This window comes from Rutidosis leptorrhynchoides, chromosome 4, assembly GCF_046630445.1.
Source record: "Rutidosis leptorrhynchoides isolate AG116_Rl617_1_P2 chromosome 4, CSIRO_AGI_Rlap_v1, whole genome shotgun sequence".
NCBI lineage: Eukaryota > Viridiplantae > Streptophyta > Magnoliopsida > Asterales > Asteraceae > Rutidosis > Rutidosis leptorrhynchoides.
In genome coordinates, this window is record NC_092336.1 from 155,057,760 (window position 1) to 155,129,848 (window position 72,089).

Here is a 72,089-nt window from a genome sequence, read left to right on the forward strand (position 1 = left end):
TCAAAGTGAGAACAAGAACATCGGGCTACAACTATTAAACAAAACGTTTCCACAAGTGACGGAGTCGGTAATTGGGGTAAGAAATGAGGTTTTTAGGTTATTACGAGACTGTTGGTCATTACGTAACCCTCGTCCCTTTGACGACGTTACAACACGCTGTCTTATCAACGGCCATAACGGTTATGTTCCACAAGACCAAGGGTGGGAAGTAGTCCTAGTAGAACCAGAATGCATGACTTGTTTCTGGATGTATGAATTACGTGTCTTTATTGCCTTTACTGAACGACTTGTGTACTAGCTATAATTATCTTCACAACTATCTTGTATCAAAGTTATTGTGTGCTATATTTCATGCTATATGTAAAATAAGCGGTATTGTAAGTTTGTAAAATATTGTGTAAAAGTTTGAAAGCGAAATATTATTATAATCAGTTTTTCATGTAGAATTATAGTAGTTGAATTGTATATTAGCTACTAAGTATGAACTTAACGGGTAGGTACTACCCGAATTTAAACTTATAAAACGCTAATATGAAGAAAAAGCTTTTATAAATGAGTTCATATTATGCTACGAAATACTATTAACTACTCTTAATATTCTGTATGATTAACTTGTTCCATTTAACTATTTTGAAGGAAATGGCACCGACTACTCGACACACAGTGAATATGAATGAAGAGGAATTCCGTACTTTTCTAGCTTCAAACATAGCCGCAGTACAGGCTGCGCTACATACCAACAATAACCTTGGATCTAGCAGTACAGGAAATCGTGTAGGATGCACCTACAAAGAATTCACTGCCTGCAAACCTTTGGAATTTGATGGAACCGAAGGACCGATCGGATTGAAACGGTGGACCGAGAAGGTCGAATCGGTGTTTGCCATAAGTAAGTGTACTGAAGAGGACAAAGTGAAGTATGCTACGCATACCTTCACAGGTTCTGCATTAACATGGTGGAATACCTATCTAGAGCAAGTGGGACAAGATGATGCTTACGCACTACCGTGGTCAGCATTCAAGCACTTGATTAACGAGAAGTACCATCCCAGAACCGAGGTCAATAAGCTCAAGACAGAACTTAGAGGGTTACGAACCCAAGGATTTGATATTACCACGTACGAAAGACGATTCACAGAATTGTGCCTATTGTGTCCGGGAGCATTCGAAGATGAGGAAGAGAAGATCGACGCGTTTGTGAAAGGATTACCGGAAAGAATCCAAGAAGATATAAGTTCACACGAGCCCTCCTCCATACAACAGGCATGTAGAATGGCTCACAAACTCGTGAACCAAATTGAAGAAAGAATTAAAGAACAGACTGCTGAAGACGCCAATGTGAAGCAAGTCAAAAGAAAGTGGGAGGAAAACGGTGATAAGAATCACCAATACAACAACAACAGCAATTACAACAATAATCGCAACAATTATCCCAACAATCGCAACATCAATCGCAACTACAACAAACGGCCCAACAACAACAACAACAACAACAACAACAACAACAACAGCAGCAACTACAACAATCATCCCAACAACAATAATAACCGCAACAACAACAACAATCAGAAGCAGCTATGCCAAAGGTGTGAAAAGAATCACTCGGGGTTCTGCACCAAATTTTGCAACAAGTGTAAAAGAAATGGTCATAGCGCGGTGAAGTGTGAGGTCTACGGACCAGGGGTTAATAGAACGAAAGGAACAAATGGTGTCGGAATGAGTAATGGCGGAGCAAGTAGTGTCGGAGCAAGTTATGCCAATGTAGTTTGTTATAAATGTGGAAAACCGGGCCACATTATTAGAAATTACCCGAACCAGGAGAACACGAATGCACAAGGCCGTGGAAGAGTTTTCAATATTAATGCGGCAGAGGCACAGGAAGACCCGGAGCTTGTTACGGGTACGTTTCTTATTGACAATAAATCTGCTTACGTTTTATTTGATTCGGGTGCGGATAGAAGCTATATGAGTAGAGATTTTTGTGCTAAATTAAGTTGTCCATTGACGCCTTTGGATAGTAAATTTTTACTCGAATTAGCAAATGGTAAATTAATTTCAGCAGATAATATATGTCGGAATCGAGAAATTAAACTGGTTAGCGAAACATTTAAGATTGATTTGATACCAGTAGAGTTAGGGAGTTTTGATGTGATAATCGGTATGGACTGGTTGAAAGAAGTGAAAGCGGAGATCGTTTGTTACAAAAATGCAATTCGCATTATACGAGAAAAAGGAAAACCCTTAATGGTGTACGGAGAAAAGGGCAACACGAAGCTACATCTTATTAGTAATTTGAAGGCACAAAAACTAATAAGAAAAGGTTGCTATGCTGTTCTAGCACACGTCGAGAAAGTACAAACTGAAGAAAAGAGCATCAATGATGTTCCCGTAGCAAAAGAATTTCCTGATGTATTTCTGAAAGAATTACCGGGATTACCCCCACATCGATCCGTTGAATTTCAAATAGATCTTGTACCAGGAGCTGCACCAATAGCTCGTGCTCCTTACAGACTCGCACCCAGAGAGATGAAAGAACTACAAAGCCAATTACAAGAACTTTTAGAGCGTGGTTTCATTCGACCAAGCACATCACCGTGGGGAGCTCCTGTTTTGTTTGTCAAGAAGAAAAATGGTACATTCAGGTTGTGTATCGACTACCGAGAGTTGAACAAACTTACCATCAAAAACCGTTATCCACTGCCGAGAATTGGCGACTTATTTGATCAACTACAAGGCTCATCGGTTTATTCGAAGATCGATTTACGTTCTGGATATCATCAAATGCGAGTAAAGGAGGATGATATTCCAAAAACTGCTTTTAGGACGTGTTATGGTCATTACGAGTTTATTGTTATGCCGTTTGGATTGACTAACGCACCAGATGTGTTCATGGACCTTATGAACCGAGTGTGTGGGCCATATCTTGACAAGTTTGTCATTGTTTTCATCGATGACATACTTATTTACTCAAAGAATGACCAAGAACACGGTGAACATTTGAGAAAGGTGTTAGAAGTATTGAGGAAGGAAGAATTGTACGCTAAGTTTTCAAAGTGTGCATTTTGGTTGGAAGAAGTTCAATTCCTCGGTCACATAGTGAACAAAGAAGGTATTAAGGTGGATCCGGCAAAGATCGAAACCGTTGAAAAGTGGGAAACCCCAAAAACTCCGAAGCATATACGTTAATTTTTAGGATTGGCTGGTTACTACAGAAGATTCATCCAAGATTTCTCCAAAATAGCAAAACCCTTGACTACATTAACGCATAAAGGGAAGAAATTTGAATGGAAGGATGAACAAGAGAAGGCGTTTTAATTATTGAATAAAAAGCTAACTACGGCACCTATATTGTCATTGCCTGAAGGGAATGATGATTTTGTGATTTATTGTGATGCATCAAAGCAAGGTCTCGGTTGTGTATTAATGCAACGAACGAAGGTGATTGCTTATGCGTCTAGACAATTGAAGATTCACGAAAAAAATTATACGACGCATGATTTGGAATTAGGCGCAGTTGTTTTTGCATTAAAGACTTGGAGGCACTACTTATATGGGGTCAGAAACAACTGAATATGAGGCAGCATAGGTGGATTGAATTGTTGAATGATTACGACTTTGAGATTCGTTAACACCCGGGGAAGGCAAATGTGGTAGCCGACGCCTTGAGCAGAAAGGACAGAGAACCCATTCGAGTAAAATCTATGAATATAATGATTCACACTAACCTTACTACTCAAATAAAGGAGGCACAACAAGGATTTTAAAAACAGGGAAATTTAAAGGATGAAATACCCAAAGGATCGGAGAAGCATCTTAATATTCGGGAAGACGGAACCCGGTATAGGGCTGAAAGAATTTGGGTACCAAAATTTGGAGATATGAGAGAAATGGTACTTAGAGAAGCTCATAAAACCTGATACTCAATACATCCTGGAACGGGGAAGATGTACAAGGATCTGAAGAAACATTTTTGGTGGCCAGGTATGAAAGCTGATGTTGCTAAATATGTAGGAGAATGTTTGACGTGTTCTAAGGTCAAAGCTGAGCATCAGAAACCATCAGGTCTACTTCAATAACCCGAAATCCCAGAATGGAAATGGGAAAACATTACCATGGATTTCATCACTAAATTGCCAAGGACTGCAAGTGGTTTTGATACTATTTGGGTAATAGTTGACCGTCTCACCAAATCAGCACACTTTCTGCCAATAAGAGAAGATGACAAGATGGATAAGTTAGCACGACTGTATTTGAAGGAAGTCGTCTCCAGACATGGAATACCAATCTCTATTATCTCTGATAGTGATGGCAGATTTATTTCAAGATTCTGGCAGACATTACAGCAAGCATTAGGAACTTGTCTAGACATGAGTACTGCCTATCATCCACAAACTGATGGGCAGAGTGAAAGGACTATACAAACGCTTAAAGACATGCTACGAGCATGTGTTATTGATTTCAGAAACAGTTGGGATCGATATCTACCGTTAGCAGAATTTTCCTACAACAACAGCTATTATTCAAGTATTGAGATGACACCATTTGAAGCACTTTATGGTAGAAAGTGCAGGTCTCCAATTTGTTGGAGTGAAGTGGGGGATAGACAGATTACGGGTCTGGAGATAATACAAGAAACTATAGAGAAGATCATCCAAATGCAACAACGGTTGAAAACCGCCCAAAGTCGACAAAAGAGCTACGCCGACATTAAAAAAAAGATATAGAATTTGAAATTGGAGAGATGGTCATGCTTAAGGTTGCACCTTGGAAAGGCGTTGTTTGATTTGGTAAACGAGGTAAATTAAATCCAAGGTATATTCGACCATTCAAGATTATTGATCGTGTCGGACCAGTAGCTTACCGACTTGAGTTACCTCAACAACTCGCGGCTGTACATAACACTTTCCACGTCTCGAATTTGAAGAAATGTTTTGCTAAAGAAGATCTCACTATTCCGTTAGACGAAATCCAAATCAACGAAAAACTTCAATTCATCGAAGAACCCGTCGAAATAATGGATCGTGAGGTTAAAAGACTTAAACAAAACAAGATACCAATTGTTAAGGTTCGATGGAATGCTCGTAGAGGACCCGAGTTCACCTGGGAGCGTCATCTATTTCCAGAAGATTCGTCAACACCTTCAACAGCTTAAAATTTCGGGACGAAATTTATTTAACGGGTAGGTACTGTAGTGACCCGAACTTTTCCATGTTTATATATATTAATTGAGATTGTTATTTACATGATTAAATGTTTCCAACATGTTAAGCAATCAAACTTGTTAAGACTTGATTAATTGAAATATGTTTCATATAGACAATTGACCACCCAAGTTGACCGGTGATTCACGAACGTTAAAACTTGTAAAAACTATATGATGACATATATATGGATATATATATATAGTTAACATGATACTATGATAAGTAAACATATCATTAAGTATATTAACAATGAACTACATATGTAAAAACAAGACTACTAACTTAATGATTTTTAAACGAGACATATATGTAACGATTATCGTTGTAAAGACATTTAATGTATATATATCATATTAAGAGATATTCATACATGATAATATCATGATAATATAATAATTTAAAATCTCATTTGATATTATAAACATTGGGTTAACAACATTTAACAAGATCGTTAACCTAAAGGTTTCAAAACAACACTTACATGTAACGACTAACGATGAATTAAAGACTCAGTTAAAATGTATATACATGTAGTGTTTTAATATGTATTTATACACTTTTGAAAGACTTCAATACACTTATCAAAATACTTCTACTTAACAAAAATGCTTACAATTACATCCTCGTTCAGTTTCATCAACAATTCTACTCGTATGCACCCGTATTCGTACTCGTACAATACACAGCTTTTAGATGTATGTACTATTGGTATATACACTCCAATGATCAGCTCTTAGCAGCCCATGTGAGTCACCTAACACATGTGGGAACCATCATTTGGCAACTAGCATGAAATATCTCATAAAATTACAAAAATATGAGTAATCATTCATGACTTATTTACATGAAAACAAAATTACATATCCTTTATATCTAATCCATACACCAACGACCAAAAACACCTACAAACACTTTCATTCTTCAGTTTTCTTCATCTAATTGATCTCTATCAAGTTCTATCTTCAAGTTCTAAGTGTTCTTCATAAATTCCAAAAGTTCTAGTTTCATAAAATCAAGAATACTTCCAAGATTGCAAGTTTACTTCCAAGTTTTCTAAATCCATTCCAAGTAATCATCCAAGATCAAGAAACCTTTGTTACTTACAGTAGGTTATCTTTCTAATACAAGGTAATAATCATATTCAAACTTTAATTCAATTTCTATAACTATAACAATCTTATTTCGAGTGGAAATCTTACTTGAAATTGTTTTCGTGTCATGATTCTGCTTCAAGAACTTTCAAGCCATCCAAGGATCCTTTGAAGCTAGATCTATTTTTCTCATTTCCAGTAGGTTTATCCAAGGAACTTGAGGTATTAATGATGTTCATAACATCATTCTATTCATACATATAAAGCTATCTTATTCGAAGGTTTAAACTTGTAATCACTAGAACATAGTTTAGTTAATTCTAAACTTGTTCGCAAATAAAAGTTAATCCTTCTAACTAGACTTTTAAAATCAACTAAACACATGTTCTATATCTATATGATATGCTAACTTAATGATTTAAAACCCGAAAACACGATAAACACCATAAAACTGGATATACGCTGTCGTAGTAAAACCGGGGGCTGTTTTGGTTGGGATAATTAAAAGCTAAGAAGAAATTTGATTTAAAAGCTATACTTCTGGAAAAATTATTTTTCTTATGAACATGAAACTATATCCAAAAATCATGGTTAAACTCAAAGTGAAAGTATGTTTTTCAAAATGGTCATCAAGATGTCGTTCTTTCGACGGAAATGACTACCTCTTTCAAAAATGACTTTTAACTTGTATTTCCGACTATAAACTTATACTTTTTCTATTTAGATTCATAAAGTTAAGTTCAATACGAAATCGTGGCCACTAGAATCACTCAAAACGGATTAGAAACGAAGAAATGGCGAGTAAAACAAGATTGATAAAAACTACTCATTTTACCAACGTGAAAGTTAGTAATAAATCTATTCCAACCATAACCTAATCAACTTATATTGTATATTATGTAATCTTGAGATACCATAGGCACGTATACAATGTTTCGACCTATCATGTCGACCCATCTATATATATATTGCGGAACAACCATAGACACTCTATATGTGAATGTTGGAGTTAGCTATACAGGGTTGAGGTTGATTCCAAAATATATATATAGTTTGAGTTGTGATCAATACTGATATACGTATACACTGGGTCGTGGATTGATTCAAGATAATATTTATCGATTTATTTCTGTACATCTAACTGTGGACAACTAGTTGTAGGTTACTAACGAGGACAGCTGACTTAATAAACTTAAAACATCAAAATGCATTAAAAGTATTGTAAATATATTTTGAACATACTTTGTTATATATGTATATATTGTTATAGGTTCGTGAATCAACCAGTGGCCAAGTCTTACTTCCCGACGAAGTAAAAATCTGTGAAAGTGAGTTATAGTCCCACTTTTAAAATCTAATATTTTTGGGATGAGAATACATGCAGGTTTTATAAATGATTTACAAAATAGACACAAGTACGTGAAACTACATTCTATGGTTGAATTATCGAAATCGAATATGCCCCTTTTTATTAAGTCTGGTAATCTAAGAATTAGGGAACAGACACCCTAATTGACGCGAATCCTAAAGATAGATCTATTGGGCCTAACAAACCCCATCCAAAGTACCGGATGCTTTAGTACTTCGAAATTTATATCATATCCGAAGGGTGTCCCGGAATGATGGGGATATTCTTATATATGCATCTTGTTAATGTCGGTTACCAGGTGTTCACCATATGAATGATTTTTATCTCTATGTATGGGATGTGTATTGAAATATGAAATCTTGTGGTCTATTGTTACGATTTGATATATATAGGTTAAACCTATAACTCACCAACATTTTTGTTGACGTTTAAAGCATGTTTATTCTCAGGTGAATATTAAGAGCTTCCGCTGTTGTATACTAAAATAAGGACAAGATTTGGAGTCCATGTTTGTATGATATTGTGTAAAAACTGCATTCAAGAAACTGATTTCGATGTAACATATTTGTATTGTAAACCATTATGTAATGGTCGTGTGTAAACAGGATATTTTAGATTATCATTATTTGATAATCTACGTAAAGCTTTTTAAACCTTTATTTATGAAATAAAGGTTATGGTTTGTTTTAAAAATGAATGCAGTCTTTGAAAAACGTCTCATATAGAGGTCAAAACCTCGCAACAAAATCAATTAATATGGAACGTTTTTAATCAATAAGAACGGGACATTTCAATCAAGCACCCACTTCAACCGTCTACCACCTATATCACTCACCATATTCACCGTCAACCGTCTACTACCATCTCTATGCCACCATCTTCAACCTTTAAACACCACCGACCACCGCCACCCTAATCACCACCCAACCCTCGATCATCATCTTAAACCGTCAACTACAATCACCATCCTCCATTCTCACTCCATCACCTCAAACCCACTTCACCTTTTTAGTGACCCGAACTTTTCCATGATTATATATTATATGAGATTAATATTTACATGAATAAATGTTTCCAACATGTTAAGCAATCAAACTTGTTAAGATTTGATTATTTGAAACGATTTTTATGTTAACGTTTGACCACCCAATTAGTCCGATGATTCACGAACGTTATAACTTGTATATGACATGATATTATATATATGAACATATATATATATATATATATATATATATATATATATATATATATATATATATATATATATATATATATATATATATATATATAACATGATGAAATGATAATTAAAGTATCTCATTATGTATATTAACAATGAACCTTATACATAAAACAAGACTACTAACTTAAGAAATTCAAAACGATATCTATACGTAACGATTATCATTGTAATAACGTCTTAATATTTATATATCATATTAAGATATAGTAGTACATCATGTTATCATTAAAATATAATAATTTAACATCTCATTAAATATAATAACAATGGGATTAATTACATTTAACAAAATCGTTAACTTAAAGGTTTCGAAACAACACTTACATGTAACAACTAACGATGACTTAACGACTCAGTTAAAATGCATATACATATAGTGTATTAGTATGTATTAGTATACTTTTGAAAGACTTCATGACACATATCAAAGTACTTCTACTTAACAAAAATGATTACAATTACATTCTCATTCATTTTCATTAACAATTCTACTCGTATGCACCCGTATTCATACTCGCACAATACACAACTTCTAAATGTATTTATTATTCATATATACACTTCAATGATCAGCTCTTAGTAGCCCTTGTGATTCACCAACACATGTGGGAACCATTCTTTGTAATCCAGTATGAATTATTTAGCAAGATTAGAAAAATATTATTAATCATTCATGACTTATTTACAAGAAAACAAACTTACATATCCTTTATATCTAATCCATATATCACGACCTAAAACACATACAAACACCTTCATTCTTCAATTTTCTTCATCTAATTGAACTCTCTCAAGTTCTATCTTCAAGTTCTAAATGTTCTTCATAAATTCTATAAGTTCTAGTTTCATAAAATCAAGAATACTTTCAAGTTTGCAAGTATACTTCCAAGCTTTCTTATCCATTCCAAGTAGGTTATCATTCTAATTCAAGGTAATACTCATATTTGTTACTTATAGTAGGTTATCATTCTAATTCAAGGTAATACTCATATTTAAACTTTGATTCAATTTCTATAACTATAACTATCTTAATTCGGGTTGAATATCTTACTTGAACTTATTTTCGTGTCATGATTCTACTTCAAGAACTTTCAAGCCATCCAAGATCCTTTGAAGCTAGATCATTTCTTGTCACTTATAGTAGGTTTACTTACTATAATTGAGGTAGTAATGATGTTCATAACATCATTCGATTCATATATATATATATATATATATATATATATATATATATATATATATATATATATATATATATATATATATATATATATATATATATATATATATATATATATATATATCTTATTCGAAGATTTAAACTTGTAATCACTAGAACGTAGTTTAGTTAATTCTAAACTTGTTCGCAAACAAAGTTAATCCTTCTAACTTAACTTTTAAAATCAACTAAAAACATGTTCTATATCTATATGATATGCTAACTTATTGATTTAAAACCTGGAAACACGAAGAACATCGTAAAACCAGACATACGCCGTCGTAGTGAAATCGGGGGCTGTTTTGGGTTAGATAATTAAAAACTATGATAAACTTTAATTTAAAAGTTGTCCTTCTGGGAAAATAATTTTTCTTATGAACATGAAACTATATCCAAAAATCATGGTTAAACTCAAAGTGGAAATATGTTTTTCAAAATGGTCATCAAGACGTCGTTTTTTCGACTTAAATGACTACCTCTACAAAAGCGACTTGTAACCTGTATTTTTGACTATAAACCTATACTTTTTCTGTTTAGTTTCATAAAATACAGTTCAATATAAAACCATAGCAAGTTGATTCACTCAAAACGGATTTAAAACAAAGAAGTTATGGGTAAAACAAAATTGGTTAAAAATGGTTAATTTGACTACGGGATGAATTGACAAAAATCTATACTAACAATATCCTAACTAACTTATATTGTATTATACATGTATTCTAACATATATTATGTAATCTTGATAGACCATAGACACGTATACTATGTTTTGACATATCATATCGACGTCATCTATATATAGTATTTGGAATAACCATAGACACTCTATATGCGGTAACGTTCGAGTTAGCTATACAGGGTTGAGGTTGATTTCAAAATAATATATATACTTTGAGTTGTGATCGAGTCTGAGTCTTGTATACACTGGGTCGTGGATTGATTCAAGATAATATATATTGATTTATTTCTGTACTACTAACTGTGGACAACTAATTGTGGACTACGAATGTTGGACTATTAACTTAACAAACTTAAATCGTTAAAACATAATAAAACATATCGTGAATATATTTCGATCATACTTTGATATATATGTATATATTTGTTATAGGTTCGTGAATCGACCAGTGGCCAAGTCTTATTTTCGACGAAGGAAGAATCTGTGAAAGTGAGTTATAGTCCCACTTTTAAAATCTAATATTTTTGGGATGAGAATACATGCAGTTTTATAAATGTCTTACAAAATAGACACAAGTACTTGAAACTATATTCTATGATTGAATCATTATACCGGATATCACCCTTTCAGCTTGGTAGCCTAAGAATTAGGAAACAGATCCCCTAATTGACGCGAATCCTGAAGATAGATCTATGGGCCTAACAAACCCCATCCAAGTTATGGATGGTTTAGTACTTCGATTTTATATACAGATGAGTGTACCTGTATATTTGGGGATATTCAAGATGCATTTGTTAATGTTGGTTACCAGGTGTTCATCATCTGAATAATTTTTATACAGATTGCATGTTGTTTATGAGAAATGGAAATATGAAATCTTGTGGTCTATTATTACGATTTGATAAATATATATGTTAAACCTATAACTCACCAACATTTTTTGTTGACGTTTTAAGCATGTTTAATCTCAGGTGATTATTAAGAGCTTTCGCTGTTGCATGCTAAATAAAGACAAGATTGGAGTCTGCATGCTTGTATAATATTGTTTAAAAACAGCATTCGAAGACTTAAGTTGATGTGTAATATTATTGTAAGCCATTATGTAATGGTCGTGTGATAACGCTATATTTTAGATTATCATTATTTGATAATCGTCGAAATGTTTTTAAAAACCTTTATCGATAAAATAAAGGTTATGGTTGTTTTAAAAATCGAATGCAGTCTTTGAAAAACATCTCATATAGAGATCAAAACCTCGCAACAAAATCAATTAATATGAAACGTTTATAATCATTATGAACGGGATATTTCAGTTGGTATCAGAGCGTTGGTCTTAGAGAACCAGAAATTGCATTAGTATGTCTTATCGAGTTTGTTAGGATGCATTAGTGAGTCTGGACCTCGACCGTGTTTTCTTTAAAAACGATTGCTTAACACTTTTTGTTGGAAACTACAAATTGTTAACATGTAAATATTATGTAATATATTAATCTCTTAACGTGTTTGATATTGTGTGATAGATGTCTACCTCTAGTACAAATCCCATCGACTTACCGAATAATAATGAAGAGTCGAATATATATTGGGAAGATTCACAAATTCTCGAAGAGGAACCGGAAGAAGAGGAACCGGAAGAAGAAGAGGTTCCGGAAGAGGAAATATTAGGAATCACAGAAAACAGATAAATAAAAGAAAATTCTCAACCAATTGACCAAAGTTAAAAATGGTCAATGATGTTTCCGTCGAGGAAGCAAAATATTGGGAATATTACCAATTTTCTGATGAATCGGATTCCGATGAGGATTTCGATGATGTTATAGAAATTACCCCGACCCAATTTGAAAAAGCAAAAGAAAACAATAAGGGAAAAGGCATCAAAATAGAAAAATCTAATTCCAACCCCGATGAACTTTATGTTAACATGAAATATCCCGATGGGAAACACCATTAAAACCCGTATTTCTTAAGTTTTAACTATAACCCGGGGACATCTAAGCCCCTAGATTTTTCTAAACCATTTGTGAAAACAACGGCTCGTATTATAGGAACACCATATATCCCTAGAAAATTAGTGAAATGAACCAAGTCCGAAGAGGAAGAAACAAGTGAGTCAGAATGAAGAGTAGTAATCATGTTGTGTAATATATGTATTGTAGTGTGCTTGTACTTCGATGTTATATGTAAAAATCGCTTGTATTATTTGTTAATTATCTTTTATAAATCTAATCCTTGTCTATTTCACAGTATAAAACACTCAATGGACGTTAAGGATAGACAACCAAAAATTTTAGAAGACCTACCAGGGGATATGATTGATGAAATCTTTTCTAGAGTTGGTCAGAATTCATCGGCACAATTATTTACGGCGAAATTAGTTTGTCGAACATTTGAAAGACGTTCCAAGCATGCCTTAGTTTATAAAAGGCTTTCCTTTGAAAGATGGGGCATATCACATTAGGGAAACCTTAAGTTACACCGTGTTTTCTTTAAGGCATTAAATGTGGGAAACCCAGATGCAATTTTACGCTACGGGTTGAGAACCTATTTTGACTCCACATATCCCAACATAGGACTTCATTTTTTAGAAAGAGCTTCAAACATACAACATAAAGAAGCATGTTATGTTTACGGGTTAGTGATGTTCGCTTCTCGCCAAATTGAGAAAAAGAACATCGGATTGCAACTGTTAAATAAAACATTCTCACAAGTGACGGATTCAATAGTTGGGGTGAGAAATAAGGTTTTTAGATTGTTACAGGGCTGTTGGGCATTACGTAACCCTCGTTCTTTTGACGACGTTAAAACATGCTGTCTTGCCAACGACCACAACGGTTATTTTCCACAAGACCAAGGATGGGAAATAATACTTGTAAAACCCGAATGCATGACTTATTTCTGGACTTATGAATTACGTGTCTTTATTGCTTTTGCTGAACGACTTGCGTATTAACTAGAATTGTCTTCACAACTGCCTTGTATAAAAGTTATTGTGTAATATATTTCATGCTATATGTAAAATAGCCGTATTGTAAGTTGTAATATTTTTTTTATAATAGTTTGAACGTGAAATATTATTGTAATCAGTTTTTCATATAGAATTGTAGTAGTTGAATTGTATATTAGCTACTAAGTATGAACTTAATGGGTAGGTACTACCCGAATGGAAAATTATAAAACGCTAATATGAAGAAAAAGCTTTTATAAATAAGTTCATATTATGCTACGAAATACTATTGACTACTCTTAATATTCTATATGATTAACTTAATTCTTTTGGCTATTTTTGAAGGAAATGGCACCGACTACTCGTCAGAATTTGAACATGAGCGAGGAAGACTTCCGTGTTTTCCTTGCAGCAAACATAGCCACAGTGCAGGCCGCAATGCAAAATAACAATAATAAATCTGGATCTAGCAGTGGAACTAATTCCACAAGAAATCGTGTGGGATGTTCCCACAAAGAATTCACTGCTTGTAAACCTCTAGAATTTGATGGAACCGAGGGTCCAATCGGATAAAAACGGTGGACTGAAAAAGGTTGAATCGGTGTTTGCCATAAGTAAATGTACTGAAGAAGACAAAGTAAAGTACGCTAAGCATACCTTCACAGGTACTACGTTAACATGGTGGAACACCTATCTCGAGTAGGTGGGACAAGATGCTGCTTATGCATTACCGTGGTCAGCATTCAAGCACTTGATGAACGAGCAGTACCGTTCCAGAAACGAGATCAATAAGCTCAAGGTAGAGCTTAGAGGATTACGAACGCAAGGTTTTGACATTACCACGTATGAACAACGATTCACAGAGTTGTGCCTATTGTGTCCAGGAGCGTTCGAAGATGAAGAAGAGAAAATCGACGCATTTGTAAAAGGGTTACCGGAAAGGATTCAAGAATATGTGAGTTCACACGAGCCCGCCTCTATACAAAAGACAAGTCCAATGGCTCACAAACTCATAAATCAGATTGAGGGAAGGATTAAAGAACAGGCGGGCGAAGAAGGCAACACGAAACAAGTCAAGAGAAAGTGGGAGGAAAACAGTGACAAGGTTCACCAATATAACAACAACAATTACAATCACAATCGCAAAAACTATCCCAACAACTGCAACATCAATCGCAACAACAACCGTCCCAACAACAACAACAACCGTCCCAACAACAATAACCGTCCCAACAACAACAATAATGACAACATGAGGCAGAAAACTAGGTGCTTACGGTGTGAGAAATACCATCAGGATAATTACTGTAGGGAGTTATGCACAAAATGCAAAAGAACAGGTCACAGTGCTGCAAAGTGTGGAATCTATGGACCAAAGATTAACAGGATTAAAGGAACAAATAATGTCAGAACATTTAATGCCGCCATTACTTGTTTTGGGTGCGGAAAGACGGGCCATTACAAAACTGCATGCCCGAACAAAGTAAATAATAATGGCCAAAACCGTGGAAGAGTCTTCAACATTAATGCGGTTGAAGCGCAGGAAGACCCGGAGCTTGTTACGGGTACGTTTCTTATTGACGATAAACCTGCTTACGTTTTATTTGATTCGGGTGCGGATAGAAGCTATATGAGTAGAGATTTTTGTGCAAAATTAAGTTACCCATTAATGCCATTGGAGAATAAGTTTTTACTCGAATTAGCAAATGGTAAATTAATTACAACAGATAAAATATGTCAGAATCGAGAAATTAAACTGGTTAGCGAAACGTTTAAGATTGATTTGATACCAGTAGAGTTAGGGAGTTTTGATGTGATAATCGGCATGGACTGATTGAAAGAGGTGAAAGCAGAGATCGTCTGTTACAAAAATGCAATTCGCATTGCACGAGAAAAAGGGATCCCCTTAATGGAGTACGGAGAAAAGAGCAACGCGAAGCTAAATCTTGTTAGTAATTTGAAGGCGCAAAAACTAATAAGAAAAGGTTGCTATGCTGTTCTAGCACACGTCGAGAAGGTACAAACTGAAGAAAAGAACGTCATTGATGTTCCCGTCGCAAAAGAATTTTCCGATGTATTTCCGAAAGAATTACCGGGACTACCTCCACACCGATATGTGAAATTTCAAATAGATCTTGTACCAGGAGCTGCACCAATAGCTCGTGCTCCATACAGACTCGCACCCAGTGAAATGAAGGAACTCCAAAGTCAATTACAAGAACTTTTAGAGCGTGGTTTCATACGACCAAGCACATCACCGTGGGGAGCTCCTGTTTTGTTTGTCAAAAAGAAGGATGGTACATTCAGGTTTTGTATCGACTATCGAGAGTTGAACAAACTTACCATCAAGAACCGTTATCCACTGCCAAGAATCGACGACTTGTTTGATCAACTCAAATGCTCGTCAATTTTTTCAAAAATCGATTTACGTTCTGGATATCATCAAATGCGAGTAAAGGAAGATGATATTCCAAAAACTGCTTTTAGGACGCGTTACGATCATTACGAGTTTATGGTTATGCCTTTTGGTTTGACTAATGCACCAGCTGTGTTCATGGACCTTATGAACCGAGTGTGTTGGGCATATCTTGACAAGTTTGTCATTGTTTTCATCGATGACATACTTATTTACTCAAAGAATGATCAAGAGCACGAAGAATATTTGAGAAAAGTGCTAGAAGTATTGAGGAAAGAAAAACTGTGTGCATTTTGGTTGGAAGAAGTTCAATTCCTCGGTCACATAGTGAACAAAGAAGGTATCCAGGTGGACCTGGCAAAGATCGAAACCGTTGAAAAGTTGGAAACCCCAAAAACTCCGAAGCATATACGTCAATTTTTAGGATTGGCTGGTTACTACAGAAAATTCATCCAAGATTTCTCCAAAATAGCAAAACCCTTGACTGCATTAACGCATAAAGGGAAGAAATTTGAATGGAAGGATGAACAAGAGAAGGCGTTTCAGTTATTGAAGAAAAAGCTAACTACGGCACCTATATTGTCATTGCCTGAAGGGAGTGATGATTTTGTGATTTATTGTGATGCTTCAAAGCAAGGTATCGGTTGTGTATTAATGCTACATCTTATTAGTAATTTGAAGGTGCAAAAACTAATAAGAAAAGGTTGTTATGATGTTCTAGCACACGTCGAGAAAGTACAAACTGAAGAAAAGAGCATCAATGATGTTCCCGTCGCAAAAGAATTTCCCGATGTATTTCCGAAAGAATTACCGGGACTACCTTCACATCGATCTGTTGAATTTCAAATAGATCTTGTACCAGGAGCTACACCAATAGCTCGTGCTCCTTACAGACTTGCACTCAGCGAGATGAAAGAACTGCAAAGCCAACTGCAAGAACTATTAGAACGTGGTTTCATTCGACCAAGCACATCACCGTGGGGAGATCCTGTTTTGTTTGTCAAGAAGAAGGATGGTACATTTAGGTTGTGTATTGACTACAGAGAGTTGAATAAACTTACCATCAAAAACCGTTATCCACTGCCGAGAATTGACGACTTATTTGATCAACTACAAGGCTCGTCGGTTTATTCAAAAATCGATTTACGTTCTGGATATCATCAAATGTGAGTAAAGAAGGTTGATATTCCAAAAACTGCTTTTAGGACGCGTTATGGTCATTACCAGTTTATGGTTATGCCGTTTGGATTGACTAACGCACCAGCTGTGTTCATAGACCTTATGAACCGAGTGTGTGGGCCATATCTTGACAAGTTTGTCATTGTTTTCATCGATGATATACTTATTTACTAAAAGAATGATCAAGAGCACGAAGAACATTTGAGAAAAGTGCTAGAAGTATTGAGGAAAGAAAAACTGTACGCTAAGTTTTCAAAGTGTGCATTTTGGTTGGAAGAAGTTCAATTCCTTGGTCACATAGTGAACAAAGAAGGTATCCAGGTGGACCCGGCAAAGATCGAAACCGTTAAAAAGTTGGAAACCCCAAAAACTCCGAAGCATAGACGTCAATTTTTAGGATTGGCTGGTTACTACAGAAGATTCATCCAAGATTTCTCCAAAATAGCAAAACCCTTGACTGCATTAACGCATAAAGGGAAGAAATTTGAATGGAAGGATGAACAAAAGAAGGCATTTCAGTTATTGAAGAAAAAGCTAACTACGGCACCTATATTGTCATTGCCTGAAGGGAATGATGATTTTGTAATTTATTGTGATGCATCAAAGCAAGGTCTCGGTTGTGTATTAATGCAACGAATGAAGGTGATTGCTTATGCGTCTAGACAATTGAAGATTCACGAGCAAAATTATACAACTCACGATTTGGAATTGGGTGTTGTTGTTTTTGCATTAAAGACTTGGAGGCATTATTTATATGGGGTCAAAAGTATTATATATACCGACCAAAAATGTCTCCAACATATATTTAATCAGAAGCAACTGAATATGAGACAACGCAGGTGGATTGAACTGTTGAATAATTATGATTTTGAGATTCGATACCACCCAGGGAAGGCGAATGTGGTAGCCGACGCTTTGAGTAGAAAGGATAGAGAACCTATACGGGTAAAAGCTATGAATATAATTATTCGTACTAACCTTACTACTCAAATAAAGGAGGCGCAACAGGGGTTGTAAAAGAAGGAAAGTTGAAGAATGAGATACCCAAAGGATCATAGAAATATCTTAATATTCGGGAAGACGGAACCCGATATAGGGCTGATAGAATTTGGGTACCAAGGTTTGGAGATGTGAGAGAAATGGTACTTAAAGAAGCACATAAAACCAGATATTCAATACATCCCGGAGCGGGGAAGATGTATAAAGATCTCAAGAAACACTTTTGGTGGCCGGGTATGAAAGCCGATATTGCTAAATATGTAGGAGAATGTTTGACGTGTTCTAAGGTCAAAGCTGAACATCAGAAACCATCAGGTCTACTACAACAACCTGAAATCCCAGAATGGAAATGGGAAAACATTACCATGGATTTCATTACTAAATTGCCAAGGACTGCAAGTGGTTATGATACTATTTGGGTAATAGTTGATCGTCTCACCAAGTCAGCACACTTCCTGCCAATGAGAGAAGATGACAAAATGGAGAAGTTGTCGCGATTGTATTTGAAGGAGGTTGTCTCCAGACATGGAATACCCGTCTCTATTATCTCTTATAGGGATGACAGATTTGTTTCAAGGTTTTGGCAGACATTGCAACAAGCATTGGGGACTCGTCTAGACATGAGTACTGCCTATCACCCATAAACTGATGGGCCGAGTGAAAGGATGATATAGACGCTTGAAGACATGCTACGAGCATGTGTTATTGATTTCGAAAACAGTTGGGATCGACACCTACCGTTAGCAGAATTTTTCTACAACAACAGTTATCATTCTAGTATTGAGATGACACCGTTTGAGGCACTTTATGGTAGAAAGTACAGGTCTCCGATTTGTTGGAATGAAGTGGGGGATAGACAGATTACGGGTCAGGAGATAATCTAAAAAACGACCGAGAAAATTATTCAAATTCAACAACGGTTGAAAACCGCCAAGAGTCGACAAAAGAGCTACGCAGACAGTAAAAGAAAAGATATAGAATTTGAAATTGGAGGGATGGTCATGCTTAAGGTTTCACCTTGGAAAGGAGTTGTTCGATTTGGTAAACGGGGGAAACTAAATCCAAGGTACATTGGACCATTCAAGATTATAGATCGTGTCGGACCAGTAGCTTACCAACTGGAGCTACCTTAACAACTCGTGGCTGTACATAACACTTTCCACGTCTCGAATTTGAAGAAATGTTTTACTAAAGAAGATCTCACTATTCCGTTGGACGAAATCCAAATCAATTAAAAACTTCAATTCATTGAAGAACCCGTCGAAATAATGGATCGTGAGGTTAAGAGACTTAACCAAAACAAGATACCGATTGTTAAGGTTTGATGGAATGCTCGTAGAGGACCCGAGTTCACCTGGGAGTGTAAAGATCAGATGAAGAAGAAATACCCGCATCTATTTCCAGAAGATTCGTCAACACCTTCAACAGCTTAAAATTTCCGGACGAAATTTATTTAACGGGTAGGTACTATAGTGACGCGAACTTTTCCATATTTATATATATTAATTGAGATTGATATTTACATGAATAAATGTTTCCAACTTGTTAAGCAATCAAACTTGGTAAGACTTGATTAAATAAAATAAGTTTCATATAGACAATTGGTCACCCAAGTTGACCGGCGATTCACGAACGTTACAAAATTATAAAAACTACATGTTGTGGTATATATAGACATATATATATGGTTGACATGAGATTATGATGAGTAAGTATCTCACTAAGTATATTAACAATGTGTGATATACATAAGAAATGAGATTACTAAGTTAAGAAACTCGAAATGATATATATATAACGATTATCGTTATGATAACGTCTACTAAATATATATGTATCATATTAAGATATTGATATACTATATTTAACATGATAAAATGATATTTAAATATATCATTAAGTGTGTTAACAATGAACTACATATGTAAAAACAAGACTACTAACTCAAGAATTACGAAACGAGACGTATACGTAACGATTATCGTTGTAACGATATTTTAATGTATATATCATATTAAGAGATATTCATACATCATAATATCATGATATTATAATAATTTAAAATCTAATTTGAAATAATAAACATTGGATTAACAATATTAATTGAGATCGTTAACTTAAAGGTTTCAAAACAACACTTACATGTAACGACTAACGAAGACTTAACGACTCCATTAGAATGTATATACATGTTGTGTTTTGATATGTATTCTTACACTTTTGAAAGACTTCAAGACACATATCAAAGTACTTCTACTTAACAAAAATGTTTACAATTACATCTTCGTTCAGTTTCATCAACAATTCTACTCGTATGCACCCGTATTCGTACTCGTACAATACACAGCTTTTAGATGTATGTACTATTGGTATATACACTCCAATGATCAGCTCTTAGCAGCCCATGTGAGTCACCTAACACATGTGGGAACCATTATTTGGCAACTAGCATGAAATATCTCATAAAATTACAAAAATATTAGTAATCATTCATGACTTATTTACATAAAAACAAAATTACATATCCTTTATATCTAATCCATATACCAACGACCAAAAATACCTACAAACACTTTCATTCTTCAATTTTCTTCATCTAATTGATCTCTCTCAAGTTCCATCTTCAAGTTCTAAGTGTTCTTCATAAATTCCATAAGTATAGTTTCATAAAAATCAAGAATACTACCAAGTTTACAAGTTTACTTCCAAGCTTTCTAATCCATTCCAAGTAATCATCTAAGATCAAGGAACCTTTGTTATTTATAGTAGGTTATCTTTCTAATTCAAGGTAATATTCATATTTGAACTTTGATTCAATTTCTACAACTATAACAATCTTATTTCGAATGAAAATCTTACTTGAACTGTTTTCGTGTCATGATTCTGCTTCAAGAACTTTCAAGCCATCCAAGGATCATTTGAAGCTAGATCCATTTTTCTCATTTCCAGTGGGTTTATCCAGAAAACTTGAGGTAGTAATGATGTTCATAATATCATTCGATTCATACATATAAAGCTATCTTATTTGAAGGTTTAAACTTGTAATCACTAGAACATAGTTTAGTTAATTCTAAACTTGTTCGCAAACAAAAGTTAATCCTTCTAACTTGACTTTTAAAATCAACTAAACATATGTTCTATATCTATATGATATGCTAACTTAATGATTTAAAACCTGGAAACATGATGAACACCATAAAATTGGATATACGCCGTCGTAGTGAAACCGGGGGCTGTTTTGGTTTGGATAATTAAAAACTATGATAAAATTTGATTTAAAAGTTGTTCTTCTGGGAAAATGATTTTTCATATGAACATGAAACTATATCCAAAAATCTTGGTTAAACTCAAAGTGAAAGTATGTTTTTCAAAATGGTCATCAAGAAGTCGTTCTTTCGACGGAAATGACAAGATTGGATATTTTTGATCTTTTTAGCTACGGGAAATGTTTAAAAAATCTATACAAATCATATCCTAGCTAACTTATATTGTAATATACATGTATTCTAATATATTATGTAATCTTGGAAAACCATAGACACGTATGCAAATGTTTTGACATATCATATCGACCCATGTATATATATTATTTGGAACAACCGTAGACACTCTATATGCAGTAATATTGGAGTAAGCTATACAGGGTTGAGGTTGATTCCAAATATATATATACTTTGAGTTGTGATCTAGCCTGAGACGTGTATACACTGGGTCGTGGATTGATTCAAGATAATATATATATCGATTTATTTTTGTACATCTAACTGTGGACAACTAGTTGTAGGTTACTAACGAGGACAGCTGACTTAATACACTCAAATCTTTAAAACATAATAAAAATGGTTGTAATTATATTTTGATCATACTTTGATATATATGTACATATTTGTATAGGTTCGTGAATCGATCCGTGGCCAAGTCTTATTTCCGAGGAAGGAAATATCTATGAAAGTGAGTTATAGTCCCACTTTTAAAATCTAATATTTTTGGGATGAGAATACATGCAGGTTTTATAAATGATTTACAAAATAGACACAAGTACGTGAAACTACATTCTATGGTTGAATTATCGAAATCGAATATGCCCCTTTTTATTAAGTCTGGTAATCTAAGAATTAGGGAACAGATACCCTAATTGACGCGAATCCTAAAGATAGATCTATTGGGCCCAACAAGCCCCATCCAAAGTACCGGATGCTTTAGTACTTCGAAATTTATATCATATCCGAAGGGTGTCCCGAAATGATGGGGATATTCTTATATATGCATCTTGTTAATGTCGGTTACCAGGTGTTCACCATATGAATGATTTTTATCTCTATGTATGGGATGTGTATTGAAATATGAAATCTTGTGATCTATTGTTACGATTTGATATATATATAGGTTAAACCTATAACTCACCAACATTTTTGTTGACGTTTAAAGCATGTTTATTCTCAGGTGAATACTAAGAGCTTCCGCTATTGCATACTAAAATAATGCCAAGATTTGGAGTTCATGTTTGTAAGATATTGTGTAAAAACTGCATTCAAGAAACATATGTCGATGTAATATATTTCTATTGTAAACCATTATGTAATGGTCGTGTGTAAAAAGTATATTTTAGATTATCATTATTTGATGATCTACGTAATGTTTTTAAAACCTTTATTGATAAAATAAAGGTTATGGTTGTTTTAAAAATGAATGCAGTCTTTGAAAAACGTTTCATATAGAGGTCAAAACCTCGCAACGAAATCAATTAAAATGGAACGTTTATAATCAATATGAACGGGACATTTCATACCAACGACCAAAAACACTGACAAATACTTTCATTCTTCAATTTTATTCATCTAATTGATCTATCTCAAGTTCTATCTTCAAGTTCTAAGTGTTCTTCATAAATTCCATAAGTATAGTTTCATAAAAATCAAGAATACTTCCAAGTTTGCAAGTCTACTTCCAAGCTTTCTAATCCATTCCAAGTAATCATCTAAGATCAAGGAACCTTTTTTAATTATAGTAGGTTATCTTTCTAATTCAAGGTAATATTCATATTCAAATTTTGATTCAATTTCTACAACTATAACAATCTTATTTCGAGTGAAAATCTTACTTGAACTGTTTTCGTGTCATGATTCTGTTTCAAGAACTTTCAAGCTATCCAAGGATCATTTGAAGCTAGATCCATTTTTCTCATTTCCAGTGGTTTTATCCAGAAAACTTGAGGTAGTAATGATGTTCATAACATCATTCGATTCATACATATAAAGCTATCTTATTCGAAGGTTTAAACTTGTAATCACTAGAACATAGTTTAGTTAATTCTAAACTTGTTCGCAAACAAAAGTTAATCCTTCTAACTTAACTTTTAAAATCAACTAAACACATTTTCTATATCTATATGATATCCTAACTTAATGATTTAAAACCTGGAAACACGATGAACACCCTAAAATCGGATATACACCGTCGTAGTGAAACCGGGGGCTGTTTTGGTTAGGATAATTAAAAACTATGATAAACTTTGACTTAAAAGTTGTTCTTCTGGGAAAATGATTTTTCATATGAACATGAAACTGTATCCAAAAATCTTGGTTAAACTCAAAGTGAAAGTATGTTTTTCAAAATGGTCATCAAGATGTCGTTCTTTCGACGGAAATGACTACTTCTTTAGTAATTGACATGTAACTTAAATTCCCGACTATAAATCTATACTTTTTCTGTTTGGATTCTTAAATTAGAGTTCAATATGAAACCATAGCAATTTGATTTACTCAAAACGGATTTAAAATGAAGAAGTTATGGGTAAAACAAGATTGGATATTTTTGATCTTTTTAGCTATGGGAAATGTTTAAAAATCTATACAAATCATATCCTAGCTAACTTATATTATATTATACATGCATTCTAATATATTATGTAATCTTGGGATACCATAGACACGTATGCAAATGTTTTGACATATCATATCGACCCATGTATATATATTATTTGGAACAACCATAGACACTCTATATGCGGTAATGTTGGAGTTAGCTATACAGGGTTGAGGTTGATTCCAAAAATATATATACTTTGAGTTGTGATCTAGCCTGAGACGTGTATACACTGGGTCGTGGATTGATTCAAGATAATATATATCGATTTATTTCTGTACATCTAACTGTGGACAACTAGTTGTAGGTTACTAACGAGGATAGCTGGCTTAATACACTCAAATCTTTAAAACATAATAAAAATGGTTGTAATTATATTTTGATCATACTTTGATATATTTGTACATATTTGTATAGGTTTGTGAATTGATCCGTGGCCAAGTCTTATTTCCGAGGAAGGAAATATCTGTGAAAGTGAGTTATAGTCCCACTTTTAAAATCTAATATTTTTGGGATCAGAATAAATGCAGGTTTTATAAATGATTTACAAAATAGACACAAGTACGTGAAACTACATTCTATGGTTGAATTATCGAAATCGAATATGCCCCTTTTTATTAAGTCTGGTAATCTAAGAATTAGGGAACAGACACCCTAATTAACGCGAATCCTAATGATAGATCTATTGGTCCTAACAAACCCCATCCAAAGTACCGGATGCTTTAGTACTTCGAAATTTTTATCATATCCGAAGGGTGTCCCGGAATAATGGGGATATTCTTATATATACATCTTGTTAATGTCGGTTACCAGGTGTTCACCATATGAATGATTTTTATCTCTATGTATGGGATGTGTATTGAAATATGAAATCTTGTGGTCTATTGTTACGATTTGATATATATAGGTTAAACCTATAACTCACCAACATTTTTGTTGACGTTTAAAGCATGTTTATTCTCAGGTGAATATTAAGAGCTTCCGCTCTTGCATACTAAAATAAGGACAAGATTTGGAGTCCATGTTTGTATGATATTGTGTAAAAACTGCATTCAAGAAACATATGTCGATGTAATATATTTCTATTGTAAACCATTATATATTGGTCGTGTGTAAATAGTATATTTTAGATTATCATTATTTGATAATCTACGTAATGTTTTTAAAACCTTTATTGATAAAATAAAGGTTATGATTGTTTTAAAAATGAATGCAGTCTTTGAAAAACGTCTCATATAGAGGTCAAAACCTCGCAACGAAATTAATTAATATGGAACGTTTATAATCAATATGAACGGGACATTTCAGTTGGTATCCGAGCGTTGGTCTTATAGAACCAGAAAATTTGCATTAGTGTGTCTTATCGAGTTTGTTAGGATGCATTAGTGAGTCTGGACTTTGACCGTGTTTTCTTTAAAAATGATTGCTTAACATTTTTTTTGGAAACTATATATTATTAACATGTAAATATTATGTGATATATTAATCTCTTAACATATTTGATATTGTGTGATAGATGTCTACCTCTAGCACAAATCCCATTGACTCACCTAATAATAACGAAGAGTCGAATATATATTGGCAAGATTCACAAGTTCCCGAAGAATCGGAAGAAGAGGAAACGGAACCGAAAGAAGAGGAACCGGAAGAAGAGGAACCAGAAGAAGAGGAACCGGAAGAAGAAGAGGTTCCGGAGGGGGAATAGTAGGAACCACAGAAAACCGGTCAAATAAAAGAAAATCCTCAACCAATGGACCAAAGTTAATAATGGTCAATGGTGTTTCCGCTAAGGAAGCAAAATATTGGGAAAATTACCATTTTCCGATGAATTGGATCCTGATGAGGATTCCGATGATGTTATAGAAATTACCCCGACCCAATTTAATGATTCAAAAGAAAATAATAAGGGAAAAGGCATCAAAATAGAGAAATCTGATTCCGACCCCGATGAACTTTATATGTACCGTCAACACCCGTATTTTCAATATCATGACAATAATCCGGGAACCTCTAAACCTCCAGGTTTTTATAAACCAATGTGGAAAACGACGACTCGTATTAGAGAAACATCATATATCCCTAGAAGATTAGGAAAAAGAACCAAGTCCGAAGAAGAAGAAACCAGTGATTCAGATTAGAGGGGTGTGAGCATGTTTTGTAATAAATGTATTGTAGTGTGCTTGTACTTTTATGTTCTATGTAAAAATTGCTTGTATTGTTTGTTATTACGAATCTAATCCTTGTCTATTTTACAGTATAAAAAGAAAATGGACGTTAAGGGTAGACAACTGAATATTTTAGAAGACCTACCAGAGGATATGATTGAGGAAATCTTATCTATAGTCGGTCAGAATTCATCAGCACATTTAGTTATGGCGAAATTAACCTGTCAAACATTTGAAAGACTTTCCAGAAATGCCTTAGTTTATAAAAAGCTTTCCTTTGATAGGTGGGGTATATCACATTGGAGAGACTTTAAGTTACACCTTGTTTTCTTTAAAGCATTAAATGCGGGGAACCCAAATGCAATTTTACACTACGGGTTAAGAACCTATTTTGACTCAACATATCCCAACATAGGATTTCATGAATTAGAAAGAGCTTCTAACATGCAACATAAAGAAGCATCTTATGCTTACGGGTTAGTGATGTTCGCTTCTTACCAAAGTGAGAAAAAGAACATCGAATTGTAGCTTTTAAATAAAACTTTCCCACAAGTGACGGATTCAGTAGTTGGGGTGAGAAACAAGGTTTTTAGATTATTACGGGGCTGTTGGACATTACGAAACCCTAGTCCTTTTGACGACATTACAACATGCTGCCTAGCCAATGGTCATAACGGTTATTTTCCACAAGACCAAGGATGGGAAGTCGTCTTAGTAAAACCAGAATGCATGACTTGTTTCTGGACTTATGAATTACGTGTATTTATTTGTTTTGCTGAACAACTTGCGTATTAACTAGATTTATCTTCAAAACTGTCCTGTATCATAGTGTACTATATTTCATGTTATATGCAATATAGCGAAGTTGTAAGTTTGAAGAATATTTGTATGTGATATATTATTATAATCAGTTTTTCATATGGAATTGTAGTAGTTGAATTGTATATTAGCTACTAAGTATGAACTTAACGGGTAGGTAGTACCCGAATTTAAACTTATAAAACGCTAATATGAAGAAAAAGCTTTTATAAATGAGTTCATATTATGCTACGAGATACTATTGACTACTCTTAATATTCTGTATGATTAACTTGTTTCATTTGACTATTTTGAAGGAAATGGCACCGACTACTCGACACACCTTGAATATGAGCGAAGAGAAATTTCGTGCCTTTCTTGCTTCAAACATAGCTGCAGTACAGGCCGCGCTACATACCAACAATAACTCTGAATCTAGCAATACAGCTAACGGCGCAAGAAATCGTGTAAGATGCTTCTACAAGGAATTCACTGCCTGCAAACTTTCAGAATTTGATGGAACCGAAGGACCAATCGGATTAAAACGGTGGACTAAGAAAGTTGAATTGGTGTTTGCCATAAGTAAGTTGAATCGGAGACAAAGTGAAGTACGCTACGCATACCTTCACAGGTATTGCTTTAACATGGTGGAATACCTATCTAGAGCAAGTGGGACAAGATGCTGCTTACGCGCTACCGTGGTCAGCATTTAAGCACTTGATGAACGAGAAGTACCGTCCCAGAACCGAGGTCAATAAGCTCAAGTTAGAACTTAGAGGGTTACAAACACATGGATTCGATATTACTTCGTACGAAAGACGATTCACAGAATTGTGCCTATTGTGTCCGAGAGCGTTCAAAAATGAGGAAGAGAAGATCCACGCATTTGTGAAAGGGTTACCGGAGAGAATCTAAGAAGATATAAGTTCACACGAGCCTGCCTCCATATAAAAGGCATGTAGAATGGCTCACAAACTAGTGAACCAGATTGAGGGAAGAATTAAAGAACAGGCGGCCGAAGAGGCCAACGTGAAGCTAGTCAAAAGAAAGTGGGAGGATAACAGTGATAAGAGTCACCAAAACAACAACTCTCCCAACAATCGCAACATCAATCGCAACTACAACAAACGGTAAAACAACAACAACAACAACAACTACAACAATCATCCCAACAACAATAACAACCGCAACAACAACAACAATTAGAAGCAGCTATGCCAAAGGTGTGAAAAGTATCACTCGGGGTTCTGCATCAAATTTTGCAACAAGTGTAAAAGAAATGGTCATAGCGCGGCGAAGTGTGAGGTCTACGGACCAGGGGTTAACAGAACGAAAGGAACAAATGGTGTCGGAACGAGTAATGGCGGAGCAAGTAGTGTCGGAGCAAGTTATGCCAATGTAGTTTGTTATAAATGTGGAAAACTAGGCCACATTATTAGAAATTGCCCGAACCAGGAGAACTCGAATGGACAAGGCCGCGGAAGAGTTTTCAATATTAATGCGGCAGAGGCACAGGAAGACCCGGAGCTTGTTACGGGTATGTTTCTTATTGACAATAAATCTGCTTACGTTTTTTTGATTCGGGTGCGGATAGAAGCTCTATGAGTAGAGATTTTTGTGCTAAATTAAGTTATCCATTGACGCCGTTGGATAGTAAATTTTTACTCTAATTAGCAAACGGTAAATTAATTTCAGCAGATTATATATGCCGGAATTGAGAAATTAAACTGGGTAGCGAAATATTTAAGATTGATTTGATACCAGTAGAGTTAGGGAGTTTTGATGTAATAGTTGGCATGGACTAGCTGAAGGAGATGAAAGCAGAGATCGTATGTTACAAAAATGCAATTCGCATTGTACGAGAAGAAGGAGAACCGTTAATGATGTACGGAAAAAAGAGCAACACGAAGCTACATCTTATTAGTAATTTGAAGGCACAAAAACTAATAAGAAAAGGTTGCTATGCTGTTCTAGCACACGTCGAGAAAGTACAAACTGAAGAAAAGAGCATCAATGATGTTCCCGTCGCAAAAGAATTTCCCGATGTATTTCCGAAAGAATTACCGGGACTACCTCCACATCGATCTGTTGAATTTCAAATAGATCTTGTACCGGGAGCTGCACCAATAGCTCGTGCTCCATACAGACTCGCACCCAGTAAGATGAAAGAACTGCAAAGCCAACTGCAAGAACTATCAGAACGTGATTTCATTCGACCAAGCACATCACCATGGGGAGCTCATGTTTTGTTTGTCAAGAAGAAGGATGGTACATTTAGGTTGTGTATTGACTACAGAGAGTTGAATAAACTTACCATCAAAAACCGTTATCCACTGCCGAGAATTGACAACTTATTTGATCAACTACAAGGCTCATCGGTTTATTCGAAAATTGATTTACGTTCTGGATATCATCAAATGCGAGTAAAGGAGGATGATATTCCAAAAACTGCTTTTAGGACGCGTTATGGTCATTATGAGTTTATGGTTATGCCGTTTGGATTGACTAACGCACCAGCTGTGTTCATAGACCTTATGAACCGAGTGTGTGGACTATATCTTGACAAGTTTGTCATTGTTTTCATCGATGACATACTTATTTACTCAAAGAATGATCAAGAGAACGAAGAACATTTGAGAAAAGTGCTAGAAGTATTGAGGAAAGAAAAATTGTACGCTAAGTTTTCAAAGTGTGCATTTTGGTTGAAAGAAGTTCAATTCCTCGGTCACATAGTGAACAAAGAAGGTATCCAGGTGGACCCGACAAAGATCGAAACCATTGAAAAGTGGGAAACCCCAAATACTCCGAAGCATATACGTCAATTTTTAGGATTGGCTGGTTACTATAGAAGATTCATCCAAGATTTCTCCAAAATAGCAAAACCCTTTACTGCATTAACGCATAAAGGGAAGAAATTTGAATGGAAGGATGAACAAGAGAATGCGTTTCAGTTATTGAATAAAAAGCTAACTACGGCACCTATATTGTCATTGCCTGAAGGGAATGATGATTTTGTGATTTATTGTGACGCATCAAAGCAAGGTCTCGGTTGTGTATTAATGCAACAAACGAAGGTGATTGCTTATGCGTCTAGACAATTGAAGATTCACGAGCAAAATTATACAACTCACGATTTGGAATTGGGTGCTGTTGTTTTTGCATTAAAGACTTGGAGGCATTATTTATATGGGGTCAAGAGTATTATATATACCGACCACAAAAGTCTCCAACATATATTTAATCAGAAGCAACTGAATATGAGATAACGCAGGTGAATTGAACTGTTGAATGATTATAATTTTGAGATTCGATACCACCCGGGGAAGGTGAATGTGGTAGCCAACGCTTTGAGTAGAAAGGACAGAGAACCTATACGGGTAAAAGCTATGAATATAATTATTCGTACTAACCTTACTACTCAAATAAAGGAGGCGCAACAGGGGGTTGTAAAAGAAGGAAAGTTGAAGAATGAGATACCCAAAGGATCAGAGAAACATCTTAATATTCAGGAAAACAGAACCTGATATAGGGCTGATAGAATTTGGGTACCAAGTTTTGGAGATGTGAGAGAAATGGTACTTAAGAAAGCAAATAAAACCAGATATTCAATACATCCCGGAGCGGGGAAGATGTATAAAGATCTCAAGAAACACTTTTGGTGGCCGGGTATGAACGCCGATATTACTAAATATGTAGGAGAATGTTTGACGTGTTCTAAGGTCAAAGATGAACATCAAAAACCATCAGGTCTACTACAACAACCTGAAATCTCGAAATGGAAATGGGAAAACATTACCATGGATTTCATTACTAAATTGCCAAGGACTGCAAGTGGTTATGATACTATTTGGGTAATAGTTGATCGTCTCACCAAGTCAGCACACTTCCTGCCAATGAGAGGAGATGACAAAATGGAGAAGTTGGCGCGATTGTATTTGAAGGAGGTTGTCTCCAGACATGGAATACCCGTCTCTATTATCTCTGATAGGGATGGTAGATTTGTTTCAAGGTTCTGGCAGACATTGCAACAAGCATTGGGGACTCGTCTAGACATGAGTACTGCCTATCATCCACAAACTGATGGGCAGAGTGAAAGGACGATACCAACGCTTGAAGACATGCTACGAGCATGTGTTATTGATTTCGAAAACAGTTGGGATCGACACCTACCGTTAGCAGAATTTTCCTACAACAACAGTTATCATTCTAGTATTGAGATGGCGCCGTTTAAGGCACTTTATGGTAGAAAGTACAGGTCTCCGATTTGTTGGAATGAAGTGGTGGATAGACTGATTACGGGTCCGGAGATAATACAAGGAACTACTGAAAAAATCATCCAAATTCAACAACGATTGAAAACCTCCCAGAGTCGACAAAAGAGCTACGCGGACAGTAAAAGAAAAGATATAGAGTTTGAAATTGGAGAAATGGTCATGCTTAAGGTTTCACCTTAGAAAGGCGTTGTTCGATTTGGTAAACGGGGGAAACTAAATCCAAGGTACATTGGACCATTCAAGATTATAGATCGTGTCGGACCAGTAGCTTACCAACTGGAGCTACCTCATCAACTCGCGGCTGTACATAACACTTTCCACATCTCGAATTTGAAGAAATGTTTTGCTAAATAAGATCTCACTATTCCGTTGGACGAAATCCAAATCAATGAAAAACTTCAATTCATTGAAGAACCCGTCGAAATAATGGATCGTGAGGTTAAGAGACTTAAGCAAAACAAGATACCGATTGTTAAGGTTCGATGGAATGCTCGTAGAGGACCCGAGTTCACCTGGGAGCATGAAGATCATATGAAGAAGAAATACCCGCATCTATTTCCAGAAGATTCGTCAACACCTTCAACAGCTTAAAATTTCGGGACGAAATTTATTTAACGGGTAGGTACTGTAGTGACCCGAACTTTTCCATGTTTATATATATTAATTGAGATTGATATTTACATGACTAAATGTTTCCAACGTGTTAAGCAATCAAACTTGTTAAGACTTGATTAAATGAAATAAGTTTCATATAGACAATTGATCACCCATATTGACCGGCGATTCAAGAACGTTACAAAATTGTAAAAACTACATATTGTGGTATATATAGACATATATATATGGTTGACATAAGATTATTATGAGTAAGTATCGCACTAAGTATATTAACAATGTGTGATATACATAAGAAATGAGATTACTAAGTTAAAAAACTCGAAATGATATATATAACGATTATCGTTATGATAACGTCTACTAAATACATATGTATCATATTAAGATATTGATACACTATATTTAACATGATAAAATGATATTTAAATATATCATTAAGTATGTTAACAATGAACTACATATGTAAAAACAAGACTACTAACCCAAGAATTACGAAACGAGGCATATGTAACGATTATCGTTGTAACGATATTTTAATGTATATATCATATTAAGAGATATTCATACATCATAATATCATGATAATATAATAATTTAACATCTCATTTAATATAATAAAAATTGGGTTAACAACATTAATTGAGATCGTTAACTTAAAGGTTTCAAAACAACACTTACATGTAACGACTAACGAAGACTTAACGACTCCATTAGAATGTATATACATGTTGTGTTTTGATATGTATTCTTACACTTTTGAAAGACTTCAAGACATATATCAAAGTACTTCTACTTAACAAAAATGCTTACAATTACATCCTCGTTCAGTTTCATCAACAATTCTACTCGTATGCACCCGTATTCGTACTCGTACAATACACAACTTTTAGATGTATGTACTATTGGTATATACACTCCAATGATCAGCTCTTAGCAGCCCATGTGAGTCACCTAACACATGTGGGAACCATCATTTGGCAACTAGTATGAAATATCTCATAAATTTACAAAAATATTAGTAATCATTCATGACTTATTTACATGAAAACAAAATTACATATCCTTTATATCTAATTCATATACCAACGACCAAAAACACCTACAAACACGTTCATTCTTCAATTTTCTTCATCTAATTGATCTCTCTCAAGTTCCATCTTCAAGTTCTAAGTGTTCTTCATAAATTCCATAAGTATAGTTTCATAAAAATCAAGAATACTTCCAAGTTTGCAAGTATACTTCCAAGCTTTCTAATCCATGCCAAGTAATCATCTAAGATCAAGGAACCTTTATTATTTATAGTAGGTTATCTTTCTAATTCAAGGTAACATTCATATTCAAACTTTGATTCAATTTCTACAACTATAACAATCTTATTTCGAGTGAAAATCTTACTTGAACTATTTTCGTGTCATGATTCTATTTCAAGAACTTTCAAGCCATCCAAGGATCCTTTGAAGCTAGATCTATTTTTCTTATTTCCAGTGGTTTTATCAAGAAAACTTGAGGTAGTAATGATGTTCATAACATCATTCGATTCATACATGTAAAGCTATCTTATTCGAAGGTTTAAACTTGTAATCACTAGAACATAGTTTAGTTAATTCTAAACTTGTTCACAAACAAAAGTTAATTCTTCTAACTTGACTTTTAAAATCAACTAAACACATGTTATATATCTATATGATATGCTAACTTAATGATTTAAAACCTGGAAACACGATGAACACCATAAAATTGGATATACGCTGTCGTAGTGAAACCGGGGGCTGTTTTGGTTTAGATAATTAAAAACTATGATAAACTTTGATTTAAAAGTTGTTCTTCTGGGAAAATGATTTTTCATATGAACATGAAACTATATCCAAAAATCTTGGTTAAACTCAAAGTGAAAGTATGTTTTTCAAAATGGTCATCAAGATGTCGTTCTTTCGACGGAAATAACTACTTCTTTAGTAATTGACATGTAACTTAAATTTCCGACCATAAACCTATACTTTTTCTATTTGGATTCTTAAATTAGAGTTCAATATGAAACCATTGTAATTTGATTCACTCAAAACGGATTTAAAATGAAGAAGTTATGGGTAAAACAAGATTGGATATTTTTGATCTTTTTAGCTACGGGAAATGTTTAACAAATCTATACAAATCATATCCTAGCTAAATTATATTGTATTATACATGTATTCTAATATATTATGTAATCTTGGGATACCATAGACACGTATGCAAATGTTTTGACATATCATATCGACCCATGTATATATATTATTTGGAACAACCATACACACTATATGCAGTAATCTTGGAGTTAGCTATACAGGGTTGAGGTTGATTCTAAAAATATATATACTTTGAGTTGTGAACTAGCCTGAGACGTGTATACAATGGGTCGTGGATTGATTCAAGATAATATATATCAATTTATTTCTGTACATCTAACTGTGGACAACTAGTTGTAGGTTACTAACAAGGACAGCAGACTTAATACACTCAAATCTTTAAAACATAATAAAAATGGTTGTAATTATATTTTGATCATACTTTGATATATTTGTACATATTTGTATAGGTTCGTGAGTCGATCCGTGGCCAAGTCTTATTTCCGAGGAAGGAAATATCTGTGAAAGTGAGTTATAGTCCCACTTTTAAAATCTAATATTTTTGGGATGAGAATACATGCAGGTTTTATAAATGATTTACAAAATAGACACAAGTACGTGAAACTACATTCTATGGTTGAATTGTCGAAATCGAATATGCCCATTTTTATTAAGTCTGGTAATATAAGAATTAGGGAACAGACACCCTAATTGACGCGAATCCTAAAGATAGATCTATTGGGCCTAACAAACCCCATCCAAAGTACCGGATGCTTTAGTACTCTGAAATTTATATCATATCCGAAGGGTGTCCCGGAATGATGGGGATATTTTTATATATGCATCTTGTTAATGTCGGTTACCAGGTGTTCACCATATGAATGATTTTTATCTCTATCTATGGGATGTGTATTGAAATATGAAATCTTGTGGTCTATTGTTACTATTTGATATATATAGGTTAAACCTATAACTCACCAACATTTTTGTTGACGTTTAAAGCATGTTTATTCTCAGGTGAATACTAAGAGCTTCCGCTGTTGCATACTAAAATAAGGACAAGATTTGGAGTCCATGTTTGTATGATATTGTGTAAAAACTGCATTCAAGAAACATATGTCGATGTAATATATTTCTATTGTAAACCATTATATAATGGTCGTGTGACAGTATCTTTTAGATTATCATTATTTGATAATCTACGTAATGTTTTTAAAACCTTTATTGATAAAATAAAGGTTATGGTTGTTTTAAAAATGAATGCAGTCTTTGAAAAACGTCTCATATAGAGGTCAAAACCTCGCAACGAAATCAATTAATATGGAACGTTTATAATCAATATGAACGGGATATTTCATCAAATATGTGTTTTGCGGCCATTAATTATAATGAAAATGAAACTACACTCTCATATATTCGCTTTTAATATGAAATTTAGAAACAAAAACGAAAATAAGGTAATGAATCTAGAGAAATGAAAAAGCGGCTAAAAATACTCGAACAATAAAACCAAGACGTTATAAAAGTAGCAACGTTTTGTAGCTAGTGATGAGATAGTAGCCCCAACATGTTTCTCGATGTACCTAAATACAATATTAAATAAAAACAAGTATCATAGTGGTATTTAAACAGGCACAACAATTCACATGTGAAGGTATTACTTATCGTAAGATCTAAAAGTGCAAAATTCACCTTTAAAAATATTAAAATATCATTTTCGGCATCTAAACTGCTTCGAATGGGGGAAAGCCTAAAGAATGTCTTTCTCGTAGCACCGTTTTCTGGTTATCTTGCGAAAATGGGCCTAATCTGCAATTGAAAATTTTTCGAAAAATTCTCCACAAAATTTTGACCGATTTTGAGGGGAATGTAGTGACTTTAAATATGTGTTTTGCGACCATTAATTATCATCAAAATGAAACTACATTCTCGTATATTCGTATTCATTATGAAATTTAGAAACAAAAACAAAAATTAGGCTATGAATATAGTAACTATAAAAAAGCGACTAAAAATACTCGAACAATAAAACGAAGACGTTATAAAAGCATCAAGATTTTGTGGCTAGTGGTGAGATAGTAGCCTCAACATGATTCTCGATGTACCTAATACAATATTAAATAAAAACAGTATCATTGTGGTATTTAAACAGGCACAACAATTCACTTGTGAAGCTATTACTTATCGTAAGATCTAAAAGTGCAAAATTCACCTTTAAAAATAGTAAAACGTCATTTTCGGAATCTAAATTGCTTCGAATGAGGGAAATCCTTGAGGATGCCTTGATCGTAGCGCCGATTTCTAGTTATCTTGTGAAAATGGGCCTAATCTGCAATTGAAAATTTTTCGCAAAAATCTCCGCAAAATTTTGAACGATTTTATGGGGATTGTAGTGACTTCAAATATGTGTTTTGTGTCCATTAATTATCATCAAAATGAAACTACACTTACGTATATTCACATTCAATATGAAATTTAGAAACAAAAATAATGTTATGAATCTAGAGAAATGAAAAAACGGCTAAAAATATTCGAACAATAAAACCTAGACGTTATAAAAGTAGCAACGTTTTGTAGCTAGTGGTGAGATCGTAGCCCCAACATGCTTCTCGATGTACCCAAATAAAATATTTAATAAAAGAAAGTATCACAGTGGTATTTAAACATGCACAACAATTCACGTGTGAAGGTATTACTTATCGTAAGATCTAAAAGTGCAAAATTCACCTATAAAAATAATAAAATGTCATTTTCGGCATCTAAAGTGCTTCGAACGGGGGAAAGCCTTAAGGAAGTCTTGCTCATAGCACAATTTTCTAGTTATCTTGCGAAAATGGGCCTAATCTGTAATTGAAAGTTTTTCGAAAATTCTCCACAAAATTTTGACCAATTATGTGGGGATTGTAGTGACTTCAAATATGTGTTTTGTGGCTATTAATTATCATCAAAATGAAACTACACTCTCATATATTCGCATTCAATATGAAATTTAGAAACAAAAACAAAAAATAAGGTTATGAATCTAGAGAAATGAAAAAGCGGCTAAAAATACTCGTGGTGAGATAGTAACCCCAGCATGCTTCTCGATGTACCCAAATAAAATATTAAATAAAACCAAGTATCATAGTGGTGTTTAAATAGGCACAACAATTTAAATGTGAAGGTATTAGTTATCATAAGATCTAAAAGTGCAAAATTCACTTTTAAAAATAGTAAAATGTCATTATTGGCATCTAAATTGCTTCGAACTGGGGAAAGCATTTAATAAGTCTTACTCGTAGTGCCGTTTTCTAGTTATCTTGCGAAAATGGACCTAATCTGCAATTGAAAATATTTCGAAAAATTCTCCACAAAATTTTGACCATTTTGTGGGGATTTTGTGTAGTTTTATATATATATATATATATATATATATATATATATATATATATATATATATATATATATATATATATATATATATATATATATATATATATATATATATATATATATATATATATATATATATATATATAACGAAACTACACTCTCATATATTCGCATTACATCTGAAATTTAGAAACAAAAACCAAAATAAGGTTATGTATCTAGTGAAATAAAAAAGCGGCTAAAAATACCCGAACAATAAAATAAAGACGCTATAAAAGCATCAATGTTTTGCAGATAGTGGTGAGATAGTAGACCCAACATGATTTTCGATATACCTAAATACAATATTAAATAAAAACAAGTATAATAGGCACAACAATTAACATGTGCAGGCATTACTTATCGTAAGATCTAAAAGTGCAAAATTCACCTTTAAAAATAGTAAAATTTCACTTTCGGCATATAAACTTCTTCGAACGAGGGAAAGCCTTAAGGAAGTCTTGCTCGTAGCGCCAATTTCTAGTTATCTATCGAGAATGGGCCTAATCTGCAATTGAAAATGTTTCGGAAAAAATTTTAACCGATTTTGTGGAGAATGTAGTGACTTCAAATATGTGTTTTGCGGCCATTAATTATCATCAAAACGAAACTACACTCTCATATATTCAAATTCATTATGAAATTTAGAAGAAAAAAAACAAAAATAAGGTTATGAATCTAGTGAAATAAAAAAGCGGTGAAAAATACTCGAATAATAAAACAAAGACGTTATAAAAGAAGCAAGGTTTTGTGGCATGTGGTAAGATAGTAGCCTCAAAATGATTCTCGATATACCTAAATACAATATTAAATAAAAACAAGTATCATAGTGTTATTTAAACAGGCATAAAATTCACATGTGAAGCTATGACTTATCGTAAGATCTAAAAGTTCAAAACTCACCTTTAAAAATAGAAAAACGTCAATTTCGGAACCTAAACTCCTTCGAACGGGGGTAAGCCTTAAGGATTCCATGCTCGTAGGGTCGTTTTCTAGTTATCTTGCGAAAATGGACCTAATATGCAATTGAAAATTTTTTGAAAAATTCTCCACAAAATTTTGACCGATTTTGTGGGGAATGTAGTTACTTCAAATATGTGTTTTGCGGCTATTAATTATCATTAAAACAAAACAACACTCTCATATATTCGTATTCATTAAGAAATTTAGAAACAAAAACAAAAATAAGGTTATGAATCTATTGAAATAAAAAACCGGCTAAAAATACTCGAACAATAAAACAAAGACGTTATAAAAGTAGCAAGATTTTGTGGTAAGTGGTGAGAAAGTAGCCCAACATGATTTTCGATGTACCTAAATACAATATTAAATAAAAACAATGTCATAGTGGTATTTAAACAGGCACAACAATTTACATCTGAAGGTATTACTTATCGTAAGATCTAAATGTTCAAAACTCACCTTTAAAAATAGTAAAACGTCATTTTCAGAATCTAAACTACTTTGAACGGGGGAAAGCCTTAAGGATGCCATGCTCGTAGGGCCGTTTTCTAGTTATCTTGCGAAAATGAGCCTAATCTGCAACTGAAATTTTTTTTAAAAATCTCCACAAAATTTTGACCGATTTTGTTGGGAATGTAGTGACTTTAAATATGTGTTTTGCGACCATTAATTATCATCAAAACAAAACTACCCTCTCATATATTCGTATTCATTATGAAATTTAGAATCAAAAACAAAAATAAGGTTTTGAATCTAGTGAAATAAAAAAGCGACGAAAAATACTCGAATAATAAAACAAAGACGTTATAAAAGCAGAAATATTTTGTGGCATGTGGTGAGATAGTAGCCTCAAAATGATTCTCGATGTAACTAAATAAAATATTAAATAAAAACAAGTATCATAGTGGTATTTAAACAGGCACAAAATTCACATGTGAAGCTATTACTTATCGTAAGATCTAAAAGTGTAAAATTCACCTTTAAAAATAGTAAAACATCATTTTCGGAATCTAAATTACTTCGAAGGGGGGAAAGCCTTAAGGATGCCCTGCTCGTAGCTCCATTTTCTAGTTATCTTTCGAAAATGGGGCTATTCTGCAATTGAAAATTTTTCGTAAAATTCTCCACAATATTTTGACCGATTTTGTGGGGAATGTAGTGACTTCAAATATGTGTTTTACGGCCATTAATTATCATCAAAACGAAACTACACTCTCATATATTCGTATTCATTTAGAAATTTAGAAACAAAAATAAAAATAAGGTTATGAATCTAGTGAAATAAAAAAGTGGCTAAAAATACCCGAACAATAAAATGAAGACGTTATAAAAGCAGCAAGATTTTGTGGCTAGTGGTGAGATAGTAGCCCCACCATGATGATCGATGTACTTAATTACAATGTTAAATAAAAACAAGTATCATAGTGGCATTTAAACATGCACAACAATTCACATGTGAAGGTATTACTTATCGTAAGATCTAAAAGTGCAAAATTCGCATTTAAAAATAGTAAAATGTCATTTTCGGCATCTAAACTGCTTCGAATGGGGGAAAGCCTTAAGGAAGTCTTGCTTGTAGCACCGGTTTCTAGTTATCTTGCGAAAATGGGCCTAATCTGCAATTGGAAATTTTTCGTAAAATTCTCCACAAAATTTTGACCGATTTTGTGGGGAATGTAGTGACTTCAAATATGTGTTTTGCGGCCATTAATTATCAAAAAAATGAAACTACACTCTCATATATTTGTATTCATTATGAAATTTAGAAAGAAAAACAAAAATATGGTTTTGAATCTAGTGAAATAAAAAAGCGGTGAAAAATACTCTAATAATAATACAAAGACGTTATAAAAGCATCAAGGCTTTATGGCATATGGTGAGATAGTAGCCTAAAAATGATTCTCGATGTACCTAAATGCAATATTAAATAAAAACAAGTATCATTATGTTATTTAAACATTCACAAATTTCACATGTGAAGCTATTACTTATCGTAAGATTTAAAAGTGTAAAATTCACCTTTAAAAATAGTAAAACGTCATTTTCAGAATCTAAACTACTTCGAACGGGGAAAAGACTTAAGGATTCCATGCTCGTAGGGCCGTTTTCTAGTTATCTTGCAAAAATGGGCCTAATCTGCAATTGAAAATTTTTCGGAAAATTCTCTACAAATTTTGACCAATTTTGTGGGGAATGTAGTGGCTTTAAATATGTGTTTTGCGGCCATTAATTATCATCAAAATGAAACTACACTCTCGTATATTCGTATTCATTAAGAAATTTAGAAATTAAAACAAAAATAAGGTTATGAATCTAGTGAAATAAAAAAGCGGCTAAAAATACTCGAACAATAAAACAAAGACCTTATAAAAGTAGCAAGATTTTGTGGCTAATGGTGAGATAGTTGCCCCAACATGAATCTCGATGTACCTAAATACAATATTAAATAAAAACAAGTATCATAGTGGTATTTAAACAGGCACAACAATTTACATGTGAAGGTATTACTTATCGTAAGATCTAAAAGTGCAAAATTCACCTTTAGAAATAGTAAATTTTATTTTCGGCATCTAAACTGCTTCAAACGGGGGAAATTCTTAAGGAATTCTTGCTCGTAGCGCCGCTTTCTAGTTATCTTGAGAAAAAGAGCCTAATCTGCAATTGAAATTTTTTCGGAAAACTCTCCACAAAATTTTGACCGCTTTTGTTGGGAATGTAGTGACTTCAAATATGTGTTTTGCGACCAATAATTATCATGAAAACGAAACTACACTCTCATAAATTCGTATTTATTATGAAATTTAGAAACAAAAACAAAAATAAAGTTTTGAATCTAGTGAAATAAAAAATCGGCAAAAAATACTCGAATAATAAAACAAAGATGTTATAAAAGTAGCAATGTTTTGTTGCATGTGGAGAGATAGTAGCCTCAAAGTGATTCTCGATGTACCTAAATAAAATATTAAATAAAAACAAGTATCATAGTGGTATTTAAACAGGCACAAAATTCACATGTGAAGCTATTACTTATCGTAAGATCAAAGTGTAAAATTCACCTTTAAATATAGTAACACGTCATTTTCAGAATGTAAACTGCTTCTAACGGGGGAAAGCCTTAAGGATTCCTTGCTCGTAGCGTCGTTTTCTAGTTTTCTTGCAAAAATGGACCTAATCTGCAATTGAAAATTTTCAGAAAATTCTCCATAAAATTTTGACCGATTTTGTGGGGAATGAAGTGACTTCAAATATGTGTTTTACAACCATTAATTATCATCAAAATGAAACTACACTCTCATATATTCGTATTCATTTAGAAAATTTGAAACAAAAACAAAAATAAGGTTATGAATCTAGTGAAATAAAAAAGCGGTGAAAAATACTCGAATAATAATACAAAGACGTTATAAAAGCAGCAAGGTTTTGTGGCATGTAGTGAGATAGTAGCCTCAAAATTATTCTCGATGTACCTAAATGCAATATTAAATAAAAACAAGTATCATTATGTTATTTAAACAGGCACAAAATTAACATGTGAAGCTATTACTTATCGTAAGATCTAAAAGTCTAAAATTCACCTTTAAAAACAGTAAAACGTCATTTTCGAAATCTAAACTGCTTCAAACGGGGGAAAGCCTTATGGAAGTCTTGCTCGTAGCACCGCTTTCTAGTTATCTTGCAAAAATTGGCCTAATTTGCAATTAAAAATTTTTCAGAAAATTCTATACAAAATTTTGGCCGATTTTGTGGGGAATGTAGTGACTACAAATATGTATTTTGTGGCTGTTAATTATCATCAAAACGAAACTACACTCTCATATATTCGTATTCATTATGAAATTTAGAAACAAAAAAAAATAAGGTTATGAATCTAGTGAAATAAAAAAGCGGTGAAAAATACTCGAATAATAAAACAAAGACGTTATAAAAGCAGCAAGGTTTTGTGGCATGTGATGAGATAGTAGCCTCAAAATAATTATCGATGTACCTAAATGCAATATTAAATAAAAACAATTATCATTATGTTATTTAAACAGGCACAAAATTCACATGTGAAGCTATTACTTATCGTAAGATCTAAAAGTGTAAAATTCACCTTTAAAAACAGTAAAACGTCATTTTTGGAATCTAAACTGCTTTGAACGAGGGAAAGCCTTAAGGAAGTCTTACTCGTAAAACCGCTTTCTAGTTATCTTGCGAAAATGGGCCTAATCTGCAATTGAAAATTTTTCTGAAAATTCTTCACAAGATTTTGACCGATTTTGTGGGGAATGTAGTGACTACAAATATGTGTTTTACGGCCGTTAATTATCATCAAAACGAAACTACACTTTCATATATCCGTATTCATTATAAAATTTAGAAACAAAAACAAAAATAAGGTTTTGAACCTAGTGAAATAAAAAAGCTGCAAAAAATACTCGAATAATAAAACAAAGACGTTATAAAAGTTACAAGATTTTGTGGCTAGTGGTGAGATAGTAGCCCCAACATGATGCTCGATGTACTTAAATATAATATTAAATAAAAACAAGTATCATAGTGGTATATAAACAGGCACAACAATTCACATGTGAAGGTATTACCTATCGTAACATCTAAAAGTACAAAATTCACCTTTAAAAATAGTAAAATGTCATATTCGGCACCTAAACTGCTTCGAACCGGGGAAAGCCTTAAGGAAGTCTTGCTCGTAGCACTGATTTCTAGTTATCTTGCGAAAATGGGCCTAATCTGCAATTGAAAATTTTTCGAAAAATTCTCCACAAAATTTTGACCGATTTTGTGGGGAATGTAGTGACTTCAAATATGTGTTTTGCAGCCATTAATTATCATCAAAATGAAACTACATTCTCATATATTCGTATTCATTAAGAAATTTATAAATAAAAACAAAAATAAGGTTTTGAATCTAGTGAAATAAAAAAGCTGCGAAAAATACTCGAATAATAAAACAAAGACGTTATAAAAGCAGCAAGGTTTTGTGGCATGTGTTGAGATAGTAGCCTCCAAATGATTCTTGATGTACCTAAATACAATATTAATAAAAACAAGTATCATATTGGTATTTAAACAGGCACAAAATTCACATGTGAAGCTATTACTTATCGTAAGATCTAAAAGTGTAAAATTCACCTTTAAAAATTTTAAAACGTCATTTTCAGAATCTAAACCGCTTCAAAAGGGGGAAAGCCTTAAGGATGCCTTGCTCGTAGCGCCATTTTCTAGTTATGTTGCAAAAATGGGCCTAATCTGCAATTGAAAATTTTTCTGAAAATTCTTCACAAAATTTTGACCGATTTTGTAGGGAATGCAGTGACTTCAAATATGTGTTTTGCGGCAATTAATTATCATCAAAATGAACTACACTCTCATATATTCGTATTCATTGAGAAATTTAGAAACAAAAACAAAAATAAAGTTATGAATCTAGTGAAATAAAAAAGCGGCTAAAAATACCTGAACAATAAAATAAAGATGTTATAAAGCAGCAAGATTTTGTGGCTAGTGGTGAGATAGTAGCCCCAACATGATGCTCGATGTACTCAAATACAATATTAAATAAAAATAAGTATCATAGTGGTATTTAAACAGGCACAACAATTCACATGTGAATGTATTACTTATCGTAAGATCTAAAAGTGCAAATTCACCTTTAAAAATAGTAAAATGTCATTTTCGGCATCTAAACTGCTTCGAACGGGGAAAAGTGATATGGCCCAAATGGACAGTTTTTTATTCGCGCGGTGTCGTTGGGCCGCGGTGCGCCAGGATCAGCCACTCGAGGGAGGGGTGCTGTTTTAAATTTATATTTAGCGGGGCCTAAATCTTACTACTCCTTATAAGTAAGGGAAGTATGACCTAGAGTCGTATTTTTGAGATATCAGTAGAATCGAACCTATATTTAAGCCTAAGATAGTTAAGACGGAGTAGTGATTACCTATTTGGAATTTTCTAATTTATAAGACAGATAAATTAAATGCGATAAAATTCGTAATTCAGATAAGGTTAAAGCGAGTGCATACTATGACTTCATCAGTTATTCTGCCGAGATTATGGAATGCTGGCTCATGAATAGGCAGAGGCCTTGTATTCATTACACTGGTCCTAAACGCCCCTGTCATAAGACATGTCACTGGGTACTGCGTTAGGCTTGAAGATTCTGAATAGCCAACAACGTCCCTTACCCCCGACGCCCTTGCAGTCTGACTACAGGCGTACACGTTCAGATGGCTCATCCAATTGAGCGACTCTGTTGGGTGACGTATTAACATTCCACAATGGTCTAAATTTTCTTAAGTATAATAGAAAATATGGTTTACCATATCCGAGAGACGTGATGTGTTTCAATGCTTTCGTTAATGATTGGTTTTAAAAGATAGTTAGGTCCTTAAAAAGAGTTCAACCATAAAGAATACCATGGCCAAGTCAAGCTAACTTCCATGAACACGTTCGATTATCCTAACGGTCCAATCCTTTATGTGTCTAAACAAACAGTTCCTTAATTAACTAAGAATCCCTCAAGCGGGGTGCAATGCTTGAGATCGCGTTATGGTGCAGTGTACTGTTCAACACTAAACGGGTTCCATGGCCTTACTTAGCAGAGGTACAGCTTACAACAACTGCTGTGCTTCAGCGTGCATGTACGAAGTTTGTATGCTTGGTGACTACACTAGCATGATCTGGGACCGACAATGTACTAAGGGTCTAGTCAGATGTTTCACTACGAAAGACTCCTCAGTCGGAATCCAAAGTTTGATAGAATTACTACAACCGGTGTGCCTCAGTCGATCTTATGTTGTATCCAATAGACCTCTGTTACCAAGGGGTGACACAGATAGTGTACTCTGAATCGGGGTTCGAGACTTCCCAATAACAGAGCCTATAACTACGTTCTATTAGTTGAAAAAGTGATTGAGTTTAAAGCATAATCGAAGAGCATTTCAACAGAATACACAAACCATAATATTATTTCGGCATTATAACTGCTTACATCATAGCATATACTAAAGATAACTACTCGCTAATCATGGCAACAATATCACATAACATAATGATAGAAAACATTATATAAAGATAAGGGATAGAAGTACCAGTAGATTAAACCAGTTCTGAATACAAAAGTGAGAACTTCAAGACTCCAGACCGCTCCTAATACAATCTTCGGCATTTTTCTCTGGGTACTAGGTTTCCCGCACTAAGTCGAAGGCCTTGAGAGTATGACTAATATTGTACAAGAGAGAGAAATAAGTGAATTGAAGTGTGTGTTGGAATGAATGACAAAGACCCTTTAAATAAACAAGAATTTTGCTTGGCAGGCCATATTTGGCAGGCCGTTTGCTAGGCAAGCCGTTAAGTTCAGATTTTACTGTTTGCAGCATGGGAGCAGATTACCCAAAAAATACATGGGAACAATGAAAAAACAAAAAAAGATATCTCGGTAACAAAAACTATAGGGGCCTGTATTGGCGCACGAGCAAAATCTTAGCTTGAGCCTTCCTTCGCACACCTCCGTTCCGAGAGCTGCTGAACTAACGTCCCTATTAGAAAGTAGAATTAGCAACTTTTACAAACATCATCACTAATCAACAACGCGTATATCGTATCAACGAGTTATGTATCGAGCCCGTTTGCCTGACCGTTTGGTAGGCCATTTGCCATACTGGCAAGCCGTTTGGCAAGCCGTATGGCAGTCCCTTTTTGTGCCTGGTCAGCCTTGATTCACTGGATCGTAACTTGATTTCTTTTCTTTCACCGTTTTCGCTCTAGGATCTTCGTTTTAGCTCCGATTCTCTTGATTCTTTTTGCACCGTCTTCGTAATTACTTTTTCTTCAATTCTAACCGATAAACTGGGTATTTTACTGACAAAGTTCGAATCTTTCTTGTTGTTGGGCCTTAATACCGGGGTGAATATGTGACTTTTTAGCCGATATCAAATATCCCACATGTACTGACCCGAACTTTTCCATGTTTATATATATATTAAATGAAATTTTTATTTACATGATTAAGTGTTTCCAACATGTTAAGCAATTAAACTTGTTAAGACTTGATTAATTGAAATAGGTTTCATATAGACAATTGACCACCCAAGTTGACCGGTGATTCACGAATGTTAAAACTTGTAAAAACTATATGATGACATATATATGGTTATATATATAGATAACATGATATTATGATAATAAAACATATCATTAAGTATATTAACAATGAACTACATATGTATAAACAAGACTACTAACTTAATGATTTTGAAACGAGACATATATGTAACGATTATCGTTGTAACGACATTTAATGTATATATATCATATTAAGAGATATTCGTACATCATAATATCATGATAATATAATAATTTAAAATCTCTTTTGATATTATAAACATTGAGTTAACAACATTTAACAAGATCGTTAACCTAAAGGTTTCAAAACAACACTTACATGTAACGACTAACGATGACTTAACGACTCAGTTAAAATGTATATACATGTAGTGTTTTAATATGTATTCATACACTTTTGAAAGACTTCAAGACACTTATCAAAATACTTCTACTTAACAAAAATGTTTACAATTACATCCTCGTTCAGTTTCATCAACAATTCTACTAGTATGCACCCGTATTCGTACTCGTACAATACACAGCTTTTAGATGTATGTACTATTGGTATATACACTCCAATGATCAGCTCTTAGCAGCCAATGTGAGTCACCTAACACATGTGTGAACCATCATTTGGCAACTAGCATGAAATATCTCATAAAATTACAAAAATATGAATAATCATTCATGACTTATTTACATGAAAACAAAATTACATATCCTTTATATCTAATCCATACACCAACGACCAAAAACAATTACAAACACTTTCATTCTTCAATTTTCTCAATCTAATTGATCTCTCTGAAGTTCTATCTTCAAGTTCTAAGTGTTCTTCATAAATTCCAAAAGTTCTAGTTTCGTAAAATCAAGAATACTTCCAAGATTGCAAGTTTACTTCCAAGTTTTCTAAATCCATTCCAAGTAATCATCCAAGATCAAGAAACCTTTGTTACTTACAGTAGGTTATCTTTATAATACAAGGTAATAATCATAATCAAACTTTAATTCAATTTCTATAACTATAACAATCTTATTTCGAGTGGAAATCTTACTTGAAATTGTTTTCGTGTCATGATTCTGCTTCAAGAACTTTCAAGCCATCCAAGGATCCTTTCAAGCTAGATCTATTTTTCTCATTTCCAGTAGGCTTATCCAAGGAACTTGAGGTAGTAATGATGTTCATAACATCATTCGATTCATACATATAAAGGTATCTTATTCGAAGGTTTAAACTTGTAATCACTAGAACATAGTTTAGTTAATTCTAAACTTGTTCGCAAATAAAAGTTAATCCTTCTAACTTGACTTTTAAAATCAACTAAACACATGTTCTATATCTATATGATATGCTAACTTAATGATTTAAAACCTGGAAACACGAAAAACACCGTAAAACCGGATTTACGCCGTCGTAGTAACACCGCGGGCTGTTTTGGGTTAGTTAATTAAAAACTATGACAAACTTTGATTTAAAAGTTGTTATTCTGGGAAAATGATTTTTATTATGAACATGAAACTATATCCAAAAATTATGGTTAAACTCAAAGTGGAAGTATGTTTTCTAAAATGGTCATCTAGACGTCGTTCTTTCGACTGAAATGACTACCTTTACAAAAATGACTTGTAACTTATTTTTTAGACTATAAACCTATACTTTTCTTGTTTAGATTCATAAAATAGAGTTCAATATGAAACCATAGCAATTTGATTCACTCAAAACGGATTTAAAATGAAGAAGTTATGGGTAAAACAAGATTGGATAATTTTTCTCTTTTTAGCTACGTGAAAATTGGTAACAAATCTATTCCAACCATAACTTAATCAACTTGTATTGTATATTATGTAATCTTGAGATACCATAGACACGTATACAATGTTTTGACCTATCATGTCGACACATCTATATATATTTCGGAACAACCATAGACACTCTATATGTGAATGTTGGAGTTAGCTATACAGGGTTGAGGTTGATTCCAAAATATATATAGTTTGAGTTGTGATCAATACTGAGATACGTATACACTGGGTCGTGGATTGATTCAAGATAATATTTATCGATTTATTTATGTACATCTAACTGTGGACAACTAGTTGTAGGTTACTAACGAGGACAGCTGACGTAACAAACTTAAAACATCAAAATATATTAAAAATGTTGTAAATATATTTTGAACATACTTTGATATATATGTATATATTGTTATAGATTCGTGAATCAACCAGTGGCCATGTCTTACTTCCCGACGAAGTAAAAATCTGTGAAAGTGAGTTATAGTCCCACTTTTAAAATCTAATATTTTTGGGATGAGAATACATGCAGGTTTTATAAATGATTTACAAAATAGACACAAGTACGTGAAACTACATTCTATGGTTGAATTATCGAAATCGAATATGCCCCTTTTTATTAAGTCTGGTAATCTAAGAATTAGGGAACAGATACCCTAATTGACGCGAATCCTAAAGATAGATCTATTGGGCCCAACAAGCCCCATCCAAAGTACCGGATGCTTTAGTACTTCGAAATTTATATCATATCCGAAGGGTGTCCCGAAATGATGGGGATATTCTTATATATGCATCTTGTTAACGTCGGTTACCAGGTGTTCACCATATGAATAATTTTTATCTCTATGTATGGGATGTGTATTGAAATATGAAATCTTGTGGTCTATTGTTACGATTTGATATATATAGGTTAAACCTATAACTCACCAACATTTTTGTTGACGTTTAAAGCATGTTTATTCTCAGGTGAATACTAAGAGCTTCCCCTGTTGCATACTAAAATAAGGACAAGATTCGGAGTCCATGTTTGTATGATATTGTGTAAAAACTGCATTCAAGAAACTGATTTCGATGTAACATATTTGTATTGTAAACCATTATGTAATGGTCGTGTGTAAACAGGATATTTTAGATTATCATTATTTGATAATCTACGTAAAGTTTTTTAAACCTTTATTTATGAAATAATGGTTATGGTTTGTTTTAAAATGAATGCAGTCTTTGAAAAACGTCTCATATAGAGGTCAAAACCTCGCAACGAAATCAATTAATATAGAACATTTTTAATCAATAAGAACGGGACATTTTAGTTGGTATCCGAGCGTTGGTCTTAGAGAACCAGAAAATTTGCATTAGTGTGTCTTATTAAGTTTGTTAGGATGCATTAGTGAGTCTGGACTTCGACCGTGTTTTCTTTAAAAATGATTGCTTAACATTTTTGTTGGAAACTATATATTATTAACATGTATATATTATGTGATATATTAATCTCTTAACATGTTTGATATTGTGTGATAAATGTCTACCTCTAGCACAAATCCCATTGACTCACCTAATAATAACGAAGAGTCGAATATATATTGGACTGATTCACAAGTTCCCGAAGAAGAACCGGAAGAAGAATCAGAACCGAAAGAAGAATCAGAACCGGAAGAGGAGGAACCGGAGGAGGAAATAGAACCGGTGGGGGAAATAATAAAATGGTTAAGTAAAAGAAAATCCTCAACCAACCGACCAAGGTTAATTATGGTCAATGGTGTTTCCGCCAAGGAAGCAAAATATTGGGAGGATTACCAATTCTCCGATGAATCGGATTCCGACGAGAATTCCGATGATGTTATAGAAATTACCCCAACTGAATTTAAAAAGGCAAAAGAAAATAATAAAAGAAAGGGCATAAAAATAGAGAAATCTAATTCCAACCCCGATGAACTTTATATGTATCGTCAACCCCCGAAGCCCTTAAGTTGTAACAATGACCCGGGAACCTCTAAACCACCAGGTTTTTCTAAACCGTTGTGGAAAATGACAGCTTGTATTAAGGGAACATCATATATCCCTAGAAACTTGGCAAAACGAACCAAAATCGAAGAAGAAGAAACGAGCGAGTCGGAATAAGATAGTTGTATTCGTGTGGTGTAATATATGTAATATAGTGTGCTTATGCTTTATGATATATGTAAAAATTGCTTGTATTAATAAGTATTTTTTTTTATTATGAATCTAACTCTTTTCTATTTTACAGTATAAAAACACAAAATGGATAGACAACCCAATATTTTAAGAGACCTACCCGGAGACATGATTGATGAAATCTTGTCTAGAGTCGGTCAGAATTCCTCGGCACAACTATTTAAGGCGAGATCAGTTTGTAAGACATTCAAAGAACATTCCAAGAATTCCTTGGTTTATAAAAGGCTTTTGTTCGAAAGATGGGGGATATCACATTGGGAAATCCATAAGTTACGATGTGTTTACTTTGACGCATATATTGCGGGGAACCCAAATGCTATTTTACGCAACGGGTTAAGAAATTATTTTGACTCAATATATCCGAATATAGGACTTCGTGATTTAGAAAAGGTGGCTAACATGCAACATAAAGAAGCATGTTATGCTTACGGCTTAGTAATGTTCGCTTCTCACCAAAGTGAGAACAAGAACATCGGGCTACAACTATTAAACAAAACGTTCCCACAAGTGACGGAGTCGGTAATTGGGGTAAGAAATGAGGTTTTTAGATTGTTAAGGGACCGTTGGATATTACGTAACCCTAGTCCCTTTGACGACGTTACAACACGCTGTCTTATCAACGGCCATAACGGTTATGTTCCACAAGACCAAGGATGGGAAGTAGTCCTAGTAAAACCAGAATGCATGACTTGTTTCTGGATGTATGAATTACGTGTCTTTATTGCCTTTGCTGAACGACTTGTGTACTAGCTAGAATTATCTTCACAACTATCTTGTATCAAAGTTATTGTGTGCTATATTTCATGCTTTATGTAAAATAAGCGGTATTGTAAGTTTGTAAAATATTGTATAAAAGTTTGAACGCGAAATATTATTATAATCAGTTTTTCATATAGAATTGTAGTAGTTGAATTGTATATTAGCTACTAAGTATGAACTTAACGGGTAGGTACTACCCGAATTTAAACTTATAAAACGCTAATATGAAGAAAAAGCTTTTATAAATGAGTTCATATTATGCTACGAAATACTATTAACTACTCTTAATATTCTGTATGATTAACTTGTTCCATTTGACTATTTTGAAGGAAATGGCACCGACTACTCGACACACCGTGAATATGAATGAAGAGGAATTTCGTACTTTTCTAGCTTCAAACATAGCCGCAGTACAGGCTGCGCTACATACCAACAATAACCTTGGATCTAGCAGTACAGGAAATCGTGTAGGATGCACCCACAAAGAATTCACTGCCTGCAAACCTTTGGAATTTGATGGAACCGAAGGACCAATCGGATTGAAACGGTGGACCGAGAAGGTCGAATCGGTGTTTGTCATAAGTAAGTGTATTGAAGAGGACAAAGTGAAGTACGCTACGCATACCTTCACAGGTTCTGCGTTAACATTGTGGAATGCCTATCTAGAGCAAGTGGGACAAGATGATGCTTACGCACTACCGTGGTCAGCATTCAAGCACTTGATGAACGAGAAGTACCGTCCCGGAACCGAGGTCAATAAGCTCAAGACAGAACTTAGAGGGTTACGAACCCAAGGATTTGATATTACCACGTATGAAAGACGATTCACAGAATTGTGCCTATTGTGTACGGGAGCGTTCGAAGATGAGGAAGAGAAGATTGACGCGTTTGTGAAAGGATTACCGGAAAGAATCCAAGAAGATATAAGTTCACACGTGCCCGCCTCCATACAACAGGCATGTAGAATGGCTCACAAACTAGTGAACCGGATTGAAGAAAGAATTAAAGAACAGACTGCTGAAGAGGCCAATGTGAAGCAAGTCAAAAGAAAGTGGGAGGAAAACGGTGATAAGAATCACCAATACAATAACAACAGCAATTGCAACAATAATCGCAACAACTATCCCAACAATCGCAACATCAATCGCAACTACAACAAACGGCCCAACAACAACAACAACAACAACAACAACAACAACAATAGCAGTAACTACAACAATCATCCCAACAACAATAACAACCGCAACAACAACAACAATCAGAAGCAGCTATACCAAAGTTGTGAAAAGTATCATTCGGGGTTCTGCACCAAATTTTGTAACAAGTGTAAAAGAAATGGTCATAGCGCGGCGAAGTGTGAGGTCTACAGACCAGGGGTTAACAGAACGAAAGGAACAAATAGTGTCAGAACGAGTAATGGCGGAGCAAGTAGTGTCAGAGCAAGTTATGCCAATGTAGTTTGTTATAAATGTGGAAAACCGGGCCACATTATTAGAAATTGCCCGAACCCGGAGAACACGAATGGATTTCATCACTAAATTGCCAAGGACTGCAAGTGGTTTTGATACTATTTGGGTAATAGTTGATCGTCTCACCAAATCAGCACACTTCCTGCCAATACGAGAAGATGACAAGATGGAGAAGTTAGCACGACTGTATTTGAAGGAAGTCGTCTCCAGACATGGAATACCAATCTCTATTATCTCTGATAGGGATGGCAGATTTATTTCAAGATTCTGGCAGACATTACAGCAAGCATTGGGAACTCGTCTAGACATGAGTACTGCCTATCATCCACAAACTGATGGGCAGAGCGAAAGGACGATACAAACGCTTGAAGACATGCTACGAGCTTGTGTTATTGATTTCGGAAACAGTTGGGATCGACATCTACCGTTAGCAGAATTTCCCTACAACAACAGCTACCATTCAATCATTGAGATGGCGCCTTTTGAAGCACTTTATGGTAGAAAGTGCAGGTCTCCGATTTGTTGGAGTGAAGTAGGGGATAGACAGATTACGGGTCCGGAGATAATACAAGAAACTACCGAGAAAATCATCCAAATTCAACAAAGATTGAAAACCGCCCAGAGTCGATAAAAGAGCTACGCGGACAGTAAAAGAAAAGATATAGAGTTTGAAATTGGAGAAATGGTCATGCTTAAGGTTTCACCTTGGAAAGGCGTTGTTCGATTTGGTAAACGGGGGAAACTAAATCCAAGGTACATTGGACCATTCAAGATTATAGATCGTGTCGGACCAGTAGCTTACCAACTGGAGCTACCTCAACAACTCGCGGCTGTACATAACACTTTCCACGTCTCAAATTTGAAGAAATGTTTTGCTAAAGAAGATCTCACTATTCCGTTAGACAAAATCTAAATCAACGAAAAACTTCAATTCATCGAAGAACCCGTCGAAATAATGGATCGTGAGGTTAAAAGATTCAAACAAAATAAGATACCAATTGTTAAGGTTCGATGGAATGCTCGTAGAGGACCCGAGTTCACCTGAGAACGAGAAGATCAGATGAAGAAGAAATACCCGCACTTATTTCCAGAAGATACGTCAACACCTCCAACTGCTTAAAATTTCGGGACGAAATTTATTTAACGGGTAGGTACTGAAATGTCCCGTTCTTATTGATTAAAAACATTCCATATTAATTGATTTCGTTGCGAGGTTTTGACCTCTATATGAGACGTTTTTCAAAGACTGCATTCATTTTAAAACAAACCATAACCTTTATTTCATAAATAAAGGTTTAAAAAACTTTACGTAGATTATCAAATAATGATAATCTAAAATATCATGTTTACACACGACCATTACATAATGGTTTACAATACAAATATGTTACATCGAAATCAGTTTCTTGAATGCAGTTTTTACACAATATCATACAAACATGGACTCCGAATCTTGTCCTTATTTTAGTATGCAACAGCGGAAGCTCTTACTATTCACCTGAGAATAAACATGCTTTAAACGTCAACAAAAATGTTGGTGAGTTATAGGTTTAACCTATATATATCAAATCGTAACAATAGACCACAAGATTTCATATTTCAATACGCATCCCATACATAGAGATAAAAATCATTCATATGGTGAACACCTGGTAATCGACATTAACAAGATGCATATATAAGAATATCCCCATCATTCCGGGACACCCTTCGGATATGATATAAATTTCGAAGTACTAAAGCATCCGGTACTTTGGATGGGGCTTGTTGGGCCCAATAGATCTATCTTTAGGATTCGCGTCAATTAGGGTGTCTGTTCCCTAATTCTTAGATTACCAGACTTAATAAAAAGGGGCATATTCGATTTCGATAATTCAACCATAGAATGTAGTTTCACGTACTTGTGTCTATTTTGTAAATCATTTATAAAACCTGCATGTATTCTCATCCCAAAAATATTAGATTTTAAAAGTGGCACTATAACTCACTTTCACAGATTTTTACTTCGTCGGGAAGTAAGACTTGGCTACTGGTTGATTCACGAACCTATAACAATATATACATATATATCAAAGTATGTTCAAAATATATTTACAACATTTTTAATATATTTTGATGTTTTAAGTTTATTACGTCAGCTGTCCTCGTTAGTAACCTACAACTAGTTGTCCACAGTTAGATGTACATAAATAAATCGATAAATATTATCTTGAATCAATCCACGACACAGTGTATACATATCTCAGTATTGATCACAACTCAAACTATATATATTTTGGAATCAACCTCAACCCTGTATAGCTAACTCCAACATTCACATATAGAGTGTCTATGGTTGTTCTGAAATATATATAGATGTGTCGACATGATAGGTCGAAACATTGTATACGTGTCTATGGTATCTCAAGATTACATAATATACAATACAAGTTGATTAAGTTATGGTTGGAATAGATTTGTTACCAATTTTCACGTAGCTAAAATGAGAAAAATTATCCAATCTTGTTTTACCCATAACTTCTTCATTTTAAATCCGTTTTGAGTGAATCAAATTGCTATGGTTTCATATTGAACTATATTTTATGAATCTAAACAAGAAAAGTATAGGTTTATAGTCGAAATAATAAGTTACAAGTCATTTTTGTAAAGGTAGTCATTTCAGTCGAAAGAACGACGTCTAGATGACCATTTTAGAAAACATACTTCCACTTTTGAGTTTAACCATAATTTTTGGATATAGTTTCATGTTCATAATAAAAATCATTTTCCTAGAATAACAACTTTTAAATCAAAGTTTGTCATAGTTTTTAATTAACTAACCCAAAACAGCCCGCGGTGTTACTACGACGGCGTAGATCCGGTTTTACGGTGTTTTTCGTGTTTCCAGTTTTTAAATCATTAAGTTAGCATATCATATAGATATAGAACATGTGTTTAGTTGATTTTAAAAGTCAAGTTAGAAGGATTAACTTTTATTTGCGAACAAGTTTAGAATTAACTAAACTATGTTCTAGTGATTACAAGTTTAAACCTTCGAATAAGATAGCTTTATATGTATGAATCGAATGATGTTATGAACATCATTACTACCTCAAGTTCCTTGGATAAGCCTACTGGAAATGAGAAAAATAGATCTAGCTTCAAAGGATCCTTGGATGGCTTGAAAGTTCTTGAAGCAGAATCATGACACGAAAACAATTTCAAGTAAGATTTCCACTCGAAATAAGATTGTTATAGTTATAGAAATTGAATTAAAGTTTAATTATGATTATTACCTTGTATTAGAAAGATAACCTACTATAAGTAACAAAGGTTTCTTGATCTTGGATGATTACTTGGAATGGATTTCGAAAACTTGGAAGTAAACTTGCAATCTTGGAAGTATTCTTGATTTTATGAAGCTAGAACTTTTGGAATTTATGAAGAACACTTAGAACTTGAAGATAGAACTTGAGAGAGATCAATTAGATGAAGAAAATTGAAGAATGAAAGTGTTTGTAGGTGTTTTTGGTCATTGGTGTATGGATTAGATATAAAGGATATGTAATTTTGTTTTCATGTAAATAAGTCATGAATGATTATTCATATTTTTATAATTTTATGAGATATTTCATGCTAGTTGCCAAATGATGGTTCCCACAAGTGTTAGGTGACTCACATGGGCTGCTAAGAGCTGATCATTGGAGTGTATATACCAATAGTACATACATCTAAAAGCTGTGTATTGTACGAGTACGAATACGGGTGCATACGAGTAGAATTGTTGATAAAACTGAACGAGGATGTAATTGTAGGAATTTTTGTTAAGTAGAAGTATTTTGATAAGTGTCTTGAAGTCTTTCAAAAGTGTATGAATACATATTAAAACACTACATGTATATACATTTTAACTGAGTCATTAAATCATCGTTAGTCGTTACATGTAAGTGTTGTTTTGAAACCTTTAGGTTAACGATCTTGTTAAATGTTATTAACCCAATGTTTATAATATCAAAAGAGATTTTAAATTATTATATTATCATGATATTATGATGTACGAATATCTCTTAATATGATATATATACATTAAATATCGTTACAACGATAATCGTTACATATATGTCTCGTTTCAAAATCATTAAGTTAGTAGTCTTGTTTTTACATATGTAGTTCATTGTTAATATACTTAATGATATGTTTGCTTATCATAATATCATGTTAACTATATATATAACCATATATATGTCATCATATAGTTTTTACAAGTTTTAACATTCGTGAATCACCGGTCAACTTGGGTGGTCAATTGTCTATATGAAACCTATTTCAATTAATCAAGTCTTAACAAGTTTGATTGCTTAACATGTTGAAAACACTTAATCATGTAAATAAAAATTTCATTTAATATATATATAAACATGGAAAAGTTCGGGTCACTACACCACACTTAGACTTTGCTTGTCCTCAAGCAAACTCTCATTTCCTTAAAAATCTTTTCTGCGTTTCTTTTCTAATAGCCTAAGCGGTTTGCTTTTATTATAAGAGCAAAAAGATAAGGTGATTCATCTATATTAGGATTGAATTTATCACTGCAAGCATGCGAGAGGTTACATGACATAGGCTAGCTTTCACGGGTCATTCAAATCACTCAAGTGTTTAGGGTTCCTTATGGATCTAAGAAATGAATACACTCATAGCCAGTCATGCTGCACCTATCGTAATAGGCTTCATAAAGACTCAAATCCTTGCTGCTAATGCGAGAACGGTAGTAATCTCAGCTGCATAGGTCATTTGTTAATGATGGAAAAGGTATTTTGGAGTGGTAGTGAAATTGTTTTTGAGGGGTGAGATAAAAGGGTAATGTAGTCTTTATACAGACTTTTATTCGGATAGATAGGAGTACTGAAGTATTTTGAGAAGCACTTTTGAACTTTTCTTTATTTGATAATCATTTTCGGTCGAGTTCTCTTCGGCATTTCGCTTATAGTTCTGCACCTTTTCAGAACTTTAAAATTTTTTTTTTTAAAGAATTCATCTCGAGAAACTTTTTGCCGGTAAACTTTTTCAAGACCTTTGCCCTGATACTTTGAGAGGTTTATAGCATCGGGTTTTCGGAAGGAATCTCGTTTTCTGGATTTTTTGAGTAAATAGTAAAGGTGATGTGGATGTGGTGGTGGAGTAGAAGTAGTGGAGATGCGGAAGGCTTATTTTTGACAAATGGCTAGCTCTTTTAATTACAACCGAATCACGTTTCGCTGCTTGGAGATGTAGATCTAAAGCAAGTTCCGATTCTGAGCACATACATCGTCACACTCAATGGAAAATAGTGAAGCATTAAAGATGAATGCTGGTCTTATTTGGGGTGCCTCACCATAATCAATTTAGGTCGATAATGCCTTAGTCATGCAATGCTCTATTAGAGATTTGGTTCAACCTAACAAGATTTTCACCTTACTTAAGCCTTATTATTATTGACAAACATTTTAGGTTTTCAAAAAATACTTTTTCAAAAAGGGTTTCTTTTGCAAAAATTTTGAAATTTGGCTTAAGGACTTGGAATCTTCGTAATGAGTTATTTTAATATAGCATAAAAAGATTATACTAACATCCCACACTTAGACGAATATTATCCTCAATGTTCCTAGTATATCCCACACTTAGGAGTTTTAGTTGAAGATTTGGGAGTATTTGTTTAGTGTTTTAATCGAGTGTTATCCCACACTTAGTGATAAGCTGGGATGTGGCATAGTTTGAATCTTGAGCTAGTAGCGAAAAGAAAGAGATACCCCTAGCAGATGCGGCTGGCTTCCAATCCTTGTGTCTTTATTGGCTTATTTGTCATCCTTTATTCTTCTACTCTACTTTATTGCACGGGTTGCCTCCCGAGAAGTGCTTTTATTTAAGGTCGTTGGTTCGACCGTAGTGATGCTTTAACAAACAAACATTTCTCGCTGATGGTTGTGATCTTGGTCTTCTCGATGGAATGTGAGTCTTGGCAGATAAATCCTGAGAAAGTGTCGGACCAATAGTGGTAGCAGATCTGGTACTTCTCTTGAAGATCTTCTGAAAGATAAGTAGTGCACAATTTCGGCTCTTGATAAGTCTTGAAGTCCGATGAGAATATGATCCACGGCTCTGCTGGTTGACCCATGAATGTCAATCATAGAAGCTGTGCTGGTGGTGATTGTTTCTCTCATGGGATGCTCATTTCGGAGGTCTTCAAACAATGTCAGAAACTGTATCTTTAGAATTTCGAAGTCTTCGAAATGGTGATCTCCACAGTAGGAGTCTGTAGCTTTGCACAGATTTTTCAAAAGACGAAGGTGAAAAGAAGTGAACAATAATCCCGATCCGAGCATTAATGTCACCGTCTTTGAGTATATCTCCCGACATCCAGCTTTAAATATGAAACTAGGATCTGTGGATTCGTGGAAGATACGTGATATCTGCTTCGTAACATAGGTGGCAATGTTGACTCGATCTGGTTCAAGATAAGAGAACGGATTGTTTCGTCTTGTTTCTTCTATAACAGCGTCTCGTAACTCTTTGATAACCAGATCAGTATGGTGATCAATTGTTACGTAAATCACTAGTCTGTCTGGTGTGCTCTCGAAATTATCTCTTTCTAAGAGAGCGAAAAAGCTGTGAATATCCTCGATCATTTGTAAATCAAAGTGATAAGTTGGGCGTCCGGTGGAAAGATCCATATGCTTCCGGATGAGAGTCAGTAGTGCTCGTTGGTTTCGTGAGAACGGAAGTGCAGATCCGGCTAAGGTGTTATAAACCTTAGAGTAAATGATCTTCTGATCTCGGCAAAATCTTGTCTCGAGAATAGTGCGAACCACTGAATTGTGCTCTCGTTGCCTTTCTTCTTGGTAGATATGATCGTGAATAGAATTGATAAAGTCTTGAATGCGTTCTTCTAGGATTTTAACATCATTGTCTTCTCTTCAGAGATAGAGGTTGTGTTCTTCTCGGATAGCCATAATTCGTTCTGTTAAGCGTAGCGAAAAATCAATGGTTGATCTTCAGATGGCTTCGAGAATGTCTTTGAATTCATCGGTATCATTGATGAAGGTTATCATGGCTGCGTGCGTAGATATGACCGGAATCCAATCTGAAGAAGAGTCCGGCTCCCCTTGATCTGGTTCGGTTGGAGAGTGTGAGTTATTCAGAATGTCTTCATGTTGCTCTCCCTCGTCATCATCGGTGTATTGTTCTTCTGAGGATGTGTCTGATGAACGGGTTCCTTCAGTATTCTGATTCTCCATTTTGACACTTGCAGGATCAATTTCTATATCCTTAACCTGAGCCTTGTTGGTCTTCTTCTTGAAGTGAATGATTAAATAGTGATCTGCCGTCTCAAGCCTCATTATCTCTTCATGATGCTCAATGCTTGGAACAGGTATTGTCGCAGTCTCTTTTACGTCTTCCATTTCCTCTTCCTCTTCAGATTCCTCTTCTTCCTCTATTTCTTCGCTGGGATCCTCTTCTTCCAATTCTGGGTCGTCTATAGACTGTGATTCGACACCAATCTCGATATCATCGGCTGATGGTGAAGACTCGTCATCGAAAGTGATCCGTCTGGTGAAAATAGCAAACATCTCTGCCTGTCCAGAAAGATCGATTGGTCGGTCAATTTTAAAGGTAACGCTCTCCCCATGTGATCGTAAGATCAAGGTTTGATTGTACACATCAATGACAGTCCTGGCCGTATTCATGAAAGGTCTTCCTAACACTACTGGTGTGTGTAGGTCTTCCTTAATATCCATTACTAAGAAATCTATAGGATACAAGAATTTATCGACTTTCACCAAGACATTCTCAACTATGCCTTTATGATATCAAATTGTGTGATCGGAAAGTTGGATTGTCATTTTAGTTGGTGACAAGTCTCCTAACTCTAATCTCTTGTAGAGAGAGTAGGGGATTAGGTTGATACGTTCTCCTAAATCTGCTAGCGCATGAATGGTTCCACACTGGTAGATTGAATACGGGGAAATGAATCGGCCCGTATCTCCTAGCTTTGGTGGTATAGAGTTTCTGAGTAATGCAGAGCATTCTTCACTCAGTGGAATTTTGTTAGAGTCTGGTATCCTCTCCTTTGTAGAAAGAAGCCTTCGGATGTATCTCTTCTGGTTGGGAACTTTGGACACAGTGTCCAGGAATCTCCCATCAAGTTTGAAGGAATCAAGCTTGGATGGTTCTTTTTGTAGCCTTCCAGGATAGGGTACGTGAACTGGAGTTTTAGGGGTTAGCTTCTGAGTATATGTCGATTTGTTCTTGAGCCTGGCTAACCTTCTCCGTGGTTCTTCCTCTGGGATTACAGAATCCATTTGCTTTACTTCTTCTATGTGGGGATTTTGGATAGTATTACTTGGCAATCTTCCCTACGATCGGGTCTCAAGGCATTGTGATAACTGTCCGAGCTGCGATTCCAGACTATTGAGCAAAGCCAATTGATTTCTCATTAGTATCTCTGTCTGATCTTGCCTGGTTGCAGTTCTCTGATTTAGTTATTGTTGTCCTTGAATGAACTGAGTCAATTGATCATCAGCTCCGAGAGTGGGGTTAGTTGCTTTTGTAATCTGGGTGGTAGGGGAATTTTCCTCAACTGGTGAACCAGTGAGTGGAAGTGGTTAATCGTAGGTCAATTGAGATTGTTGGGATGGATAAGGTGGATATCGATAGCGAAAAGGTTGATTGCTTCGCTGAAATTGATTAACCCTAGGTGATTGATTGAATCCAGGATTTGGTGGACGAGCTGGGTATTGGACGTAACAGACTGAACCGTCAGGGTTTTCGTACTCAACTTGATATTCTTCAGTAGGTTGCGGGTTGGTACAATTAACACAAGCCTGAGCTTGATTGACCTGCTGCGGCTGCGTCTTCAATTCTCTGAGTTGTTTAGCGAGAGATTCCATTTTATCCATGAGGGATTTGATGGCCTCCGTTTGATTGTTAAGTGCGGAGAGTGGGGAAGATGATGAAGTTGTTTCACCACTGTTCCAGTCATGATGATGCATTGTCATGTTCTCGAGCAATTCCCATCTGTGGTTTGGTTCATCAGATTCCCTTGAGCTGCTGCATCGATCTTCGTCCTATGATTTACTGTAAGACCATTGTAGAAGGTACAGATTTGGGCTGACCATTCTAGCTGGTGATTAGGGGATTTCTTCAGTAGGGTTTTGAATCGCTCCCATGCAGTGTAAAGAGATTCATCATAACTTTGTTTGAAGTTAATGATGTCATTCTTCAGTTTGGTTTGTTTAGAAGGAGGTAAATATTTGGTTAGGAATTTAATAGCCATCTCCGTCCATGACGTGATGGAATCTTTTTTCAGTCCTTCAAACCAGGTTTGAGCATGATGAGTGAGAGAGTAGGGAAACAAGTATAGCCGGACTATATCTCTCCGATCCCTGGCTGTTTGTAGGAGTTCAAAAGAGATATGAATTTATCAAGGTGAGAATTAGGATCGTCATTCGGTAATCCATGAAATTGGCAGCTATTCTGGATGAGGTGGATGATGTGATGTTTTAACTCGAATGAGTGTCCTTGAATCTCTGGAAATCTGATTGGTCCTCCTCGACCTTCAATCGAGGGTTTGGTATTTTCTGCTAAAGTAATGCGTAACGCCATTTGATTTCTGATTCGTGCTTCCTTGCATGCTTTAGAGATTATTGCGTCTGGATTAGGTACGAATAACAATGGCCCTGGTCTTGATCGGGTTTGGGTCATACACTGGGTATGCCTTTTTGTTTTTAATTTTTAGCAAATAAACTAAGATAATCTAAAGTAAGCTAAACTATTCTAAGGTAATCTAATTCTAAGGTAATCTAATTTAATCTAAGGTAGTCTAATGTAATCTAAGGTAATTAACTAACTATCCTACGGTTGAATATATTTTTGGTTCTGGCTACTGATTCCCTGGTATTTCGGTAACAGAGCTCCGCATGAACTATTCAACAAACCAAGTGGCCAGGCCGACTACGGAGAGGCAGGATCCTTTTGGTCCCAATATAATTGGCGACTGTTCGGAAAATCCAACAACCAAGTTGATGTGTTGAAAGTGTGTGCAGTAGTGCTTAGCTTATTCTTCAACTTTTAAATTTATAAAACCTTTATTTAATACACTTTAACATCCTAACGAGCAACAAAACCCGATCAGAGGTAGTATGTAAGGTTATCGTCCCAAGAGAAGTGTGGTAACGATAAGAGTTGCTTTCTTATTTAATTCTTATTAAAGAATTAAAGATATATTTTTATGTCTTTTATGGGAAAGATTTCTCTTAGGAAAGAGTTTGCTTTTAAAGATAAATAAAATAAGGAATTGAAGATTCAAAATAAGATACAAATAAAGATATAAGTAAAGATACAAGTGATTACATGGACAATAAATTCATACGGAATTCATATTAGATAAGTTTCATAACTTATATTAACACAAAGTAGAATAACAATCATAGACCAATTATTATCCCTTAATAGGTTAAACTAAGTGTTGCATAGTAATTAATAAGTAGGATTTAAAGCATATGCTAGATATGTGATGTGCATAACTAACATCTTAATTCTTCATGTTCAATTCAATTACATGAAAGTAGATCAATATGCAAATAGACTGACAAATTATATAAGCTATTAAACACCAAGTAGATCAACTCAAGTTACTAGCTGAAAGTCAATTACTACTAAGTTTTCATGCAATCATTAATTAAACAAATCCAAACGAAGGATCTTCGATTAAACCTAACAATATCAACTTCTATTATATAAGCGTAATTCAAATCAAATAAGTTTATCACTATTAAACTCTTTAACTTAGTTGCACACAATTCATTTTACAAGTTTAATGGACTAGATCTAAACAAGTAGCATGAATCAAATAATAGATTTATCAGATCAATGAATAATCAACCTTAAAATCATGTTATTTAATCATTAAGCATGGCAAACAAGTGTAATCAAGCAAAACAGATTCGAAACAGTTTAAATATCATTACAGAAACTCAACCATACGGATCTGAAAAAGAACCAGAAACTGCACAGAATGAAGCACGAAGCCGGCGGCTTCCTTCACACCAAGCCGGCGGCTTAGGTGTGAAGCCGGCGGCTTCATCTGAATCCCAGATGAAGTCTAACTTTCATCCACGTAATCACTATGAACGTTTAGTTCATAGTAAAAGACGAACAGAAACGAATTCAGAAAATAAAATAGACAAAACAATAAATTAAAGATAGAATCATACCTTGAAAAGAAGGTAGATGTAAAATTACTTGAATAAAATCTTAAATCTTGATTACAAAAGAGTAAATCTATCCTAAGGGTTTAGAGAAAACCCCTAAAAAATGACCTATCTACTTCTAAACTTTTTAACATATGAAAACTGAGACCAAGGACTTCAATTTATAGGATTCTTGGGCGGTGGCCAAGCCGGCAGCTTCATAGGGAGCCGGCGGCTTTCCTTTAGTCAGTGACTCCTCGTGCAAGTTAAAATTAATCAACAAGCCATTCTTGTAACCGTCATACTGAAGCCGGCGGTTTCATTGCCATGCCGGCGGCTTCACTTGATTCGCCGGATCTTTCTGATTTTATCTTGATTTTGTTTCTATTTTTACTTGAACTTGATCAATAAGTTGAGAAAACGTGTAAACCAGGCCGGTGGCTTCCTTCACTTTTTTCTTGATCAACAAGTTCTTTCAATTTCTATCAATTCTGGAAAATTCTGGTACTTTTCAACCTCAAAGCCGGCGGCTTCCTTAGAACCATGCCGGCGACTTCATACAGCCGATTTGCAATTTTCTTCATTTTTGATCCTGTTTAATACATAACTTGGACATAATCATTAGAAATACCTTTTTCCCATTTTTACCCATTTTAGTGTGTTTTGGCATCAAAATGACTCAAAAATACTAAGATAACTCCTCAAAATGTTATCAAAAAACTGTATAATTTAGGAGTTATCAAATTCCCCACACTTAAACCTTTACTTGTCCTCAAGTAAACCTTATAAATTATATCATGGGTATTAAAGTAAAATTAAGTCAAAAGTATGTCTTAATAAGAAGTTAGTATTTATTATTCATAAGAACTAGTCTGAACCAGACCAAGGATTACAAGTAGTACTAAAGGTTATTAAGTCAGATTTATACAGTTTGGTCATAATTAGACTCTTTTGTTTTCTAACTTTAAAAAGTCTATGGTTCTCATTGGAAGTCTTTTCTTTCGTTGGCCTTCATTGGGCTCTTTTTCCTTTTCAACAATTGCTTTTATGCTTAGCTATTAGCTTTACATTTTTGCAAATTTTTAAATTGGCCCTTACTTTGGACTCTTTTGCTGCCTCAGTGGTCCATGCTTCTTATGCCATATGGTAGTGGCTATAACCTTGCACTCGTTTCACAATTTTTGACTTTTAACTTCTTATCTTAAACAAGTAATCCGATCTCGAAATTGAGAGTAGTTCTATTTATTAGCATTAAGATTAAGTTAGTAGAAAGACATAAATTTGACTAAGAATTTATACTTTCGAAAAATCAAAATTTTTTAAAATTATACCCATTTTTCAACCTTTTCGAGAAAATTTGATAGTATCTTTTATACTTTTTCAAGTGATTAATCACTTCCCACCCCACACTTAGATTATGCAATGTCCTCATTGCATTTATAATAAAAGAAATGAAATAATTAAATAAAGGACATAATTAAAAATAAGGGAAAGAGTGATGTTATTCGATTTGTAGGATCATAGAATGATTTGTGAGCACTTTTGTGGACTTCTTTTGAATTGAATAAGTAACTTGACAAAATATTAAATAACACAAGCATAATACGAACATAATATTTTATTAATAATTCTTTATCACTTAAACATTTAAACACTTAGGAGCTATATTGCTCTTACATTCATAATAAAGAAATAAAATAAAAACACTCGGACATAATATAGTCCTAATAAACATATATAAAGGGATAGGTAGTTTTGATTATAGAGTCGTTTGCGCGTCTCTTTTCTTCTTAAGGAATTACTCCTTAGGCTTATTATCTTCACACTTACTTTTTTCATACTCATTTAACTTCCTTTTCTGTGACGACCCAGAAAATTTCTGACTAAATTTAAACTTTATCTTTATATTATTCTGACACGATAAGCAATGTTTGTTAAGTTAAATCTCAAGGATTTTAAACTATGTTTATACATTCATTTAAACCTCGACCAAATTCTAATGATTCACGAACCATTAAATGAACATATATGAATATGTATGTATATGTGTATATGTTATAAATTGAAAATGTCAACAAAGTATTTAAACGTATAATGCTTTATATGAACGTATTTGTTTCAATATGATTATCGATGAAATTAAAAAAATATATATTAAATGATTGAATTATCAGAAACATTGAATTATGATTACAAGTCTCTGTTGAGAGGTTCACTATGATTTGAGAAAATCTATTCCTCTTAACGATATTCGGAATAATTTGTAAAGCTATTTATAAATAAAAATAAAAAGTGTCATTTACGAAAGTTAGAAAAAAGCTAGTGGAGAATTGGTTTCCATAATATTCTATTAATCTATTTTCAAACGTACAAAAACGTTTTCAGTTTAAAAAGAACTTTATTATTAAAACGTATATAATTTTTATAAATATCTAGAATCACTTTTGACAACTCATTACTTAACCAGTATAATAAATATAATGATATTTATATTTTATTTCATTAAATATATATAACTATTTAAATTAATATTATATATATTTATACGCGTATTATACATACATAGTTTTTATACTTTTACTATACTTTAACTTTACCTTTACTTTACTTTTACTTTACTTTAACTTTAATAATTCACTTTAATAATTCACTTTAATAATTCATACTTTAATAATTCACTTTAATAATTCATACTTTAATAATTCACTTTAATAATTCAAAAATCTATTATAAATAGAATTAATAGGTTTTATTATTTCATAGAAACTTGAAAATATATTTCTCTAAACTCTCTCAATCGATTTATATATATATATATATATATATATATATATATATATATATATATATATATATATATATATATATATATATATATATATATATATTGCTCTGTATTATTTCAAGATATTATTAGTATACATAAAATATTACGACGGAGTGATGTCCGAGTGATTTCAAAATAGTTTTTTGAATGAGTCGAAGCTAAGGAAATTATGGGTTATAGCTATGGAGGTGATGGGTATGGTTCATGGGTATGCTCGTGAGGTCAATCTAGTGTTTATCATCTCCGTTGCGTCTACGTACTTTCCTACAATATTGAATCTCAATATTGATACGTGAGCACTCATAACTTAACTTTTATATATCAATAGTGTATCCCTGACTAGTGCTCGAGTATATAGGATTATGCATGCTTGTACATTCGATATTGTCCTTAGATAGGTTTGTTGAATCCTGAATTAGATACATATGCTACTGAGATAGGGTATATGATATGCATGTCATTGGAAAGCTAGCAAAAAATTAAGAACTTTTCATTTAGATATCGAATGGTTTCAATGAACGGATTAGAAGTTATAGTCAACTGAATTTTAGTATTATTGTTAAAATGATTATTATTACTATCGTCGTTATTATTTTAATAGAAATATCATTGTTATTATAAAATATCATTATTACTATTATGTTAGTATTATCATTTTATCATAATAACATTTTTAGTAAATATAAATATTGTTATTTTTTATAGAATAATAATAATTATTATTACAAAATAATACAACTTTTACTTATTATTATTATGATCAATATTATTTTATCAAATAAATATGGGATACAAAGATATTTTTCACCACACGTAATATAATTACATTAAAAAAACTTACCACTATAGTTTTACGATATGAAGTGAACTTTATAAATTTTACTACTTAAGATATATAAAAGTATATTTTATCATATATAAACGTTAATATAAATTTTTATTAATAAATGACTTTTATTATTATAAAATCTAATAAATATATTTAAATATATAAAACGACTATAGTTAAGTTATATAATAAACACGTATAAATTTAGAAAGTCATTTTGTGTCAAGTTGACTTTTGTTGACTTTTGCATATTAGTCTCGAGCATTAGGATTGTGGTACACTATGACTTGACCAAAAATTGTTTGACAAATATTGACCAACATATAAAGATATATAATTAATATAGGTTCGTGAATCCGAGGCCAACCTTGCACTTGTTAAATGACGTTATATGTATTTTTACTACGAAATGCAGTATGGTGAGTTTCATTTGCTCCCTTTTATATATATTTTTGGGACTGAGAATACATGCGCTGTTTTTATAAATGTTTTACGAATAGGCACAAGTACTAAAACTAATTCTACGTGGGTTTAAACCAGAAATATACCCTTAGCTTGGTAACATTAAACTACTTGTCTATGTACGGTAGGCGCGAATCCTAAAGATAGATCTATTGGGCCTGACAAACCCCATCCTGACTATGGGATGCTTTAGTACTTCGAGGTTATTTTAAACACACCTGATCTGGTGTACTTCAGAGGGTAAAACATGAACGTTAAGGCTTGTTACCGGGTGCCTACAACTTATAAAATACTTTTATACACTTGCGAGTGTACATATATTTATAAACGGAAATCTTGTGGTCTATTAATATATTGAAATGATTGTTATGATAAACCTATGAACTCACCAACCTTTTGGTTGACACTTTAAAGCATGTTTATTTTCAGGTATTAAAGAAATCTTCCGCTGTGCATTAACTCATTTTAAGGATATTACTTGGAGTCATTCATGGCATATTTTGAAAGACGTTGCATTCGAGTCATTGAGTTCATCAAGATTATTATTATGTCAATTATAGTTGGATGTATTATGAAATGGTGTGCATGCCGTCAACTTTCGTTGTAAAGAAAGTTTGTCTTTTAAAAACGAATGCAATGTTTGTAAAATGTATCATATAGAGGTCAAATACCTCGCGATGAATCAACTGTTGTGAATCGTTTATAATATATATGAACGGGTCCTTTCAGTTGGTATCAGAGCGGTGGTCTTAGCGAACCAAGTCTGCATTAGTGTGTCTAACTGATAGTCATTAGGATGCATTAGTGAGCCTAGACTTCGACCGTGTCTGCATGTCAAAAGTTTTGCTTATCATTTTTGTCGAAAATTGCCTGCTTATCATTCTTAGTCTAGACACGTCTTACTGCATTGATTGCATGAATAGTGTATAGACAAAATTCATATCTTAGCATATCTGCTAATCCATATCTTAGCGTATCTGTTACTGTAAACTTTTCCTGACATATCCCGTAAATTCCTCCGTAATCTACGAAATCTTTTGCGCTATATATATAGATATTCTATGTAATTAGAATACCACCCGATAGTCGAAAAATCATTTCATATCGAAAAATCCTTTATTCAATCGAAGGAAATGGAATTCGTCATTAGTTCAAGTCCCTCGAATTCCGATATGGAATCCCACTCAAGCTCCGAAAGCAGGGTGACCGGAATGGATCAACCAATTAGCCATCATCTATTCTGGATGCATTGGGGATAGGTTCGTAGCCTCCTCAATAATTGGAGACAAGAAGAAGGTGATCCCTTCCATCCACCACATTGCCCTCTTGGCGATGAACCTGAAGCACTTACCGGCGAACAGGTCCGAAACATCATTTTCTCTCTCATTTCCAGAGTATCTCATCACGATTATATATGTAATGACCCAGAATTTTCCGACCAAATTATACTTATGAGATTAATATTTACATAAATTAAACCATACGAACATGATAAGCAATCCAAATTGTTGAGACTTGTGTTTTTGAAAAGAGTTTTACACAACGTTTGACCGTCCAATATGACCGATGATATCACGAACTATATAACATACGATAATTATACGTTTGTGTATATATATGTATTTATATATATTTAACATGATCTAAGGATGGTTTAACATCTCATTGTGTACTAATGACAATGAGTTATAAGTATATTTTGAAACTACTAACTTAAGTTTTCAAAACGATAACTATACGTAACATTCTTTGATATATATACTTATAATCTATAATGCTTATACATGTATCGTATATATAATGTATTTAATCACTTTTTAAGGACTTAAATACATAAAACAATATAAGTATATTCACAAAATATAGCTATATTTGAATTCTCGTTCCGTTTCCTCAAGATTTCTATACGTATATCTAGGGTATATGTACCCGTATCATACACAGCTTCTATATGTATTTACTATTGTTATATACACATCAAATCAACATCCTAATCAACATTATTACTGCCCTAGATATGAGGTAACTAGGATTTTTCAAGTAGTATGAATTATTAGTAAGAAAACAAAATTAGGAATCCTTTTCTTTCTTTATAAACTAAAAATATTTTTATAAATGAACACCATTTCTTCACTCCATTTTCTCATACCTACACCCTCATTTCTCTCTCAAAATACTCCTAACTTCATACTTAATCATCTCCAAGTATTTTCCCCATCATTTAGCTTCAATTATAAGCCTTAAACACCATAAGAAAACTCTTTCAAGAACATATCAAAATAACCACCCATTTGAAGAAGTTTACTTCCAAACTTTTGATCTAACTCCACCACTCTTTGATTCCAAGATTATTTCTTATTTTTTGCAGTAACTTTGTCCAAATAACTTGAGGTAGTAGCCTTGTTCATAATCTTATTCAATTCATATTCATATAGCTATCTTATTTTGTGGTATAAAATTTTAACAACAAGAACATAGTTTGAATGATTTCAAACTTGTTCGCAAACTAAATAGATCCTTCTAACTTGACTTTTAAAACACTTCAAGACCTGTAATATATCATAATGATATGCTAACCTAACAAGATATAACTTGGTTTTACAAAGAACATTTTAAAAACTGAATCTACGTCGTCGGAGTGCAACCGGGGGCTGTTTTGGGTTGGATAATTAAAAACCATCTTGAACTTTGAATTGGAAGTTCATGTTCTAGAAAAATGATATTTCTTATGAATATGTTAACACATAAAAATATTATGGTTTAACTCAAAGTGTAAGTATTTTTAGAAAAATGATCATTAAATGTTGTTTTTATGATGGAAAATGATCACTTTCATAAGTTTCACCAAAGTTTGAACTATAACCTATGATTTCGAATACAAACTAAGGTATTTTCAGTTCATATTCTTAAAATTTGACTCGATCCAAGGAAGTGGCAAGTTGAACCAACAAAAACGGAGTTGTAATGAAGAAACTACGACTAAAACAAGATTGGGTATCCGAAGCTAGTTTAGCTACAAAAATATTTGGAGAAAAAGTAAATTAATCATATCTTTTCTAATTAATATGATATTTTATATATAATTACTTATTATTTGATTTTATATATTTCAGGACCACCCGTAAACAACACGAGAAGATTAATCATAAGACCTTATGATTGTACGCAACACGTCATTTGACAACACATTACTTTATGTACGCAACACGTCATTTGACAACATGGTACCATGGGTCGAGATTAATTCTGATCAATACGAATACGATGGGGTCTTTATTTATTTTATTTAAGCAACTAATTGTGGACCACTAACATCGGACTGCTAACTACGGACTAAGAAAATATTAAAAGTATTAAAAGTATATATATATGTAACGATTACTTAAAAAGAAAATATGTTGATATATTATATATATGGTTAGGTTCGTGATATGTATCGGAGACCAAGTCGAATTAAATACCTTCAAGAAAAAAGTGAGTTTCATTTGCTCCCTTTTTAATTGCTTTTGCAATATATATTTTTGGGCTGAGAATACATGCTCTGCTTTTATAAATGTTTACAAAATAGACACAAGTACTTAAAAATATATTCTACGTTGAGTTGTACCACTGGCATATTTCCCTGTAGCTTGGTAACTACTATTTACATGGGTATTGTAAACGCGAATCCTGTTGATAGATATATCGGGCCTGACAACCCCAACCGGACTGGACGACCAGTATTCAACGGTTGCACAGTACTTCGTTTTGGTGACTACACTTGGTACGGTGTAGTGAGATTTCATAATAAAGGGAATATGCGACGTTGATTAGATGTTAAGTATGGTTACCAAGTGCTCAACCACTTAGAATGCTTTACATACACTTGCGAGTGTATTATATTTATGATTATGAAATCTTG